This window comes from Urtica dioica, chromosome 5 (assembly GCF_054948205.1).
Source record: "Urtica dioica subsp. dioica isolate 48M chromosome 5, U.dioica_male_clone48M_v1_H2, whole genome shotgun sequence".
NCBI classification, from domain to species: Eukaryota; Viridiplantae; Streptophyta; class Magnoliopsida; order Rosales; family Urticaceae; genus Urtica; species Urtica dioica.
The window spans coordinates 4,269,578-4,341,666 of record NC_142760.1 but is presented as its reverse complement, the minus strand read 5'-3'; the positions used below and the strand labels follow the sequence as shown (position 1 = coordinate 4,341,666).

The 72,089-nt window shown below is 37.9% G+C and overlaps 2 protein-coding genes, 2 non-coding genes and 2 pseudogenes across 4 annotated transcripts; 2 read left to right on the top strand and 4 right to left on the bottom strand.

The window, feature by feature from the left end:
• Nucleotides 1–27,725: 27,725 nt before the first annotated feature.
• Nucleotides 27,726–34,831, bottom strand: LOC149394921 (uncharacterized; annotated as a pseudogene).
• A 161-nt stretch (nt 34,832–34,992) lies between these two features.
• LOC149394919 (uncharacterized) lies at nt 34,993–41,614 on the bottom strand (annotated as a pseudogene).
• Nucleotides 35,841–35,947, top strand: LOC149394920 (small nucleolar RNA R71). The gene has a single exon (XR_016299303.1). It is a non-coding gene; the product is annotated as a small nucleolar RNA R71 (small nucleolar RNA).
• A 5,864-nt stretch (nt 41,615–47,478) lies between the features above and the next one.
• Nucleotides 47,479–49,888, bottom strand: LOC149394918 (uncharacterized). Its single transcript, XM_089614149.1, has 3 exons — nt 49,000–49,888; nt 47,790–47,877; nt 47,479–47,680 (listed from the first exon to the last, which is right to left on the bottom strand). Exons 1-3 carry the CDS (start codon nt 49,886–49,888, stop codon nt 47,479–47,481), a joined length of 1,179 nt encoding a protein of 392 aa, XP_089470275.1.
• A 2,265-nt stretch (nt 49,889–52,153) lies between these two features.
• Nucleotides 52,154–53,761, bottom strand: LOC149394916 (uncharacterized). Its single transcript, XM_089614148.1, has 3 exons — nt 53,633–53,761; nt 53,420–53,551; nt 52,154–53,329 (listed from the first exon to the last, which is right to left on the bottom strand). The coding sequence occupies exons 1-3, from the start codon at nt 53,759–53,761 to the stop codon at nt 52,154–52,156; spliced, it is 1,437 nt and encodes a 478-aa protein (XP_089470274.1).
• Nucleotides 53,649–53,752, top strand: LOC149394917 (small nucleolar RNA R71). Its single transcript, XR_016299310.1, has one exon. It is a non-coding gene; the product is annotated as a small nucleolar RNA R71 (small nucleolar RNA).
• Nucleotides 53,762–72,089: the final 18,328 nt, after the last annotated feature.

The window sequence follows — 72,089 nt, the reverse complement described above, 5'->3', positions numbered from 1 at the left end:
AAATTTGAATGACGAGAGAATAGTTTGAATATTTTTTTCCCATTTTTTTATTTTATTTTTAAATTTTTTCACCTTCAAAATTTATAAATTAATTCCACGGAATTTGTTTTATAAAATTAACCCATGTAATCTAGATTCCTAGCTTCGTAATATGTATAGAACTTATTAAGTATAATATATGTATATATATATATATATATATATATATATATATATATATATATATATATATAAACATTCAATACAAATATATATATAGTTCGAAATATGAGTCTAATTTTATAAATCTAAGCTCATAACTTAGAAAGTTATTTTCGTCTGTTTGAACAAATTGAGGAGTTTTAAAAAATCAGTCCATGTGTCTGGGTGTGAAATAAAGACTAGATTGGATGAATTGTGCAAAAATAATAATAAAATTTGGAAATTTCGACTTAAGTCCTGAAAGTACGTACTATTATTGAAAGTACCACGAATTTATTAAAAGAAAAATATTTCGAATATTAAATACACACTTAGAGTGTTCAATTTTTTATTCAGGAAAGACATTAAGTGGGGCTTAAGTTTATATAGTATTTGCTCAAACAGTGTATAAATGTCACACAATGGAGTTTTGTGTTCTTAAGTTTAACTGCAATATCAATTGAATATTCTCCTGTAAATCAAACCTGAAACTAAAATTTTCATCAACTGTATATTCTTACTGATCATGAACTGTGTCAAAGACTCATTGAATTTAGGCACCTAATTCCTATGATGGTGACCATGTCATTCATCACCAATTCATGTTTTTGTCAGAAGCTAGAATGGCAAGTCCCAGGAAAATGGTCTTTGGGAATTGCAGAATCAGCATATGATAATCAGTACATCTTCTATCGCCCATGATGTCGTTTTGTAGGACCCCCCCATAATTAATATATAATATATACTGGATTATATCTGTTTTAAATTTCCATTTACATTAAATACAGCTGAACAAGGCACATGGGATCCGGGATATGAAACCACGAAAACCAGACAAACTCCAGAAGGAAATTCAATTTAATATCAATGTTTATAATCTTCTAATTTACTGACATTGTATCTTGATTTGTTGGTTCTGACAACATGATTGTGGGATCATAATCTTACAAGTCAGCGATGATTTCGGCTAAGTATCTTTGGAATCGCAGACAAAGCACAAACCGAGAAACTACGTATTGAATTTCCTATATGGCTGGATGGTCAATTAGTGTTTGAAGGTTCAGGCTGAGAAACATTAATTCCTTCCTAGAACTTGCACGTAAGTCGATCAGTCAACGTGGTATGTTTCTTTTCTTAATTTGACACACCATATACCGGACAAAACCATGACAACGAAAATTATAATTCAATATCCATTGAGTTAGGGGTAATATGTCTAAAATTATTCAATAAATTATTTCAAATTTTACAATGGAGACACTAAATTTGATGTAATTAAATTTTTTAATTTAAATGTTTTTAGATTAAATGTCGTAATTTTATATTAGTTATTTATAATGTCTAATTAGATATATAAAAAATAAAATTGTATTTTATTTATTTATTGTGTGTAAAATATAGTACAAATCAATAATAAATTATTTAAAAATAAAAATATAATTAATAAAAGTGATAATAAATCAATTATGTTACGAATTTCATTACACGGATAATATAACATGCTTAATATGGTTTGATATCTATTAACTTTTTTTAATTATTAGGTTAATTTAAGTGGTATTGGAAAAATTAATTTGGATTATATATAAAATTTGAAACAATTAAAAATATATAGATTAAACTTGAAATAGATATTAAACATTTGTCTTCATTAAAATATCTATTTTTAATTAAAAATTGTGAATTAATTATATTACAATAATGATTAAAAATTTGGTGTAATCTTGACACCAAATGAACGTTACACCAAATTTAGCATATCACTGTTCATTTGGTGTCAAGATTGCACCAAATATAGAGTTTTAGTGATTTTGTGTTTTTACCATTGGAGAACTCTAACTTTATTTATAGAGTTTTAGAGTTCTCCGTTGAAGATGCTCTAAGTAACTAAACTACTAAAAGTTTGTGAATTCCTATATAGTCAATGTTTCATTAATTATAAGTAAACATATATTCAAATGGTGTGTCATCATGTGGATTATTCGAGAATTCTATATATACCACTTTGTGTATTACGTAAATTTAGATATTTACACGGTGATGTTAATAAAAAAAACATGGTTATTTACTTATGAAAGGTTGGCTATATGGTAATTTTATTATGTTTATAAGACTATATATATCTAGCAAAACCGAATTATGTGAGTGTTAAAAATTTGAATATCAAGAGCATTTTCAACTCAATCAATAATAGAGTGAGATATTATGAAATAGAGTTGGATATATTTCAATCCAACACCATTTCTCACTATGGAGTTAATAAATAGTGAAACTCATATGTGGAGTTGTTTCACTAATTTCATTCCATTTTTATGAAATCCCAAATTTTTAAGCTTAATTAAAAAAGCTAAAATATTGGTGTTCGAGTGATCTTAATTTTTTTTTTTAATAAAGTAGTAGTGAATGATTTATTTATGTGGTAGTTTTTGAAGTTTTATTTTTTATGCGTGTTTGAAAGTGTTTTTGAATTTTAATATACTCTTTAGATTACAAAATTTGGATATAATATATATAAGTTATATATATTATAAATAAATCACGTGTGTATAAACTTAACATATATTATTATAAATATATATATATATATATATATATATTATGATTATAAAGTAAAGTTAATGTATGTACGTGTATAAGTAATATATATATATAATATAATATAATGTTATGTAATACATATATTATTTATATAAATATAATAAGTAATCTAAATAACGTAGTACTATGTTATATAATATAATGTTATGTAATACATATATTACTTATATAAATATAATAAGTAATCAAAATAACGTAGTACTATATATAAATATAAGTATAATAATTAATATGTTTGAGCTTTTAAGGTTTGGACTTTTAGGTTTTAATCAAACCATACATATAGCATCTATTCCTTTTTTTTAATGCTTTCTCTTAGTCCACTCTCTTCTGTTTCTCTTTTTCTTTGAAAATTCGTAGCTCTAGTTAGGCAACTCAATCATTGAAAAAAAGAGTGTATTTCTTCTATCTGGTTCGGATTAAATAAAAATCGTTTCTTAAAACGCTTGCCGTGGTTACAAAAATCATTATTTTTCATCGATTCATTTTGGAAAAGCTAGAAATAAATGTCTTCTATTTAAATTCTTAATTGAAAAATATTTTTATGATATACTGAATATTTTCCGATTATTTTCATATCAATGCCCAGACCTGATTCTCTAGTCTAGCATATTTCCGATTTTTAGACTTTAAAACGTTTACTGTGGATTCAAAAATTATTATTTTGCATTGATTCTTTTTGGAAACGCTAGTTTTACATATCTTATTTTTTAAAAAGTAATCGAAAAATATTTTAAAGTAACATGTTATACTTGTTTTATTTTTAAGAAATAGTTAAAGGATGTTTTAGGCCGTGATGCATTTACAAAAAGTGCTCAAATCTATGTTTTATAGTTACCTTTTTTTTTTACAGAAGTTTTACAGAGTTTTATTTTCCCCCGAAACTCTTGTAGCCAAGGGTATTTTAGTAATTTCACGTTGAATGTCGTTTTTGAAAATTTCCATAATCTAAAGTATGTCTTGAAATCCATTTCTAAGCTGATCCCCGTAAATATCTTCCGTTGATTAGGTTCCGAGCCGCTTAGCTTTTCCGAGCCGTCTAGTTTTTCTGAGCCGTCCACGACCAACGGTCGTACTTTCCGAAACGAAGGTGCGAATAATCTCACTGCAACACGGATTCATTCGAAAATAAATACTTTGACTATATGATCTGAATTAGATAGAGTGTGTGTTGCCGCGGATGTTCCAGTGCAAGATGGTCATCATGCCGCTCCGTTTCCCGCACAACAGGGAGCAGCAGAGAATCCCAACGGTCCAACCACCGGACCTCAGCCAGCGGCCCAACCAGATCTTGTGGAGCTCGTTACTGCATTGATGGAACGTATCGAAGCTCAAGAAGTGGAGATACAAGAGTTGATGAACCACCTCCCCCAAGTGAATGGAAATATGGGAGAGGATCAACAAGCAGTACCAGCACCTCCTCAGGGCGTACCTCAGATGGGTCAAGTTGTTGTGGCTGATGATCTTTTTGAAAGGTTCAGGAAGATGAGAGCCCCAGATTGTGAAGGATCAACTGATCCTTTAGTAGCTGATGAGTGGATGTCAGAGATGAAGAAGATCTTCAATTTCATGAATATCTCGGAAATTGAGAAGGTTATATGTGCTCTTTTGTTTTGAAGAAAGATGCGCGCTATTGGTGGGAGACAGTAGCCACTAGAAGAGACACACGCGCTATGTTGTGGGATGACTTTGTCGAGGAGTTCAATAAGAAGTATTTCAACATCCGCGCGATGAACACTCAACAAAAAGAGTTTACAGAGTTAAAGCAAGGCACGATGACTGTGGCTGAAGTTGTGAGAAAGTTCAACCAGCTGACAAGATTATGCCCTCACCTGGTTCCGACCGAGTTAGAAAGAGTTCAAAGGATGATGGGAATATTCTGACCGGAACTGGCTCTAGCTATTGATAGTGGAAGTCATCCACCATCCACTGTTGCAGAGTGTCTCGAACGTGTAATGCATGCTGAATACCGTTTTGTTCAAGTGAAGGAGGAGCGAGACCAGTACATCAAGGCACAGAAGGAGTAGAAGACTCAAAGTAGAGGAATATGCAACAATAAGACGTCCGACCAGCCTCCATTCAACAACCAAGTAGGCAAGGCGCAATATCTCGAGAATGAAAATGTGAAGAAGAGGAGCCATCCTAAAAATAGTGGTAATGCCAATTACAAAGTCAAGACAGAAAATTGGTCATTTCCGAAGTGCAACTTATGTGGGAAGATGCACCCAAGAGAATGTAAGATGTGCAGTATACTGTGTTACAAGTGCGGTCAGCCAGGACACATCTTCAAAGATTGCCTGAAGCAGAACTTTGAGCAGAACAATCAGAATGGTCGACTCAACTTCATTCAACCTGAAATTGAAGGGACACATATTTTCCATGGCCTACTAGAAGCACCACCATCAACTCAGACACCACAGCCACCTTAAGGTCGCATCTAGGCCTACACCAATGCTGATGCTCTAGCCAGCATCTCAGATGTAGTAGCAGGTCTGTTACGACGCCTTTGTATTGTTTGACTCCGGTGCAACACACTCCTTTATTTTCGTTAGAAAAGTTACGAATTTAAACAATAATGTAGAGAAAACTAGAAAAGTAATTAAACTGGACGTACGTTCCGGTGATATTTTATTATCAGAGAACTATATAATAGGAGTGTCGATAATAATTAGTGGTCAGAAGCTTAGGATCGATTTCATCGTCTTATAGACGAAAGATTTCGATGCTATCTTGAGAATGAGAATTAGACTTGAGAACTCAATATCCTGAGCTCTTTCTAGAGGGACTTGCTATGTCCGAGTAATAGTTCTTACAGTTCTTCTCGCCGTTCTTGTTAATTTTCGGAACGAAAATTATAATAAGCAGGGGAGATTGTGAAATCCCAAATTTTTAAGCTTAATTAAAAGGCTAAAATATTTGTGTTCGAGTGATGTTAGTATTTTTATTAGTAGTAAAGTAGTTGTGAATGATTTATTTACGTGGTAGTTTTTGAAGTTTTAGTTTTTATGTGTGCTTTGGTGTGTTGTTGAATTTTAATATACTCTTTAAAATATAAATTATGGATACATATAAATATATATATATATATATATATATATATATATTGTATATAACTTATATATTATAACTAAGTTATATATATATTATATGATTATATATTATATATATACTTAAGATTAATTTGTTAAGTTATTATATGTATTATGTACGTAATTATGTTATATATTATATTATATAATATTATATTATATAATATAATATAATTGTTGGTGAATCAGGCGCGTATCAGACACGAACAATCGCTCTGATACGCCTCGTTTGAAATGATTCCACCATATAACCATATTAATGCGGAAAAATAATTAATTACGCTGATCATAAGCTAATTAAATTATGGTTATAATTAACAAGATCTAGTTATGTTTAATTAATTTAATTCACGAGAGCATATTTATCAAGCAACCGATTTGAGCAAAACAAAACGAATACTTACATTGATTTTCGGTTCAGCTACAGAACGCTCCTAAACCAATCGCGTACTCATTGCGTCGTCTTGATGAAGGACTCGAGGATGACACCTTAGTCTTCTGAAACGTAATCTCCGAGACGAATAAGAAAGATGAGTGGGCACAGTCTTTATCTCACTAGATCACGAAACTAGGTGTTTCGAGATCTCTCTCTTATTTTACTAAGAATGGAAACGAATTTCCGAGGGGGAGGAGATGCAGAAGTGCACGGCCAAGGGAGGCTGCAATGCACGAATTTTTCTCAAAGAAATTGCTTAAATTTTTGCCTTCTCATGAACCCCTATTTATAGTAGTAAAAAGAGATATTCATGGAATCTTCCAGAATATTTTATTTCCTTTTATTGTATTCACACTGGTGGATTAAATCTAGGCCATTGGATCTCAACAAGTGAATCATACTTTTTCTCTCATCCATCAGATCAATATCTATGGGATATTATTCTCTATTTAAATAGAGAATATTTTATTTAGTGAGAGAATAAAGGAGAATATATTATTTCCCTTTAAATATATTCTCATATATTCTCCTAAATACTTTCATTTAAATAAGGAGAAAATATAGGACAATATCTTATATTATTTTCTCTCCTTTATTTAAACAACTATAGAGAAAATATTGGTAAATACCAATATTATAAAAATCGGTTTTTAGGCACACGGCCAAGGGGAATTTGCGCAACTCCCATGCCAAAATTCCCAAATCCGATTTTCATATTTTGTGCAAGGCTCAATTGCTTAAAACCCAATTAATCATTTATTTACTTGGTTCAACAATAAACAAATAATTAATAATTGTTTATTTACTTGATCAAACAATAAATAAACAATTCTACCATAAATATTTATTTAATTCTGCGAATACCCGTTTTCCAGAATTAATGATGTCAATCACAATTACAGCAAGTGAGATTAATAATGTTAAACATTATTATACGAAAGTTCTTATCCGCCTTTATCAGAGCCGAATCGGGGACTATGGACCTAGTAGTAGAAGCTTAACAAATCCGATGAAAAAGACGAAATAGTCCTTTCTCTTTTTCAATCGATTCGTTTAATCTCGGTCAAATACTCCACTTTGTAAGCCAAGACTGAACTCTCCTTTATACTAGAATTATATTTCCTCATCGTGACGAGTGTCCACTGATATAGTCAGTTCGTGATCAAGATCCTCCAGGTTCAACCCGTGTCAAGAGAAGTCAATTTTTCCGTTATGCTTCCCTTGATACATATCAGCCCTAAGCATTGTTGCTTCCCCAACGAAAGATTCGTTCGAACGTTACTTACTTCGAAAGTTCTAGCAATCTATCGGTTCTAGAATCAACCCTTAGGTGAGAGAACATTAACTTTCTTTCAGGAAGGCTGGATTCTGTATCCATAAATCATTTCCCACTCGAATTATGCTCTGAGAAAACTCCCAAGACATAAGCTGTGATTAGCATGAATAGCCTTTTAGCGAATGAGTCAAAGAGCTCAGTAACATAACCCAGTGTCCATGATCACTTCAGGATTTAGATCAAGTCTCACTGTGACAATCATAGTGGCCTCGGTTAGTGTGTCATAACGGTCCTTAAACGACACATCTACAACCAAGGCTTGTCCAAGTCGTACACTTACCACGAGTGTAGAATGCTCCCACATAGTGATCAGCCTTCACCTATGTGTTCCACATATATGACTTTAGATATAGCTTTCCAGGCGTACATCAGTCATCGACCTCGTTTTAGCTCACCGCCCGAACTCAGGTGCCCAGCACGTGACTCAGTTTAATACGGAGGCTATGGAAGATAGTTGTTATTGATTCTAATTGTTTAAAACTCAACCCACTAATCATATAATGCTAATAAAGTAATCTTATTATCGAATTTAGTAATCATTTATTCATTATCTTCAAGTGGGCAATATTATTCCTAACAATCTCCCACTTTGACCAGAGAAGATAAGTTTCCTTCAGCCAATTTGATTCTTTGCCATCATTATAAACGGTTTAGACATTGACCCAGGATTGAGATTCCCATCATATGGATTCCCAGTTTTATCTATACTCTATCATTTATGTCGATCTGACATATGTCCCATTTTCATATTATTCTGGTTCATGCATTTTTGCAAGTGATCTTTGACTTACCATTTAAGGTCAAGTCAAATTGTTCATAGTAAATAAATTTACTTTAGAACAAATTAACACTTCGCATACCTTTAGATTATACACCAGACTTTATATCTAAAGATAACAAGTCTCCCTATCAAGGTGTACATCCCTTTGATGCCAAAACAGGTTGCACCATTGCATGGTTTGATCTCATCACCACTTACTATAGTGTGATTTATTGAATGTGTTTAAATAAGAATTTTATTGACCTATTTCTATTACTTGGTTATTTATAGTTCATCCTTGTTTGTCGTGTTCATATTCAATATATACACAGGACTTTAAGGATCTACTATATTTAAATAACTAAGTATCTCACTATTTCCAGAAATTACAGTGTTTACAGCACATGTAGTTATTCTCGGAAATACGACATTGTCTACGGTCTAATTATTAGTCCTTTTAAAGACAATGTCAATAGCCTCAACTTTGAGCTCATACCTTTTATCAATAAGTATGTTTGAGACATAATGGAACGAGCATGTCGTTTCTGAATTTAATTTTAGAAACAGTTAGCTCAGTAAATTTACTTGTGTCATAATGAGGTCTAGAACTATAATAGTAATGACTTTATTCATGACACTTGTTTAGGAGCTACACTTATCGATCATTCTCAAAATATTGATTATAACAAACATCCATGTACAATCATGATTAGTTTGTTAAATACTTAGGATCTACCTTTCATATTTCAAGAGGTTTAGTAGTATAACTACTTCGATCCATGTCTTTATGTTATTGGAACTTCATCCTCAAAGGATAGTTCATCTTCAATTTTGAAGATCCCTAATGAAGTGGTTCGTGGTATCAGAAAGAAGAGTATCATTGATGATAGTGTCTCTCCTTAAGGGCTCAATCCCTTACCTTATAGCTTATTAAAGCTTAAACCATTTCATTAATCCTTTTATAGATCTCTCTATTCCTTTAAGCTAATAGTTTAATAGGTAGATCTATTAAATATGGGCTAATAACTTTCAGACAAGTTAGTTTGATCGAGAGTGATATCTCAAGATCATGTCTTTCCATTTAAGGAAAGTTTATTGTTGATGAGAGTGACAAGGATCCATTCTAGGATGCTCCCACTAGGTTATTGATTTTAACGACAAGATAATTCAAAATTATCATTCCTTTCAATTCATTGATTTTTGTGGCAAGGTAATCATTGATTACTCTTACACTTTAATTATTGAATAATAGTATATACATTCCGGTTAAGGATGCCATCTTCAATGATGGGTTTAATCCTATGAAGGATGTTGCTATTTATTGAACAACAAGTGGCTAGATTTCATTAAAGAAAGCTCTCACTCTTTTATTGAATAATAGTGACTAGAATCCAATTAAGGATACTCTCACTCAATAATATTGGTTATTTAGTGGCTAGGTTCCATTTATGGATAATCCCACTAAGTCATTGAATAAGAGTAGCTAGGTTCCAGCTAAGGATGCTCCTACTCGATTATTGAATTTTAGACTGGCTAGGTTCCAATTAAGGATGCTCCCACTCAATCAATAAATCTAGAGTGGCTAGGTTCCATTCAAAGCTACTCCCACTCAATCAATACGAATATTAGTGACTAGGTTCCAATTAAGGAAGCTCCCACTAATTTAATTCATCATCAACACTAACTCTTAGTTGTGTCTCCTTTATTACTTATTATTCGCACAAGTCATTGTCGAATAATGGTAATAATTATTTAGATGCTTTCAAAGCTCTAAATAGTTCTTAAACAATAAAACATATTCGACATAAGAATTTAATGAAGCAATAAAAGCTAATTAAATTCTAACAGAGATAATAACTTAGAAAATATTTATATTTATTCATTGTCCTTCTATATAGCATACGAACGGAAAAAATGTGACCTTCATATTCTATATATTTTTCATAAGGACATAAGCATTCATGCATATTCAAATATCATAAAAGCAATCAAGGCATTCAATTATAGAAGGAAATATTTAAAGACACAACCATGTGTTCATAAATAATGTAATAAAACATAAAGAAAGAAAGATTCATCATTTCTGGAATAACCATAAAGGCTACAGTCCAGAAAACCTCAGATTATTAAATGACACATCCTATGTTCAAAAATAAATCCAAAAATGAAAGTAATAAAACTAGCGGGAAATTAGATCTTCAAACGGAGCATGAGCTTCTCTACAATTCGGGCTTGAATCCGACATTGTTCAGCAAGCTCGTCTACACACGTGTGCTCCATCAGATCTGCTCTGCAACAAGAAAAGAAGTATGCTCATGAATAATTATCCTCAAAACATTTTTAGGATATCTTTAATCATGAATTTTAAGGTACCATACCAGCAGTCTTCTTGTTTTTCTCAAGCTCAGCCAAGTACAACGGACAATGCCTCTTCCAATGGCCTTCAATGTTGTAGTGGTTGCATTTACCAATGCTTTCTCGCTTCTTTTCTTTCCCTTTTCCACTTCTCTTGAAGTTCTTCCTTTCCTTGTTAGCGGGACCTTTCCCCTTTGAAGTATTCGGACGTGCCTTAGATGACTCAGCACTAGAAGTCAACTTCTTCTTGGTTTTAGGCGAAGAACTCTTGTCAGCATAGAGAGCTGACCCTTTGTTCTTCCCATGTCGAGTGATAGACTCGAAAGTCTGTAGTTCATTCAACAGCTGAGAAAGTCCATACGTCAACTTGTTCATGATGTAGTTGGACGTAAACTGTATGAAATCACTCGAAAGGGAATTCAGGATTATTCCCATCTGAGTAACCTCATCCATCTGTGCCCCATGGAGTTCAGCTTCGGTGAAGTAGTTAGTCATCTTCATGACATGATCCCTCACCGAAGTTCCCGCAGTCATCCTAGTGCTAGTGCACTTACGGGTGAGCTCAATGCGGGCTTGCTCGCTTTGCATCCCAAATATTTGTTGCAACGTGTCAAGGATCTCCACAGTGGTCTCCTTCCCTTCCATCTTAGTTCGCAACGCATCAGATATGCTTGCGAGCATGTAGGCCACCGCCTTGTTATTGGTAGTAGTCCACTTGTCATAGTCCTCCATTTGTCTTCAGTGAGGATAAAGCGAATGATTTCACTCACAAGCACAATGTTGAGATTCGACTTCCACTTAGGGAAGTTATCTCATGTCAGGACGTCTTTCGACAACAGGACCATAATAGGGTTCGACATGATTACTAAAAACATAAAAGTACATTTACTAGCAATATGAAAAGAAACAACTATCAATATAATTTAGGAAATAAAAACTATAATGCAAACATGCACGAGATAAAATACTAATCAAAAGAACCCAGTTTTTATATTCCAAGGTAATTCAACTAATAGCCACAGTCCGTTTCACTCTGGTGACGTAACAGAGTGCACCTAGTGAAAACGAGAACCATCTCAGATTAGTGAGCAATCATAGTACATGCACCGGTTGGTTCTTTTATAGGAATATTTGGCCACATGAGCAACCACCGGTTGGTTCATGCATGAGTCAACCCAACATTTCAGTGAAAGAAATCTAGCTCATACGCACTAGCGTAACTAGTACACGCAGAGATCAACCCTCCCACCTATCGTCAGAGACACAACCTTGGTATTGGAATCAGAAAAGCCCTTCCGAATGGAACTGACCACCATGTTTAGAAAACCGCCGGTAACGAGAGGATTTTTCATCCTCACGGTGTTGTGTCAATGTTGGAGACCTACGACTCAATATACTTTAAGTATTTTAATTTTTCTAGCATTAACTTTAATCTAGGTTATCCACTCGAGTTAACTAAGTCATATTAAAAACTCGAGTGTTTCTAAGCTACCCTTTAAAAACAGATGTTTCGATATAGCTTAGTGATTAGGAATTCATGACATCTAGTCTTGATTATCCTAAAAGTATTCCATCACGGAAAAGCTCCCAGTAGAGAAGGTGAGACACTAGGTCTTCTTAAGTACCTCTCAGCTTAGCCTCTTATCGGCTTGGTGACAGAGCTCTCCGATCCGTTCAACTCATTCATTAATTAACTATCCTAATCCAATTAGACAATTTTAATGAATGAAAGCCCATGACAACCATAAACATACGATACATGATCTAAGTTATAGCATACAAGCATGACATAGTAATTAAATAAACAAGCAAGGGCATGCAAGAATGGTTTGATTCGGATTGATCGTTTCCTATTTGATTCTATAAAGTAAATCAAGATGAGCCCAATCATATTGGCCCATGGATTCAATTGGGCCCATTCTTATGTCCCTTAGAAAAAATAAATCAATATCAAACATTTAAAAACTTAATTTTTTTTTTCAGTAATTTTTTTTTAATGAGTGGGCCCGAGGGCCCACTAGGGTTTTCGGGCTGAGGCCCAGACGAATCCTCTAATCTTAACCTAGGTCAAGATTAGACTTGAGGCTCACCGGACCACCGCCGCCACGAGGGCGCGGCCCGGCACCAAGAGGACGGCCGAGACTTGTCACAAAATTTTGTGACACGTTTTCTTGTGGCGTAGTCGTGGAGGCTTTCTTCGTTCGTCATGCTTCTACATTGTGTGTCCGTCTCTCGCCGATCGTCGTGATCAAGAACGTCGCACCATCGGATTACAACAATAATAAGTATAATTACATAAACCCTATACCCTTTGAATTTCGGGTTTACAAAAAATCTAGAAAAGCGAGAATCAAATATTCTACGATCAAACCACGAATCACAATCCACATATCATATATTGAATTGCATGAAATTCACATCCATATATAATTTCATTCAAACCATATTTAAATTAATTACAAGAATGAATCGATTAATTAATCATAACATCTAGCTCTGATACCACTTGTTGGTGAATCACGCGCGTATCAGACACGAACAATCGCTCTGATATGCCTCGTTTGAGATGATTCCACCATATAACCATATTAATGCGGAAAAATAATTAACTATGCTGATCATAAGCTAATTAAATTATGGTTATAATTAACAAGATCTAGTTATGTTTAATTAATTTAATTCACGAGAGCATATTTATCAAGCAACCGATTTGAGCAAAACAAAACGAATACTTACATTGATTTTCGGTTCAGCTACAGAACGCTCCTAAACCAATCGCGTACTCCTTGCGTCGTCTTGATGAAGGACTCGAGGATGACACCTTAGTCTTCCGAAACGTAATCTCCGAGACGAATAAGAAAGATGAGTGTGCACAGTCTTTATCTCACTAGATCACGAAACTAGGTGTTTCGAGATCTCTCTCTTATTTTACTAAGAATGGAAACGAATTTCCGAGGGGGAGGAGATGCAGAAGTGCACGGCCAAGGGAGGCTGCAATGCACGAATTTTTCTCAAAGAAATTGCTTAAATTTTTGCCTTCTCATGAACCCCTATTTATAGTAGTAAAAGGAGATATTCATGGAATCTTCCAGAATATTTTATTTCCTTTTATTGTGTTCACACTGGTGGATTAAATCTAGGCCATTGGATCTCAACAAGTGAATCCTACTTTTTCTCTCATCCATCAGATCAATATCTATGGGATATTATTCTCTATTTAAATAGAGAATATTTTATTTAGTGAGAGAATAAAGGAGAATATATTATTTTCCTTTAAATATATTCTCATATATTCTCCTAAATACTTTCATTTAAATAAGGAGAAAATATAGGACAATATCTTATATTATTTTCTCTCCTTTATGCCAAGGGGAATTTGCGCAACTCCCATGCCAAAATTCCCAAATCCAATTTTCATATTTTGTGCAAGGTCCAATTGCTTAAAACCCAATTAATCATTTATTTACTTGGTCCACCAATAAACAAATAATTAATAATTATTTATTTACTTGATCAAACAATAAATAAACAATTCTACCATAAATATTTATTTAATTCTGCGAATACCCGTTTTCCAGAATTAATGTTGTCAATCACAATTACAACAAGTGAGATTAATAATGTTAAACATTATTATACGAATGTTCTTATCCGCCTTTATCAGAGCCGAATCGGGGACTAAGGACCTAGTAATAGAAGCTTAACAAATCCGATCAAAAAGACGAACTAGTCATTTCTCTTTTTCCATCGATTCGTTTAATCTTGGTCAAATACTCCACTTTGTAAGCTAAGAGTGAACTCTCCTTTACACTAGATTTATATTTACTCATCGTGACGAGTGTCCATTGATATAGTCAGTTCGTGATCAAGATCCTCCAGGTTCAACCCGTGTCAAGAGAAGTCAATTTTTCCGTTAGACTTCTCTTGATACATATCAGCCCTAAGCATTGTTGCTTCCCCAGCGAAATATTCTTAGGTTGTACATACACGTATAATAATAATAATAATAATAATAATAATAATAATAATAATAATAATAATAATAATAATAATAATTAATATATTAAGAATAGAAGTAGGTTTAGGTTTGGGCTAGGGTTTAATCAAGCCCTATATATAACATCTGTTTTTTTTAAAGCTTTCTCTTAGTCCTCTCTCTTCCGTTCATCTTTCTTTGAAAATTCCTAGCTCTAGGCAACTCAATCCTTGAAAACAAAAATAGGTATGTATTCATTCTATCTGGTTCAGATTCTATAAAAATTATTTCTTAAAACGCTTACTGTGGTTTCAAAAATCGTTATTTTGCATCGATTATTTTTGGAAAAGTTGGGTTTAAATGTCTTCTATCTACATCCTTAATCGAAAAATATTTTTATGAAATACATAATATTTTCCGATTATTTTCAAATCAGTGCGCATATCTGATTCGCTGGTCTGGCCTATTTCCGATTTTCAGAATTTAAAACATTTACTTTGAATGCAAAAATATTATTTTCCGTTGATTCTTTTTTAAAACGCTATTTTTACATGTATGATTATTAAAAATGTAATCGAAAAATATTTTCATGTTATCCATAATATTTTCTGATTATTTTAAGATCGATCCGCTGACCAGTTTTTCACAAGTTTGTAAAGTAAGATGTTATACTTGTTTTATTATTAATAAATAGTTCCGATTTTCTTTTGGCCGTGGTGCCTTCACAAAAAGTTCTCAGAATCACGTTTTATAGTTACTGAAATTTTTACAAAAATTTTACCAGAGTTTTAATTTTTCCCCGAAACCCTAATAGCCGAGGGTATTTTCGTAATTTCACGTCGAATCTCGTTCGGAAAATTTCCAGAACCTAAAGTATGTCTTGAATCCTTTCCTTAGCTGATCCCCGGTAGCATTTTATCCCTTTTAGGTTCTGAGTCGTTTTGAGTGTCAAATTCCTTCGACGATCTACGATCGTAACCTCCGATATATAAGTGAGAATAATCTCACTGCAACGCAGATTAGTTCAAAAACAAATTTGATGAACATATTATTTATGACATGTCTTATATATAGTTTAATATACTTAAGTATGTATTTTACTATCTGATGGCGTGTTTGTTCTTTTGTGTTTGATATTTAAGTGAGATATGATTTGCAAGTTATGTGTTCATGCTATTTATTAGATGTAATTTAAAGTAGTGATTTATGTTTGTTAAACTATGTGGTGTTAAGTTAAAGTAGATTTGAGAATGTACATGTTTTATTATTTAGTCATGTTTTTGTATGAGCATATGCATGAAAGTTTTTATTTGCATGTCATATCTGTATGTAACGTAATTCTCAAAGTGAAAAGATAAAGATAAGTAAGGGAGCCGTACCGCCTCGAGAGGTATCAAGAAGAAGTTTCCCGGGCCGAGGCTCAAATGAGGAGATTTCTCGGTGCGAGGCCCTAATATGTTTAGTAGATAGAGCGAAGTGTGGGATCTTGCAACCCCATATCTTTGCCATAAAGTGCGCACTGAAATAGGTACGACTACCCAAGAGGCACCCCGAACTATAAGTTAATAGAATCAAGAAAAGAAAGATCAAGTCACCAATTAGTTTTAAAATACTAATAACCGTTTCATGCATTGCATTACTTTTTTATTTTGTGAGCTTCATATTATTCTCGCTGAGCGTAATTTCATTTCTTCGAAAAAAAATATATGTTTGTGTTGTAGGTAAACAACTTGCAAGGAACTGAGCAGGGCGGACTAACGGCGTCGATAGCGAGAGGGTTGGGTTATGGTTTTCATTTACAGAATAAGTCTTCCGCTACAAGTCTTTAATAAATAAATTTTAATGTTTTTATTTTCAATAATTTCGAAGTTATGAAGTTTCAAAGAGTTTTTCTAATTTGGTTGAGCTTTGATTATTTTGCTACTATGTTTGGTTTAAAATTGGTATTTCATATTTTCAGTTTTGGTTAAGTACTTCTCAGGATGTTTTTGAAATGGAATCTATATGTTTCTTTAATGCTTTTGTTTCTTTTTAAACTCTTTAAATTTTAGTTCGCCTTGATTTTATGTGGTTTTTTTTTTTTTTTTAATTTCTCCAAGTTTTCTAAAGAATTTTCTAAAGTTTAAAAAGTAAGATAAGTAAGACGGTTCGAAAAGTCGGGTTCCCACAAGTTCGCTCCTTAGGGTTCGGAAGATCATCGAAAAAAGGGGTCATACTGGAAGATTTGCTATGGTCAGCGAGTGAGGTTTTTCAAAGACCACTAAATTCATAAACCATCCTCAATCAAATTCGTCACAGTTCTGAATCTAGGAAGCCGTGAGGTGAGAGTTGCTGAGCCGATTTGCCGACCTCGAAACATTGGGATTGGGGAAAATTTGGGGATTTCGCTATGGATTTTAAATGCAACGAAGATAAGATATTAAGGCACTTTTGAACGGTTTGAGAACTAACTTGTCAAATCTTGTTATCGCATCGATACCTCTTCTTTGAGACGGCTTATCATCAATGCCACAAAACTCCTTATGGAATCCCCTTTAGAACCCTGTTGTCCCTTAAAAAAAGTGTTTTTTTGGTGCCTTCTACATGATGGGATCCCTTTCTGTCAAACCCCAAAATAATTATTAGTTATTAGAAGTTCTTTTTATTTTTTTTAGCAGTGCTTCAATAAATATATATATATGATAATATTATATATACATATCTTTTGTTTTGATAGAATTATATATATATATATATATATATATGTTGTATGCCGATTCTTTTTAGCTTTTATTCCGCAGGATGTATACATTATATATATATATATATCATAAAAGTAATAATAATTATTATTAATATATTAAGAATAAAAGTAAGATTAGGGTATATGTGAAACCCCAATAAAAAAAAATCTAAACTATTAATGATTTAAAATGTTCATATTTCGCTTTGAAAATTTAATTTAAGATATGTAAAATGCATTATAACTTTCTTTAATTTTTTACTTGTTTTTAATCCAAAGAAAATATGCTGAGTTTTATATATACAGATATATAAATATATTATGCTAATATAAAGATATGTATATTATGAGTGAGAATAATAAAAAAAAAAAGCCAATGGAATATATGTTTTATATGTTATATGTGTATTATATATTTTATAAATGTTATATGTGTACTATACAGACATAATATGTGTTATATTTGGAATATATATGATACATAGGTTATAAGTTTTTTTTTAATAAATGGCATGCGTTGTAGGTTATATATGCGTAGGTTATATAATATTTTATATAGTAGTTAAGTAAGGTGTTTTTTTATTGTACATAGCAGTGTATAACCGATAATATATAAATACATATATAATATATTATATTATATATTATTATATATGCACAGTTGTAATCTGTTTCTTAAATGAACGAAGTTTTCCAGTTTTTTTTGGGCAAAAAGGAAAAAAAAAAAACGTAGGTTATAAGAGAAAATTGTTTCAATTAGGGTTTTAATTTGGTAGACGCTTTGTCATTTTTTCTCTAAGCCGTATCTCTCCCCCTCTTCACCTATTTCTCTATTCCTTTTCCCTCTACCACAAATATAAACCATAGCCACCAAATACTATTAGATCTATCTTGTCTAGAGTCTAAAGTTTTAAAGAGGTGTTTCTCTTCATCCTAATCAAGGTAAAATCGTGTACCATTTTTATCCTATATAGAATCTTATGGTTTTTACTTTTGTTTTCTTTTAACAAATATTTTACAAAGTGGTTTTTGGTTCGGATTAAATCAAAATCGTTTTTAATACGCTCACTACGGTTTATTATTTATTATTTTGCGTTGATTCTTCTTGGAAATGTTAGATCTAGATGTCCTCTGTTTAAATGTTCAATCGAATAATATGTTTATAAAATACAGAATATTTTCTGATTAAAGTCCGATCAGTGCGCGTACCAGTTTTACAGTTTTGACAAATTTTCAAAATCAATTTTTAGACGCTTACCAATTCAGTTACGTTGATTGTTTTAATGCAATTCTTCTTGTAACGTTTATTTACGTATGTCAGCTATAAAAAAAAATTAATTTCATAATTTTCGGATCACATTGATCTGTTTTACAAGTATTAAAAATTAATTGCGCAGATCAGGATTTTTCCAAAGTAAATCATAATATTTTAGTATTTCGTTATTTTTGTCTTTTCGCAAATTTAAAAACTAATTCTGACTTTTTCGATTCAGAGTTTTATTTTTAAAATATTATTCCAGATTTTCTAGAATTTTTCCAGAATTTTCCAGAATGTTAGTTTTTTTCCCCGAAACCCTAATAGCCAAGGGTATTTTAGTAATTTTGCGTCTAATCTCGTTTCTGAAATTTCCAGAACCTAAAATATGTCTTGAATAATTTTCTCTGCTGATCCCAATAGTCTTTTATTCCGATTAGGTTCCAATTCTCTTAGAGCGTACAATTCCTTCGACGATCTACGATCGTAACTCACGATATCCAGGTGAGAATAATCTCACTGCAACACAGATTAGTTCAAAATAAATTTGATGAGTGTTTATTCATGATATGAATTGTTTATAGATTTATATGTTTGATTATGCGATTTGTTATTTGATTGCGTGACTAGTTGAAGTAGTATGTGATTTATGTGTTGTATGCCATGTGGTGGTATGTTAAAGTAGATTTGAGATACATGTTTTATTCTAGTCACGTTTTTGTGCTCATGTCATATCAGTATGTAACGTAAGATTCAAAGTGAAAAGATAAAGTTAAGCAAGGGAGTCATACCGCCTCGAGCTACGGAGGTATTATGGAGAATTTCTCGGGCCGAGGCTCAAATGGGGAAATTTCTCGGGCCGAGGCCCTAATAAGTTGATTAGCTAGATTGAGCGAAGTGTGGGCTTTGCAACCCCATATCTTCGTCTCTAAAATGATCACTGAAATAGGTATGACTACCCTAGGGGCACCCCGAATTAAAAGTTGATAGAATCAAGAAAAGAAAGATCAAGTCACCGTTTAGTTTTAAAATACTAATAATCGGTTCATGCATTGCATTACTTTTTTTTGTGAGCTTTATATTATTCTCGCTGAGCGTAAGCTCATCTTTTCGAAAAAAATATGCGTCTGTGTTGTAGGTAAACAACTCGCAAAGAGCTGAGTAGGGTGGACTAGCGGCGTCGATAGCGAGAGGGTTGGGTCATGGTTTCCATTCACGAAATAAGTCTTCCGCTACAAGTTATTAAGAAATAAATTTCAAGGTTTTTGTTTTCTTTATTAAGAAATAAGTCTTCCGCTACAAGTTAAGATTTTTTTTAGTTCATTAAAGTTATTTTATGGATTACGTTTTATTTTTCTAGTATGTTGGTTTAAATTGAGTATCTCATAGTTTTCATATTTGGTTAAGTACTTCTCAAGATATTTTGAAACGCAATCTATTTTTTTAATGCTTTTGTTTCTTTTTAAAATGTTTAAAATTTTGGTTCACCTTTGTGTGATATGTTTTTAAAAAAAAAATTCCTCCAAGTTTTCTAAAGGATTTTCGAAAGTTTAAAAAGTAAGATAAGTAAGACGGTCCGAAAAGTCGGGTTGTCACAGTTGGTATCAGAGCAACGAACCTACGACCCCCTTCGCTATCGATCGCACGGCTTCCCCCTACTCAAGTAAGTTAGTACTTTTTTTTATATATCTTAGTCGTAATTTTTTTTCTTAGATGGAAAACGTTCAAGCTGCTCGTGGACGAGGTAGAGGAAGGCCACGAGGCCGAGGTAGGGGAAGAGGCAGAGTTGTCGATGTCCCAATGCAAGATGATCATCATGCCGCTCCGTTTCCCGAACAACAAGGAGCAGCAGTGAATCCCGATGGTCCAGCCCCCGCACCTCAGCCAGCGGCCCAACCAGATCTTGCGGTGCTCGTTACTACATTACTGCAACGTATCGAAGCTCAAGAAGCGGAGATACAAGAGTTGAGGAACCACCTCCCACAAGTGAATGGAAATGTGGGAGATGATCAACAAGCACCACCAGCACCTCCTCAAGGCGTACCTCAGATGAGCCAAGTTGTTGTGGCTGATGATCTTTTCGAAAGGTTCAGGAGGATGAGAGCTCCAGATTTTGAAGGATCGGCTGATCCGTTAGGGGCCGATGAGTGGATGTCAGAGATGAAGAAAATCTTCAACTTCATGAATATCTCGGAAATTGAGAAGGTCATATGCGCATCTTTTGTTCTGAAGAAGGATGCACGATACCGGTGGGAGACGGTAGCAGCTAGAAGAGACACACGCGCTATGTCTTGGGACGACTTCATCGAGGAGTTCAACAGTAAGTATTTCAACATGCGCGCGATGAACACTCAACAAAAGGAGTTTACAAAGTTAAAGCAAGGCACGATGACTGTGACTGAAGCTGTGAGAAAGTTCAACCAGCTGGCAAGACTATGCCCTCACTTGGTTCCGACCGAGTCAGAAAGAGTTCGAAGGATGATGGGAATGTTCCGACCGGAACTGGCTCTAGCTATTGATAGTGGAAGTCATCCACCATTCACTATTGCAGACTGTCTTGAACGTGCAATGCGTGCTGAATACCATTTAATTCAAGTGAAGGAGGAGCGAGACCAGTATATCAAGGCAAGGAAGGAAGAGATAACTCAAAATAGAGGACTAGATAACAATAGGAAGGCCGGTCAGCTTCTCCTCAACGACCAAGTTGGCAAAGCGCAATACCTCGAGAATGAAAACGGGAGGAAGATGAGCTATCCTGAAAATGGTAATAATGCAAATTACAAAGTCAAGACGGAGAACGTATCCTTTCCGAAGTGCAACACATGTGGGAGGATGCACCCAGGAGAATGTAAGATGGGCAATATGTCGTGTTTTAAGTGTGGTCAGCTAGGACACTTCATCAAAGATTGTCCTAAGCAAAACATTGTCCAGAACAAGCAAAATGATCGTGATGGGCGACTCAACTTCATGCAAGGTACACTCGAAGGGCCACCGATTTTCCAAGGTCGACTAGAAGCATCACCAAACACTCAGACACCACCACCACCTCAAGATCGCATTTATGCCTATACCAATGCTGATGCCCTTGCCAGCACCTCGAATGTAGTAGCAGGTTAGCTTCTCTTAGTCCGTTATGACGTCTTTGTTTTGTTTGACTCCGATGCTACACACTCCTTTATTTTCTTAGAGTTAGCTAGGAAATCATGTGATATAATAGAGAAAACTATAAAGTTTTCAAGACGGTCTTGCCGTCTGGTAAAGTTTTATTTATTATCTTTGTACTATTTAAAATAGTACCTATAATAATTAGTGATAAAGAGTTAAAGATTGATTTCATCGTCGTAGACATGAAATTTTTCGATGTTATCTTGAAAATGAGTAGTAGACTTTGAAACTCGATATCTCGAGTTTTTCTTAGAAGGACTTAGTATGTTCAAGTAAGAGTTTTAATGGTCTACCCGACTTCTAGTAATTTTCGGGACGAAAATTCTAATAAGTAGGGGAGATTGTGAAACCCCAATAAAACAAAAAATCTAAACTATTAATGATTTAAAATGTTCATATTTCGCTTTGAAAATTTAATTTAAGATATGTAAAATGCATTATAACTTTCTTTAATTTTTTACTTGTTTTTAATCCAAAGAAAATATGCTGAGTTTTATATATACAGATATATAAATATATTATGCTAATATAAAGATATGTATATTATGAGTGAGAATAAAAAAAAAGCCAATGGAATATATGTTTTATATGTTATATGTGTATTATATATTCTATAAATGTTATATGTGTACTATACAGACATAATATGTGTTATATTTGGAATATATATGATACATAGGTTATAATTTTTTTTTAATAAATGGCATGCGTTGTAGGTTATATATGCGTAGGTTATATAATATTTTATATAGTAGTTAAGTAAGGTGTGTTTTTATTGTACGTAGCAGTGTATAACCGATAATATATAAATACATATATAATATATTATATTATATATTATTATATATGCACAGTTGTAATCTGTTTCTTAAATGAACGAAGTTTTCCAGTTTTTTTTGGGCAAAAAGGAAAAAAAAAAAAAAAACGTAGGTTATAAGAGAAAATTGTTTCAATTAGGGTTTTAATTTGGTAGACGCTTTGTCATTTTTTCTCTGAGCCGTATCTCTCCCCCTCTTCACCTATTTCTCTATTCATTTTCCCTCTACCACAAATATAAACCTTAGCCATCAAATACTATTAGATCTATCTTGTCTAGAGTCTAAAGTTTTAAAGAGGTGTTTCTCTTCATCCTAATCAAGGTAAAATAGTGTACCATTTTTATCCTATATAGAATCTTATGGTTTTTACTTTTGTTTTCTTTTAACAAATATTTTACAAAGTGGTTTTTGGTTCGGATTAAATCAAAAACGTTTTTAATACGCTCACTACGGTTTATTATTTATTATTTTGCGTTGATTCTTCTTGGAAATGTTAGATCTAGATGTCCTCTGTTTAAATGTTCAATCGAATAATATGTTTATAAAATACAGAATATTTTCTGATTAAAGTCCGATCAGTGCGCGTACCAGTTTTACAGTTTTGACAAATTTTCAAAATCAATTTTTAGACGCTTACCAATTCAGTTACGTTGATTGTTTTAATGCAATTCTTCTTGTAACGTTTATTTACGTATGTCAGCTATAAAAAAAATTAATTTCATAATTTTCGGATAATTTTGATCTGTTTTACAAGCATTACAAATTAATTGCGCAGATCATGATTTTTCCAAAGTAAATCCTAAGATTTTAGTATTTCGTTATTTTTGTCTTTTCGCAAATTTAAAAACTAATTCTGACTTTGTCGATTCAGAGTTTTATTTTTAAAATATTATTTAAGATTTTCTAGAATTTTTCCAGAATTTTCCAGAATGTTAGTTTTTTTTTCCCCGAAACCCTAATAGCCAAGGGTATTTTAGTAATTTTGCGTCTAATCTCGTTTATGAAATTTCCAGAACCTAAAATATGTCTTGAATAATTTCTAAGCTGATCCCAATAGTCTTTTATTCCGATTAGGTTCCAATTCTCTTATAGCGTACAATTCCTTCGACGATCTACGATCGTAACTCACGATATCCAGGTGAGAATAATCTCACTGCAACACAGATTAGTTCAAAATAAATTTGATGAGTGTTTATTCATGATATGAATTATTTATAGATTTATATGTTTGAGTATGCGATTTGTTATTTGATTGCGTGACTAGTTGAAGTAGTATGTGATTTATGTGTTGTATGCCATGTGGTGGTATGTTAAAGTAGATTTGAGATACATGTTTTATTCTAGTCACGTTTTTGTGCTCATGTCATATCAGTATGTAACGTAAGATTCAAAGTGAAAAGATAAAGTTAAGCAAGGGAGTCATACCGCCTCGAGCTACGGAGGTATTATGGAGAATTTCTCGGGCCGAGGCTCAAATGGGGAAATTTCTCGGGCCGAGGCCCTAATAAGTTTATTATCTAGATTGAGCGAAGTGTGGGCTTTGCAGCCCCATATCTTCGTCTCCAAAATGATCACTGAAATAGGTATGACTACCCTAGGGGCACCTCGAATTAAAAGTTGATAGAATCAAGAAAAGAAAGATCAAGTCACCGTTTAGTTTTAAAATACTAATAATCGGTTCATGCATTGCATTACTTTTTTTTGTGAGCTTTATATTATTCTCGCTGAGCGTAAGCTCATCTTTTCGAAAAAAATATGCGTCTGTGTTGTAGGTAAACAACTCGCAAAGAGCTGAGTAGGGTGGACTAGCGGCGTCGATAGCGAGAGGGTTGGGTCATGGTTTCCATTCACGAAATAAGTCTTCCGCTACAAGTTATTAAGAAATAAATTTCAAGGTTTTTGTTTTCTTTATTAAGAAATAAGTCTTCCGCTACAAGTTAAGATTTTTTTTAGTTCATTAAAGTTATTTTACGGATTACGTTTTATTTTTCTAGTATGTTGGTTTAAATTGAGTATCTCATAGTTTTCATATTTGGTTAAGTACTTCTCAAGATATTTTGAAACGCAATCTATTTTTTTTTTAATGCTTTTGTTTCTTTTTAAAATGTTTAAAATTTTGGTTCACCTTTGTGCGATATGTTTTTAAAAAAAAAATTCCTCCAAGTTTTCTAAAGGATTTTCGAAAGTTTAAAAAGTAAGATATGTAAGACGGTCCGAAAAGTCGAGTTGTCACAGTATAGGCTTTTAGGGTTTGGGCTTTTAGGATTTAATTAAACCATATATAAACGTCTCATCCTTTTCTTTTCATGTTTCTTATCTGCTCTCCCTCCCTCATTCCTCTCTTTGTTTGGAAATTCGTAGCTCTAATTAGGTATGCTTTTTTTTCTATCTGGTTCGGATTCCTTGAAAACGGTTTCTTAAAACGCTTGTCCTGGTTTCAAAAAGTATGTTTTTGCGTTGATTCTTTTTTGAAAAGTTAGTTTTAAGTGTCTTCTATCTAAATGTGTAATCGAAAAATATTTTTATGAAATCCAGAATATTTTCCGATTATTTTCAAATCAGTGCACAGACCTGAGACCTATTTCCGATTTTCAGACTTTAAATACTTACTGTGGATTCAAAAATTTTGATTTTGCGTTGATTCTTTTTGAAAACGTTAGGTTTAAATGTCTTCTATCTAAAGCTTTAATCGAAAAATAGTTTTATGAAATACAGAATATTTTCTGATTATTTTAAAAACGGTGCGCAATCAATTTTTGGCAAAAATTTTAAATTAGATTTTAGCACTTCTTTTATTTTTAATAAATAGTTAAAAAATTATTTTGGCCGTGGTGCCTTTAAAAAAAGTGATCAAAATTATGTTTTATACGTACTTGAATTTTTATAGAAGTTTTGTTTTTTTTTTTCAGAGTTTTAGTTTTTCACCGAAACCCTAATAGCCAACGGTATTTTGGTAATTTCACTTTGAAAGTCATTTTTGAAAATTTCCAGAACCTTAGTTGTCTTTAGAACTTCATCAACAGTAGCTTAATAATATTTTCCCATCGATTAGGTCGATCTGCGTAGCTTTTCCGACCCGTTTAGTTTTCCCGAGCCGTCCTCGACCAACGGTCGTGATTTCTGAAGCGAATGTGAGAATAATCTCACTACAACATGGATTTGTTCAAAAATAAAATTAACGACTATGCAATCTGTTTTAGTTGTATTATGTGACTTTATATGTTTGATTGTTTTGATATGTGTGATATGATGATATGTTATGATTCATGTGTTTATGATATGTTATGAGTCACTTAGGCATGATGTCTACAGTATGTTCTTATTCTAAGCATGCTATCAAGTATGTCGATAAATTATGTTATTCTTGCATTTGACGTAATCAAGCTATAAGATTAACAAGTAAATAAGAGGGTCGTACCGCCTCGATCCAAGGAGGTAATTAGAGGATCTTCTCGAGCCGAATCAAGGGCTCACCTAGAGAATTTCCTCACAAGTTTATCAGATAGATGGATCGTTCTATGGGAGGTTGCAGCCCCATAGTTCGTTACCAAAGTGTACACTGAAATTGGTACGACTACTCTAGGGGACCCTGAATTAAAATACGTCAGATTTTACTTTTCGATATCATGTGTCACCATTTAGCAAGTGAAATACTAATAACTGGTTATGCATATTTATTGCTCTTGTTTTGTGAGTATAGTTGTTCTCGCTGAGCGTTAGCTCACCTTTGTATATCCGTCCGTGTTGTAGGTAAACAACCTATGAGCAAGTGAGGATGGTAGATCAGCGGCGACGATGGCGAGAGGGTTGGGTTATGGTTGCCGCTTTCGAAAATAAAAGACTTCCGCTTTGCTTTTAGCTTTTTTTCAATAATCCAAACTCAAGGTTTTATTTTTCATGGTTTAAGTTATTTTTTTCAATTCCGTTAAAGGTTACGATTTTATTGATGGTATTTATTTACAATGGTATCCTTGGGTTTTAATTTTCGATTATGCAACTTCGAATTTTCGGTTGTTTTCGTTCATCAAGTTTTAAATGAAAATTTATTTTTAGGTCATGAGTTTCAAACTTTATATTTTAAGTTATGTTTAAAAAAAAATTACCTAAAATTTTCATAAGTTTTTAAAAAGTAAACGGTCCGAAAAGTCGGGTCGTCACACTTCCTTTGTACACTCTTTTTATCCCCAAGAGCACATGGTTGTGGTGAGTCTTTAGCTTGGGTAAGAATCACCATCCGATAGAAGTTGTCAATCGTATTCAGGAAAATCTAACCAAAATGGAGAAGGAATTTTGTGTTGATCGCATCGTTTATGATTTGACAAGCTAGAAACATTCTCGTTTGCATATATGCGACATGAATATTTAACGCATCGCTGAGACAACATCAAAGTAGATCAGATAGTAATAACATGTTGGCGGTAAAAGCGGTTGCATATGAGATCCCCCCGATAGTCATCGAGGCTGTGATGGCTGATATTCATGCTCATCTCTTGGAGTTTGGAGGAAGTTGATTCAAATTCATTCCTTGCAAGGGGGAACAATGCAACACACGTCCTTTCCCATGATTATTTTAATTTTCAACCCAATGTGAGTTGGATTCAAGAATCATAATTAGGTAAATTTTTTTAGCGTTGAGATTCTACGCATATCATATGTCCAATCCTAACTAATTTAATTTTATAGTAAACAATGATAATTGTATCCTATTTGTTAATGAGATTTGTAACATAATAGCCAGTTAATGAGGGGTCCTTCAAAATAATAGCAAAATATCAATTTTTTTAGGTAAATTGCCAACTGTTAATTAGAGATACCAAAAAGCCCTCTTTTGACCTCATTCCTAGCGAAATGGTCCGATTGAAAGGTGGAAAAAAATGGAGACATCGGATACGAATTCCATGAGAATCGTGAGGCTTGATCACCTGAGGAGATATGGGCTAGGGTTCAAGCTCGAGCCATACGATCAGAGATAAGGCGGTGCAAGAAGCAAGGATTATCGCTCAATGAACGCTCTCGAGATCCTAAGAGAGATAATCTAAGTCCTCCGGTACAGCATGACGGCGTTCATGGTAGTCACGGTGCTCCCGATCTGTCCAGTCTCCGGAGCCATCCTCTCAAACATCCTGTCGATCAATCATTGGTCCGAAGACTAACAATTAGACTGTCTATGATCGTGAGATCGATCGGACTTCCTCTAATCCCCTTCTTCAGACAATTTTGCCAGCGATTCGTAAAGATGTCGATTTCGTTGGCGATGTGTTACCCTATCTAGGCAATGCTCTCTCTCTTCGCCAACTCTGCCATTGTTCACACTATCGATCGCAGCTACTCAAGAAATCACTCCTCAAAATTCTCCGCCATGACAACCAAGATCTGATTAACTATGATAGTTGATCGGATTAACTGTGAAGGTAAATCTGATTAACTATGACGACCTTCCACGATCTCGAGCAATGGCGAGTCCCAGCGGTTGCGCCGATCTGGCCGCTCGAACCTCGACACGAGTTCTTCGCGTATTAACTATGATAATTAATCAGATTAACTGTGAAGGTTAATTTGATTAATAACTCCGATGAGCCGAAGGAGAATCTCAAGCGTTTGGCAATTTCTCCATGTCTTTGTCGTCTTCGGATTCATCTTTGTTTTTGTGGACGACAAGAATGTCAGAATCGACGTTGATCAATTTCTCCATGTCGTTGTTCGGAGGGTAAAATTAGAATATTTTAATGTTAGGTTTGAGTTTAGGCTATTTACCCAAATAAATTAATAATTGGACTATTATTTTAAATGACATTGGCTGTTTGGACTAGTTCTTTTGCCCGCCTTTTTTTAATTTTTAATTCTATAAATAATACCCGCTATTCAATATTAGGAATATTATACCTTAACATTAATTTAAATTTTTATAAATATTAGACTCACTTTTAAATTATGTAAGTATTTTAAATTTTTACAAATTAATACATTAATTATCCCAAAATTTTACAATAGGAGACAATATAAGGGAGAGTTAAGCATATAGCTCATTCAAATCCCCCACGTTAAAATTCTAACCGAAATTTTTAAAAAATAACACAGATTCAAGCAAGACTCGACATACGCATGCATTAAAATATTTTTAATCTTGAATAATTGGATTATAAATTCAAGTATTTGTTGCAACTAGCTAATCCTCTAGCTCTTTTAAGGATATAGTCAAAGTTTCATTTTATTAAGAAAATTAACTGTTCAGTAAATTAAATTAATTGAATAGTTAATTTCATTAACTAAATAATAATTTAATTAACTTTGGTTTGATGGGCTATTTTATTAATAAAATGAAACTTTGACTATTTATTAAAAAAGGATGGATTATTGAGCTATTGACCTAATTGCTTTTTATAAATTTAAGTCATTGCTTATTTCATATTTTTTTTCACAATATTATCCATAGTTGAACTTCGAAGCTACATGACTTTAATATTCGATTGCTATCATTAGGTTATACATTCTTTAATGTTCTGACTTTGTTTGGGAAATTCTCCATATACAGCTATCTTAATGTTCATTCTTATTTCTTAGAATATCGAATTTCAAAAACTTCTATAAATATCAAAATTTACATTGAAGCTTGGAAACTCTTATCCAAAATGAAATTGAAACGTAATCAAAGTTATATTAAAAAGCTTTTACAGTAAGAAAATTAATGGGTACAATTTGAAAAAAACTGTCATGAGATTTACAAAAACTTGATTCATATTTGTGGAATAAACTTTGATATGCACATGCACCAAATAATTCCTAGAACTTACTCTGTTGGGATATGACGCCCAATAACTCTTTGTAGGCTATGTTTACATGTTTTGACCCAATAACTCTAAGGAAAGTCTAAGGCGAATAATGTAACAAATATACATCGTATCAAATTCACTTTGGTTTAGCCTTGGTGCCTAATGATATGCTGGTCATTCAAAGAGAAAAAAATATATATCAAATACAGTTTCCTCTCCTCTTTTCTTTCAAACATATTAAGTTTCCCATTCGTCCTTTAAAATTCTGGTAGTCTAAATAGTTTGTTGAAACAAATTTATAATATAGTTAGAATTTGTTTAAATTTGAGTGAAATAGCACAAAAATTTAAAAATTAAAATAATGTAAGTATTAGGTGTCAATAACCTTTTTAACATTTTTCATAAATTTTGAAATACTAGTTACTGCACTTGCGTTGCACCTCTAATTAACCCGCATATCACTTAAGTTATACTGCGGTATATTTGACTAACTTTAATGATATCCCATTCGGCATATTGTTACCAAGTGGATAAACCGCGAACAAAAAAGTATTCCGTAAAGTATTTAACCACAAACAAATTAGTTTCTATACATATACTGAGATTACTGATAATAGTATACATTTATAAAAGAGATTTGTAACTATAAAAAAAGTATTGCATCATTTTACAAGAATGTAAAACGTTAAGATAATCTTTTGTACATTTATAAAAGAGATTTGTAACTAAGAATCAAGTATCCATGTTTAATCAAGAATTGTCTCACAAAATATCCAAACAAACCACCAACCATGTAGAGAAGCTCTAAGCAGTGACTAAACCAATTCAAATAATCAATGAAAGTTCGCAAGCTGTTTTCTCATCTCACTTACTCTCATGAAAAATGTTGTGCCTAAACATGAAGGTTTATCTCGGCTAAAATGTATCAAATACCATGGTACCACGAGGGTTTAGTACGAACACACACACAAACTCTGAAAGTCATTTCCTAACAATGAAGATAGCAAAAGTTGATGCAGAATAACCTAATCAATCTCATATTCAGGCAAAAGCATAAACATTTTCACAAACGGAGACTATATCTAAGCATGAATGCAAAAGACTAGCTCTAAGCATGAATGAGTTAGCAACCACCCCAACCAAAATCAGACAGTGTCCTCAATGTCAAAAAAGATAGAAAATGAAAAGAGTAAGGATCATAGTACACCTGGGCAACGACCAACACTAGAAACAGCTCATCATGTGTGTGAATATCTGAGAATGCGCAAAATGATAACTAAAAAAAGAAAAATAATAATAATAAAAAGAAAAGAAAAGTATACTACAAAAGGATACAATGAGGTACAAGAAGACTACTTGGACGGGTATACCGGAGCCATTAGAGTGATCTCTTCAGGCTTGGGCAACCGCTCAACATAGTGCTTCAATCGCTGGCCATTGACTTTGAATGTTCTCCCATCGCTTGGATCTTGAATTTCAACAGCTCTGTGGGGAGATACTCTTTGAACTACATATGGGCCAGTCCACAGGGACCTCAACTTCCCAAGGTGGGGATGCAGACGGGAGTCATAAAGACGAACTCGCTGATTTGGCTCAAAATTCTTTCTCGATATTTGCTTGTCATGAGCCGCTTTCATTCTTGCCTTGTAGAACTTTGAGTTGTCGTACGCGTCGTTTCGTAGCTCCTCTAATTCGACCAATTGGAGCTTTCTGTTAATGCTTGCTGCACCGATATCAAAGTTTAGGGCTTTGGTGGCCCAATATGCTTTGTGTTCCAACTCGACAGGTAGATGACAAGCCTTTCCATAAACTAGCCTATAGGGAGACATCCCGAGGGGGATTTGTAAGCGGTCCGATATGCCCAGAGTGCGTCAGTCAGTAAAGACCAATCTTTGCGATCTGGGTTGATCGTCTTTTCCAAGATCAGTTTGATCTCCCTATTAGCAAGCTCAGCCTGTCCGTTTGTCTGTGGGTGGTAGGCCGTTGAAACCTTGTGGATTACCCCATACTTTTACATCAATGCCTTGAAAGATCGGTTGCAAAAATGAGTACCTTGATCACTGATGATTGCACGAGGGGTACCAAACCTTGATAACACATTCTCTTTTAAGAACTTTATGACTGGTGCATTATCATTGGTACGACACGGTACAGCTTCCACCCATTTTGAGACGTAGTCAACAGCAAGCAGAATGTAGAGGTAGCCAGAAGACGGTGAAAATGGCCCCATGAAGTATATCCCCCAACAATCAAATACTTCTATGACAAGAATCGGGGTCAAGGGTATCACGTGACGACGAGAAAGGGCTCTCAACTTCTGACATCTCTTACATGAACGGCAATAACGATCGGTGTCCTTGAACAAAGTATACCAATAAAGACCACACTGTAAGATTTTCGCGGCAGTCTTCTTCACAGAAAATGACCACCACAAGCTTCATTATGGCAAAAGTTCAAGACACTGGACACCTCATCATCTGGAATGCATCGTCTCATGATCTGGTCGGGACAATACTTGTAGAGATATGGATCATCATAGTAGAACTTCCCAACCTCGACCAGAAACTTGCGTTTATCTTAGGCACTCCAATTAGATGGGACTTCATTTGTCACCAAATAGTTAACAATATGAGCATACCATGGCATTTCGGTGACAATGAGAAGGTGTTCATCAGGGAAGTTGTCATTGATGGTAGGACCCTCGGTGGAGTGGTTAAACTCAAGCCGAGACAAATGGTCTGCCACAACATTCTCAACTCATTTATTGTCCTTGATCGTTATATCAAATTCCTGCAACAGAAGGATCCACCTAATAAGACGCGCCTTAGCATCCTTTTTGGAAAGAAGGTACTTAAGGGCTGCATGATCTGTGAAAATCGTGATAGGTGAACCAATCAGGTAAGCACGGAACTTTTCAAGTGCGAACACCACAGCAAGCAATTTCTTTTCAGTGGTAGTGTAGTTCATTTGGGCACTATTGAGTGCCTTGCTTGCATAGTACACTACAAAGGGCTTGCCCTCCCTCCTTTGACCTAGAACGGCCCCCAATGCAAATTACTTGCATCGCACATAATCTCAAATGGTAAGTTCCAATCAGGTGGCTGAATGATAGGGGCAGAAGTCAGCTTGGCGACGAGAGTACGAAATGCATCCACACAATTCTAAGAGGTTGCATAGTGGTCGAGATATAGTTGAAAAATTATGTATGAACCTCCTATAGAATCCGGCATGCCCAAGAAAAGAACGAATGTCCTTCACAGTCTTTGGGGGCAGCAACTTTGAAATGAACTCAATTTTGGATTGATCAACCTCAATTCCTTGTTCAGAAACAATGTGCCCCAGAACAATGCCAGATGAAACCATGAAATGACACTTTTCCCAGTTGAGCACAAAACCTTTCTCGATGCATCTTTGAAGAACAACTCGTAGGTAGGCAAGCATCAAATGAATCTCCAAAGATGGTTAGATCATCCATGAATACTTCCATACATTTTTCGACCATGTTACTGAACATACTCATCATGCACCTTTGAAATGTGGCGAGGGCATTGCAGAGGCCAAACGGCATACGCCGAAAAGCAAATGTTCTAAAGGACATGTGAATGTGGTCTTATCCTGGTCCTCTAAAGCAATCTCTATCTGATAGTAGCCTGAATAACCATCAAGAAAGCAATAGAAAGGATGACCCGCGACTCGCTCTAGAATCTGATCGATGAATGGAAGAGGAAAGTGGTTCTTACGGGTGGCGGCGTTAAGCTTTCGATAGTCAATGCACATACGCCAACCCGTCACGACCTTTGTTGGAACAAAGGCCCCCTTTTCATTCTCAACAACTGTGACTCCTGATTTCTTGGAGACTACTTGTGTCGGGCTAACCCATTTGCTATCCGAGATTAGGTATATGATACCAGCATCCAAAACTTCAAGACTTCTTTCTTGACAACCTCTTTCATTGTGGGATTCAGTCTTCGTTGTGGGTCTCGTCTTGGTATAGCCCCTTCTTCGAGATGAATGTGATGGGAGCAAATTAAAGGGTTGATACCTTTGATATCGGCGATCGTCTAACCCAACGCCTCTTTATGCTCACGTAACGTGTCAATCAAATGTTTCTCTTGTGAAGTATTGAGTTTAGACGATATGATAAAAGGGAAGGTATCATCGACTCCTAGAGAAATTTATGTTTGAGACCCCCGGGAAGTTGAGCGAGTTCGAGTTTTGGGGTCTCTTCATTTTACGGTTTAGGCTTTGTTCTGTCTTGCGGTAGCTCTTCAAAGCGTGGTTGCCAAAACTTAGTTTTTCGATCTTGCGAGTCTTCAACTATTGCCGAAAGATTAGATGTCTCATCTTGATCGAAAAACTCAAAATCATGAAGAAGATTGGATTCTTCGACGAGTGTGTCTATCATGTAGGTGTGGGCGGACTCGTCTTCATCATGTGGTTGCTTTGCAATGTTGAAGATGTTAACCTCCATAGTCATGTTTCCAAAAGTCATCTTCTTGAGGCCATTTCTACAATTGATTAGGGCATTTGCTGTTGCAAGAAAAGGTCTTCCCAAGATGATTGGAATTTTTGACTCGGCGTCAACCACAAAATGCGTATCCAAGATCAGAAAATCCACGGGGTAGTAAAATTTATCAATTTGAACCAAGAAATCCTCTATTATACCCCGAGGCTTCTTCACAGATCTCTCAGCCAGTTGGAGCACTATGGAAGTAGGTTTGATATCCCCAAGTCCGAGACGTAAATAAATCGAATATGGCATTAGATTTACGCTTGCACCAAGGTCTAGTAGTGCTTGGCCAAAAAGTTGTGTCCCAATGTAGCATGAGATTGTGGGACAACCAGGATCTTTGTACTTCGGCGGTGTTTTCTGCTCAATTACCGCACTAACTTGCTCTGTTAGGAACACAGTCTTCTTGACATGGTGTCGTCGCTTTACGGTGCATAGATCCTTAAGTACTTTGGCATAAGCCGGAACTTGCTTGATCACATCCAACAGAGGAAGATTGACCTTCACTTGTCGCAGATGTTCGATGATCTCACCTTGATTCTCTAGTGCTTTCCCTTGAGATTTTAGAGCTTGTGGAAATGGGGCTTGCACTTGAATCATTGCGGGTTCCTTTTCAGAGTCATTGTCCTTTTTGGAAGTAGTTGATTTTGTTGGTTGAGGCTCAACTACAGTACCAGCTCGAGTAGTGATGGCATTTACCTCCTTGAACTTGGAGTCTGAGGTTTGTGCCAAGTGAATTCCCTTCGAGTTTGACTGTGTTTGTGAAGGAAGCTTGCCACGCTCCGAAACAGACAAAGTATTTATCAGGTTAGTGACCTGGCTTTTGATCTCCTTGTTCTCTTCCATCACTTGCGTGATCATTGCCTCAAACCTTTGGTTTGTTTTCCCTTGAGCCTCTATAAAAGCGTGTAAGGTGTCTTCGATGGGCCTTCGTGGTGATTGCGCTTGTTGAGGTGATGAATACACTCTTGATAACGGATAACCCCAATTTAGGTTTATGGTATTGACCCGGATTTGGATGCTCAAGTGGAATTTGGAGCCGAGGAATGGAAAAAACTGCGAAAAACCGAACAATTATACAATATTTGCCTTATAGGGAGTGCTGCTTAATCATTTCTACTAACTTAAAGCCCCAAATAATATTCACACGATTCCTTGTGGAAAAAAAAATGATTTGCTAATGAATTGGAGAATCTTTGGCGTTATAATAATAAAGAAAAAATAAAAAATAAAAAATAAAACCAACAAATTTATATCCATTTAATTTAGGATTAGGCGTAAACAAGATTATTTTGTCGGGCAATAAAAATACATTAAGTATTCCTTTTTCCACTGGTTTCCGTGTGATGGCGCATTGTTATTGTTCCTCCAACTGAAATTTGGGTGGTTCCTCCAACCAGGATTGTAAGATTCAGAGTAGGGTGAATAATGTTTATTGTAATTCCCAAGGGCATTACATTTCTCCTCGTACACCCCTTTCATTTCAGCATATGATGCACAATCCTGAGGTTGGTGATCCACGCCTCCACAGACAAATCATGCATTTTGCACTTCAGCTTGTGCGACCGAATGGATTCCTCTACCATTTTGGGACTTAAGGACCTCCAATCGCCTAGTCAAATTCTGAACTTGGGCTTTAAGGTTGTCCTCCTCCTTTATTTGGTATACTACAACTGGTCGAGACCTATTAGTGCTTTAAGTGGGATTTGGCTCGGTCCAAGCGTCAGTCATTTTAGCTAGCTCATTGAGGTACTCAATCGCTTCCTCGGGATCTTTGTTCAAGAATTTTCCATTGCACATATATTGGATTGACTTGCATTCATCACCAGTAAGACCATCATAGAAGTAACTCACGAGGCGCCAACTCTCAAAGCCATGGTGTGGGCACATATTCAACAAATCTTTAAATCTATCCCAAGCCTGGCGAAGTGATTCACCGGCTTTCTGGTTAAACATTGAGATCTATCGTTTTAGACCATTAGTCTTATGGTTGGGGAAAAACTTGTTGAAAAACAACGTAGTCACACTACAAGAAATAACACATTTAGCGACGACACTATTAGCGACGATTTAGTCGTCGCTAATAACCCTTTTAGCGACGATATTATCGTCGCTAATTCTTTGGTGCGAGAAATATTAAAGTTTGGCGGCAAAGATAATTAGAGACGACTTTATCGTCGCTAATTCTTTTTTGTCGTCGCTAAGTTCGCGGGAAAATAATTAGCGACGATAAATTAGTCGCTAATTATTTCAAAATACATTTAGCGACGATATGTTCGTCGCTAAAAATGTTGAATTAATTTCGAATTTTAAAGAGGGAAAAATTCCTCCAATTTAATTAAGACGAAAACATTTAGCGACGATTTTATCGTCGCTAAAGATTGTTTTATCGTCGCTATACAATTAGCGACGAAATAATCGTCGCTAAATATTATCAAATTTTGACGAATTTTAAAGAGGGAAAAATCCCTCCCATTAAATTAAAACGAAATGATTTAGCGACGATTTAATCGTCGCTAAATGTGTGAAATTTACTAATAGCGACGATTTAATCGTCGCTAAATGTCTGGTTAACGTAAGTTCATTTAGCGACGAACTGAAATCATTTAGCGACGATAAAATCGTCGGTAAATGTCTTTAAATACCAGAACGCGACCCAGCTTCCCCATTCGCTCAGAAACCCTAACTTCCATTTCTCTCTCTACTTTCTCCCTCCTCCGCTGTGTGCCTCGTCCGCCGTGTGCCGCCGACGCTCCTCCGCCGTGTGCCTCGCCGGTAAGTCTCTCTCCTCACTACTTCTCTCTCTCTCCTCACATCTCTCTCCTAAAGTCTCTCTCTCCCATTACAGCTCCTCCGCCGCCGACGCCGCTCCACCACCGACGCCGACGCCGCTCCCCTTCTCTGGCCGCGCGCGCTCTTCCTCGTCCGATCGGTAAGTTATTTTTTTTAAAACTATATATATACATACATATATATATATATATATATATATATATTAGTTAGTTATAGGATTAATATATATTAGTTATAAATTTATGTATATATTAGTTATATATTAGTTATATATGATTAATATATATAGGATTATAAACTTTAGTTATAAATTTATTTTAATTAGTTATAGGATTATAAACTTTAGTTATATATTTGTTATAAATTAGTTATAAATGAATTATATATTTTTAGTTATAAATGCTTGTTATATATAACTAATATAATTTATTTAGTTATATAAGTATAAATTAGTTATAAATGAATTATATATTTTTAGTTTATAAATTTGTTATAATTTATATTTTTAGAATTATATATTTGTTATACCAAATATAAATTTTATAAATTATAAATGAATTATAAATATTTGTTATAAATTTTATAAATTATAAATGAATTATATATTTGTTATAAATTTTATATTTGGTAAAATTATGTAAAAACAATTAGTTAGTTTATGTAAATTAAATGGAATTGTATTTAATTGTTGTTAGAAATGATTAAAAATGTGATGGATTATGAATTTTAATAATCGAACCACTGAGGTTGGATTTATTGTTAGTTTTAGGATGTTTCTATGCAGGTTTTAAAGTTAAAGGCTTAATGCCGGGTTGTTAAGTTTATAGGGGAGGTTCTGCCGAAATTTCGGTAGGATCAATCGTGAAATTATAAAATAAAATCCGAAAACTACTAAATTTTGAAATGTTAAATCTATAGGTAAAATGAGTTATCCAAATAGGAATTGGATAATCGAGGACCAACGTTTAAGCGTTGAGTTTGCGGCTGGCATGACAGAGTTCATGGCAATGGCCCGACAACACGTAAATGTCGAAGGACGAGTTAAGTGTCCATGCAAGAGGTGTAACAACGTGTTGATGCAAAAAATTCCTGATATAGAGAATCATCTCTTTATCAGAGGATTTAAGAGGAATTACACGAGGTGGAACTTTCACGGGGAGGAAGAAGATGACGTAATGCAGTATCAGACGGAGTACAGAGGAGGAGGGATGTTTGATGCTGTACACGATATCTTAGATCACAACGACGTAGACGGTGACAATGACAGTATTGACCCGAATGCAGAATACCAGAGTGGACAGTTCGATGACATTTTCAGCTACCTGAACATAGAATTATGGCCGGGTTGTACGGAGTATTCGTCACTCTCATTTGTTGTCTCGTTGATGCATTTGAAAGTGATGAACAAGTGGACGAATAAGTCGTTTGATCAGCTTCTGGAAGTACTGAAAAAATCTCATCCGATCGGCAACACGATTCCAGAGTCACATTATGAAGCAAAGGCGAAATTGCGTCGATTTGGTATGGGTTACGAGTCGATTCACGTTTGCAAACACGATTGCGCGTTATTTTGGAAGGACAACGCCAATCTAGACGAGTGTCCAGTTTGTAATGAGAGCCGATGGCTGATGAAAGACGGTGGAAAAAAAGTAGCGCATAAAGTGTTGCGCTACTTTCCACTAAAAGATCGACTTAAGCGACTGTACGCGAGTCGGCACACAGCTGTAGAGATGCAGTGGCACGAGAATGAACGCATTAAAGAGGATGGTGTTGGTTCGGTGATCAAGATCCGAGGAAAAGGACACGCAACGACAATAACTTGACAAGCGTGTATGTGGCAAAAGAATGGTACAAAGACGAGCCATTTATTTTGGCAACTCAAGCGAAACAAGTTTTCTACTTGGAAGATAACTTGAATGGTCCTGATTGGCGAATCGTCGAAGAGTGTAATCATCGAAATGTGTGGGATCTTCCTGATATTGACCTCATTCTTGGTCAATCTTCGTCTTCAGTTCAGTTGTCAGTAGAACCGTTAGATTTAGATTCACTGTCAACGCGTCATCAGTCTGCGATACCAGAGCCCGTGAGCAACGACGCAGTGAACTTGTTGGAAAATATTGAAGAAGAAGAGTTTATCGATGATGAAGAAACTGAGGACGAAGATTTGATGGAAGAAGATGATTTGTCAGACGACGATGATTGATAATATATAACGTTTTTCATTTACTTACTAAATTAACTGATTTAAATCATTAAGAATGCATAACTAAATAATTTTTTTTTTGAATTTCAGATGGCTGCGGCTACAGGAGCTGGAGGCAGCGGAGGCGGGGATGACTTCTTAGCCCGTCTCCCGAATTATTGCCAGTCGGTGCCCGTACGTGATGGCGTCGAAGAAGAAGACGAGGATATCGAACCGGCCGTGCGTGGGCCGACGGTCGGGCTTTGATCTGAGCGTGCACGACGCCCCGGGGTGAAGGAAGTCGTTATTTATAACGAGGACTTTCAGTCGTTCTTGCAGCCAGAGCGCGAGATGGATCCGGATCTCGCGACGTTCGCGAACACGCTCGGGTTGGTCGTCCGAGACAAGATCTCGCCTACGGTCCCAAGGTGGACGAATGCGAACGTGGGGCCGGCAAAGGAGGCCGAGATCCGAGCAGCGATTCGAGACAAGTACGACATTCGAGTCGATGGTGATGCAACCGGGAAGAAGAAGGCGATTGTCGATGCGGCAATCATTCGAGACGCGAAGACTCGTCTTCGCGATTGGAGGCATACATTGCGGTCGTGGTTCGACATCGACTGCAAGAGCAGCGTACAGGTGGCGCGGTCGCTGAAACTGAAGACCGTTAAGCTTGACACCGAATGGGAGACGCTGATACAACGATATACGAGCGATGAATTTAAGGTAATATCGAATCATTTACGTTACTCGAATGTTTATTAAACGATTTTTTATTTACGTGTACGTTTACTTATATTACAACAGGCTATACAAGCGAAGAATAAGGCGAATCGCGCGAAGAAGAAGACGAAGACTTGACAGGGGACGATTGGGTTCTCGACCCACCGCATGAAAAACGTAAGTTTTATGTTTATATGATACATCAAATCGTTAAAATTATCTAACACTTGAAGTTTTGTTTACATGCAGAAGAGCGTCGAGACAGGCGCATTCGAGAGCTTGTTTGCGAACTACAAGCGCCAACATCAGTCCGACAAGTCTGAATGGCTGACTCCTGAAGCCTCCGCACGTTATGTAAGTTTACATTTATTTTTCTTCTTTTTCGATTAATATATACTAACTAGTTAATCATATCAGGATCGACTGGTCGCTAGGTTCAACACGTTGCGAGCGGAGGCTGAGCACCAAGGAGCGGACGTTGATATTTCCGTTCTAGAGCAGCAGGCGATCCGCGATATTATGGGTTCGCGGACTGATCACTTGACCGGCGTCGGACGTTTGGTGCCACAGGGAGCACGGATGGCGGCTGAAGTCGCCGAAGTCTACGGTTCGGAGGCTGGGACGTCGCAACCAGGATATGTCTCGCAGGAGGTGTTGGCATCGACCCTCGCCGCGTTCGCCGAGATAATACAGAGTCAGGTGCCCGGCCTCAACCTTAGCTCGTTCATGTCCCAATTTCCGCAGAGTTCGCAGCAGGCTCCGTCATCCCACAGCCAGCAGACTCTGACGGCCGGCGTCCACACTCCGACGCCCGACGTCCGCACTCCGACGGGCGGCCAGCAGAGGACTCCCGACGCCAGCTAGCAGACGACGCCCGGCGGACCAAGTCAGTCTACTCCGACGCCGCAGCCCGCAGAACTTCAGCGCCAGCAGAAGAGCGTTTCTCGTCGAGGAGGGGGAAAACGAGTGGCGGGACGACAAAGAAAACGTCGCGACTAGTGGTTTATTAGTTGTTTTGTGTATTTATTATTTACATATTTCTCGATAACCGAAAACGTACGTAACCGGATTTTATATAGTTGTTGATTTGGATAATATAATTTAGTTTTTATTTGATTTTTCATTTTAGAATTTCACAACCAAAAAACCGTAAAAAATAAATAATTAACGACGAAAAAAAAACATAGTAATAATAATTAGCGACGATAAAATCGTCGCTAAATATTATTCCACACAACGTTTTAGCGACGACTTTGTCGTCGCTAATTATCTGTTTCACAGCGAAAAAAACTTCTCGTCACAACATTTAGCGACGACTTTGTCGTCGCTAATTGACGCGGGAAAAATTCCCGCGGTAATTAGCGACGACAACTTCGTCGCTAATTGTCTGTTTCAAAATGAAAAAAAACTTCTCGTCACAACATTTAGGGACGATTTTATCGTCGCTAAATATTTACCGACGATTAAATCGTCGCTAAATATATTTAGACACGGCGAATTAGCGACGATTTTTATCGTCGCTAAGATCGTCGCTAAATACATTTAGCGACGATTTTAGGGTTATTACCGACGAAAAAAATCGTCGATAAATGTTGTAAATGTTGTAGTGTCATCTCCTCCCAGGTTCCAATAGACTTTGGTCTTAGAGAGTATAACAAGCTCTTCGCTTTGTCCTCGAGGGAAAATGGGAAGAATTTCAACCTCATGATGCTAGCGACATCTGGGCGGCTATAGAAAGTTTCCACTGCCTCCTCGAATTCTCGAACATGCACATATGGATTCTCGTTTTCTAGCCCGTGAAAGGTTGGCAAAAGTTGGATCATGCCAAGCTTGAACTTGTGATTTGGTGCGTTAGGATTGAAGATGATGCATGACGGGAATGCAGTTCGCGCCGTATACAAGTATTCGTTAAGGGTTTTGACATGATTGTCCTCTATGTGCGCCATTGGGTTAAAGAAATTGTTTGGCCATGAGATTGGAGAAGATGGATGGGAAGAAGAAGAAGTGGAAGTTGACGAGAGATACAGAGACTTAGGTGTTTCTTGAATATGGTCAAGGTTTCGTTGGGTTTCTTAGCAAAACGACCTAATTCGTCTCTAAATTGGGTCATTCACTTCTCTTTTTTTTAGGATAAATATGTAGTAATATGAATGGGTACTAAGAATGTTCTCAGGCCAACTGGAAAGGTCACTATGTTCCCACTTTAGACCCAAGCCTTTCTACACAGAACTCCCCGAGGTTCCCAAGCTAGCCTGGAGGAGATTTCAAAGCAAACCTTATTTAACAACCAGTCTTTCTAGACAGAACAAGACTCAATATTTTCCACCACACACTACGCATATACCCGTCAATTTTTTGTGTTTTTTTAAGAACCTAGTAAAATGAGTCTAACAGAAATTACCAAAAAAATATAAAAACATAATCTAACTAAATTAGGAAGAAAAATTCTAAGAAAAAAAAATAAGAAAGAAAAAAAAAACTACTCTAAATACTAAAAACAAAACTAACTAGAATAAAACATATAACTAGCAACAATGTGAGAACAAATCAATAGCCGCAAAGACCAAACTAATGCCTATTTTAATAATCTGGAAATAAATAAATAAAAACAAAACGTAGTAAATCCCATTTTTTTGTTTTGAGTAATAGGGAAAAAATATAAATAAAAAGAAAATACTAACCACTTTTCGTTTAATTTAAGAATTCAGTTGTTTCGCCTCCCCGGCAACGGCGCCAAAATTTGATCACGCCCAAATTGTGCAATCGCTAAGCGGTCGTTGGTAGCACAAAGAAAGCGGAGTCGTATCCACAAGGAGGCTAAAACTGAAAATGAAAACTAAAACCAAACGTCAAGTGGTAAATGAATTATAAAAATGAAAAAGATTGTTTTAGAGATTAAAAGATTTGTAAAATCAATGAGAGGAAAACACAAGGCGGCGGGTTACTCAATTGCTCCGTTTACCAATTACCAATACGGTTCCACACTTATAACTCAATTACAAGTTTCACATCTCAAACAAGTAATCGGAAAATCAACGTTAAGATCAACAAAAAAAATCATGTATTCATTTAAGAACAAACTCTTTCAATTAAAACCGTGAATAAAATCTCGTTGACTAAATCAAAACGACGATATATCAAAGTGATTATAACGCAGGAAAGAATTAGTCTAACACAATAATATTCTTTTCACAAATTTTATACGCAATCCTTAAACTTACAATATATCGAATTGACAGAATTGTAATAAAAGAAAAGCAACAAAATAAGTGTTATAATAAATTGATACTCTTTAAAAATCACATAAATCAAGCATGGCTAAATTCATATGAAAAATAAAAGAGTATAATTTTATGAGAGGATAAAAGAGTTTGATTCATAAATAAATTAAACATTAAAGCACAACAAGTGGAACATATAAGAACTAGTCATTTTAAAAAATTAAATCATCTTGATTACCATATAAAAAAAAATAATACTAATGCTTATAAAAAATATTTGATCAAAACATTTTTTACATTTATCTTAAAATTATTTTGGCTAATACATAGAAACTATATTTTCAATAGCTGAAATTAAGTTAAAAAAATAGATTAAAACCAATAAAACATAAACTTAATAATAACATAACTTTATCATACTAACTTAAATTCGATTGAAAGTTTCATTCGTAGAACATCTTAAAATTTGTTATTGTATGTGTAGCGGAAGTCTTTTCTTATGTAGTTTAAACCAAAACGCAACTCTCTTGCTATCGACACCGAACAAAACAAAATTAGTAATGCATTGCATGCACCAACTATTAGTATTTAATTATACTAGGTGTCATAATCTATCTAATCTTAATTCTTAACGTATTTTATTCGAGGCTCCGTGTTGCGATATTTTTATAACTAGCACGCAAGTGGACGTATCGAACAAGTAATAGTGTTACGTAAGTAACGGATATCGATCCCACAGAGACTAGTTACTCTAGCGACGTTAAACAACCTAAAGCAAATTGATTTCAATGTATTAAGGTGGGAGGTGCAAGAATTAACTAGAATAAAAATAACAAAACAGCAACGTAAGTTTAACACGAAACTTCAAATAAGAGAAAATGGGGGTCACGACTTCACCGGAAAATTAAGACTCGGGGGTTTCGGGTTCCTACAACTTGACCTACTCTACTCGTGCTAATCTCATTCTCCCTATGATATTACTAGCCTCTCTCGAGTGATCTAGCAACCTACGCAATTGACGGATTATATATCCTCTTGGCCTCTAATCCTATTAAAACAATCACGAGCAATAAACACAAGAATTCAAACGATTACATTAAGCTTAAGCCGTCTAGCAACCTAAGAACGAAACGAAGCATGGATTATGAGCATGAGTTTTCGCCCTCTCTCGAGTGACATAAAACTCCTAAAAACAATCCTAAAGATGGCCAATCTAAAGAACGCATTAAGAACACATCCACACAAGCATGAATAATTAAGTAAATCAAAGCATAATTTCACCCTAACGAAAACCCCTAACCCAATTTAATCCGGCTACATCGCAACCCCGCTAAAAATCTAGCCCCTAACGGAATCCATAGTTAACAACATAATGATCAAAACAATAATCAACATAATCATAAATAAGAAAAACACTATGAGATTCATGACAGGAAGAATGAAACTATCAATCAATTGAGAAATAAAAGTAATGGAGAGTAAAGGAAAGAAAGAAAAACTATTAAAAACGGGAGTTCACGGTTGCTTGTTCGTCGGATCGTCGACTCAACTTCGCTCCCAAACAAAAGCTCTCCAAAGAAAAGTGCAGCCCAAAAGTAGAAAAAAAAACTAAAAACTAACTAGAATGAGTTAATTAGGTTACAAGAGGCGTTTTTAGCCCTGATTGTATGTTTTTCGGAGTGATCTGAGCCTTCGAAATCGATCCAAGGGTCAAAAATCTTCAGAAATCGCTAATTTCCTATTCCAGTATTCCGAAGGCGCGCGGCGCGCGGTAGTCACTGCGCGGCGCGCGGACTCAGCTTCAGGTTATGCGCGCTCCGCGCATAAGACTCTGTGTGATTTCGTGGTTTGTGTCCCCGTATGCGCGGCGCGCGGTCTCGGATTCTGTCTTCCGCTGCGCGCGGTGGAAGGTACGCGGCGCGCGTATTCGCCAAGTGTTTTGCCCATCTCATTTTGACTTTATTTTTACCATTTTGACTCCGAATCCCATCATCTTTCCACAAAATTGCTTGTAGACGCTCTTATGCTCCTCTGAACCTGAAATTACTCAAAAACCTACTAGAAACCATTAAAACACTTGAGGACTCGTCGGTTTTTGGTTCGGGGAATAAGAGTTTTACGCGTGATAAACGCACCTATCAAATCCCCCCAAACTTAAACCGTTACTTGTCCTCAAGTAACAAATAAACACAGAACACATAAAATTACACAAAAGAAGTTAACCCGACTACGATTGGTAAATTTCAATGCCCTGACTACACTGATCGACTCAAGCTTGCCTCAACTTCAAACTTCTAGACTTACATTGACATAGATATCTGTGGTTTTAAATTCCAAGTCAACTACCAAGTTTAAAAGAATCCTTACAAATACGTGTTAGCCCTCACCGTTTGCAATGTTGTTTTATCTCAAGTAACTTTCGCTTCCCAAGTCTCGTGACCCTCCCAATCCTAAGACGCAACCACAAGAATCGTTTTATTTGTCTTGACAAAATCTTCGACTCGACACACCATACGCCTTTTCTTCCCCCTTGATCTCCACTAATGCGCACACGTCATTCCTGGCTTGTCAATAGGTCTTAGCGGCTTGTAATGTTCAGGCTTAGGTTTGGGTGGGGAAACGGATTTTTAGTGGTTTTAACATTAACCTTAGCGACTCCATCATCACCAAAACATCCCCCTATGTCTTCACTCACTCATTTTTTTTTTCAATGTTCTTGGCTTTGAAAATGCCTATCGAGAACATCTTACCTCTTTAGCCTTTCTTCCCCAAATCCCCCCAAACTTTGACTCAACCACGACCACGCTCTTCAAAAGATCATAGACCACCACGCCATAACTACAAATAACTCAAATAGGCACGTTGCTTTTTTTTTATTATTATTATTATTTTTTTATCATATAACCAAATAAATCACCGGCGTGGTGTCTAAGAAGGCAATCTAACAAACACAAAGAGTGGGGTCAAAGCATATATCACACAAGGGTAAAAAAAATCACTCAAAGATATCACTCAGGAGTCGCTACAGTTAATGTGGGTTCTTTGTGGGATTTCAAACTTTATTGGCTCGGCTTTTTCTGACTAAGTATCGAGAGAGGATAAAATGTTCGGCTTTTTGTGAGTGGGTTCTACTTGATACATATTTCCGGGTCGGCTTTTTGGCTTGAAGGGTTATTCCTAATGCCTATATCACTCTCACCAGATCAGTATGCGCTCAATTTCGCCTCGACTAGGGATCCGAAAAGGTTCTTAGCGTGTTCGGTGGTCACTTCTTAGGACTAGTTAGGCGACTACTCAAGTTCAGCTAAGCATCGAGACAAACATTATTCGGGCTTTAGGCCGTACACAGAACTCAATCAGATTCTTTTTCACTTGGTAGTTCACAGATCTTTTCTAATACCTAAAGCTCAAGACTATCCATATCATCGGCAAACATTTAACGAGTCAATCAAAGCAGACAAAACACCAATTTCTACCAATTATCCTAAAAAACACGAAAACCAAAAAAAAAACACTAGTGTACAACGAGAAACACCCCCGCAAGACAAACAAACCACCCCCCCCCCCCCCCAAACTCAAAACCTACATTGTCCTCAATGTAACTATGCAAAACACGGGTGGAGGAACGTACCTTTGCGGGGGTGGTCGAGCGCCCCTACTCGTCGCGGCCATGGTCATCGTTCTCGTCGGGGTCGCGGGGAGCGTAGAGGTGTGACTCCCACGGAGGATAAGTCGGGTATGGTGCCATGAGGTACTGTGGGTAAGCCGGGTAGATCGGGGCGTCATGATGTGTTCCGGCCTGAACATCGGGATGAGACGCGGGGAAGCTTTGCTGCGACGTCCACGTGTTGTAGACGTTTTGGTGGAACTCGTCTCTGTCGCGCTGCCGTTGGCAAAAGTCGGTGAGGAAGCTCCCAATGGCGTTATAGCGCTGGCCCAGTGTGTCGATGCGCTGGTCAATTCGACCCAAGTGGTGGTCGAACCGGTTCATCATGGCCAACACTTCGTTGTAACCGGTGGCTGGCGCTTCGTTGTAACCGGTAGCGGGCGCTTCGGTTGTCTCGACCGGGGGTGGAACGTCGTCGGGGGCGTCCAAGATAGAGGGCTCCGGGGATGCCTTGGTACTGCTCGGGAATGTCGATGAACCCGCGCCCGTCCGGATGTACGGCCCCATGCTTCCACTGCTTTAGGCTCATGATTTTCCGGTCGTCGATTGGGTCCCCCAATTTTTCTCGCGTCTCGGAGGCCGGGATTCCCAGTCCCTCGTTGAGGTAGAGCTGCGTGATGAGCCCCCCATTACCGAGTGTGACATCGGTGTCGCGATTTAAACATAACACTAATCGTTCTTTCAAGATTTTTCCGATGTTGACGCCCCTCCCGGTGACAATGCACACCAATAAAGCCAGGCGTTGGAGATCCACTGTGTGCTCCCGCAGATTAGGAAGGATCGTGGCACAGATGAAGTGCTGCCACGCCTTTGCGTAACGGTTCAGGCTCGATATCGGGAGGTGGCTCGGGACTACCTGACCATGCACCACTTTCGTCTTGTAGGTGGCTCCGGGGTGGGCGAGGAGGCGAATCCACTCCTCTCATTGTGGATACAGGCACAGGTCGGCGTAGACATCATTCTCGGGTTTTGGGATCCCGAGAAAGTCGTTGAGCACCGGTGCGAAGTTGTTGACCACCACATTACGCACTTTGACAAAGTTTCCCTCCGTGACGGAGAGATTGGCGTAGAACTCGCGCACTAACTTCGGTGATGCCGGCGTCTCTAGGTTGCACAGTTTCTCTCTAGGTTACGCATTTTGTGCCAGCATATTCCCGCACAGTTGATTTGGTGCAAGCACACGCTCGGCGATGAGTCCCTTCTTTGATATGGCGTCCCAAACCTCGCCGGCACCCTCCAGTAATGTCGATGGTCGAGGTAACGCCGCTCCCGACCGACGGACACGTTTGGGGTTGACTCTCGATGTCGAAGCTCGTTGCATCTGCAAAACACGACGGAAAATGAGTCGATGATATTATGATGAATGCCTACTACCCTTTTTACCCCCCCCCCCCCCCCCCCCCCCCAACATGTTCACAACTAGACCCCGTACGTATTGACCCGTAATCGTACGTAAATTTTTCACTTTTTCACTTGTACGTTTGTTCGGGTATTTCATCGAACACCTAGAGTGCATGCCAATTTGTGATGAACCCTTGAGTTATGAAAAGTATCTAAACCATTCCTATAGCCACATTCTCAAATTTATTCTCTAGTAACACGAAATCATCACCATATCACAACAAAAATTCGAGTTAGAGAGTCATACCTTGAAGTGTAGGGGAATGAGAGGATGGAGAGGTGAAGAACACCCAAAAATAAACTAAAACCACTCAAATGGAAGTAGATGAATCACATACAAGAATTGTGGTGAGTGAATTCCGTGTTTGTATGATTATTGGGGTCGGATTTTGATGAGAAAGGGGTTAGGGTTCGAGAGGAATTTAGGGTTGAGAGTAATTTTTGAAAAAAAACTGCCAAAAAAAAACCTTTTATAAAATAACTTACGCGGGTCCGTGCGCCGCGCGCCTTGTTCTGCGCGCCGCGCGGACCTGGGTCTTGACATACGCGCGGAGCGCGCATATTACTCTGTGACTTTGGCGAAAAAATCCTCTTTTCGCACGCCGCGCGTACTGGATCCCGCGGCGCGCGCTTGCATGCTTTCGTCGCGCCACGCGCTTGCATGCTTTCGTTGCACCACGCGCTTGCATGCTTTCGTCGCGCCGCGCATGTGATGCCTCGCGGCGGGCGGATGAGGACTCGGCTTACGCGCGGAGCGCGCATAAGACTCTGTGAGCGGACAAAGCCGAAAGTTCCGTCCGCGCGCCGTGCAGTGTGTGTCCCGCGGCGCGCAATCTCTTTTTTTTTTTTGGAAAACTAACACGCAAATAATAATAACCAAAAAAAACTGGGTTCAATCAAATAAGTAAAAAAAATATATATGAAAATGCGACGAAAGAAAGTCGGGTTGCCTCCCGATTAGCGCTTTAGTTAACGTCAATAGCTTGACGGGATATGTCTTTGATTCACGAAATGGTGGTGACGAAGGTCACCTCTTTCTCACTTTCGAACACGCCCCCAAAGTATGGTTTCACCCTTTGACCGGTGATTTTGAAGCGTTCTCCTTTCCTGTTTGCCAGTTCCACCCATCCGTGCGGATACACATTCACGACTTCGAACATGCCCGACCATCGCGACTTCAACTTTCCAGGGAACAGTTTCAGCCTGGAATTATAGAGGAGTACCTTTTGGCCCGGCTTGAGGTCCTTCCTGACAATGTGCTTGTCATGCCACGCCTTGGTCTTCTCCTTGTAGATTCTGGCATTCTCGTATACTTCTCGTCGGAGTTCATCGAGGGCGTTCAGCTGAAGGAGTCTCTGTTGGCCCGAAGCTTTGTATTCGAAATTTAGCTTTTTCATCGCCCAAAGTGCCCTGTGCTCTAGCTCGACTGGCAAATGGCAAGCTTTTCCGTAAATGAGGTGGTACGGGGACATACCAATTGGCGTCTTGTAGGCTGTGCGGTAGGCCCACAGTGCGTCGTCGAGCTTGGCGGCCCAGTCTTTCAGAGAACTTCCCACCATCTTTTCCAGGATTTGCTTAATTTCCCGGTTAGAGACCTCCGCTTGTCCGTTGGCTTGAGGGTGGTATGCCAATATTTTCCGTTGTGTGACGCTGTATTTGGCGAGGAGTGCATCGAACTGCCGGTTACAAAAATCTGCTCCCCCGTCGCTGATGATGGCTCGTGGTGTGCCGAACCGGGTGAAGATGGTCTTTAAGAACTTCAAGACCACATTCCCGTCGCTTGTCGGAGTAGCCTTTGCCTCGACCCACTTGGATACATAATCCACCGCCAGGAGAATGTACTTGTTTCTGTAGGAAGACGGAAATGGGCCCATGAAATCTATTCCCCAGACGTCGAACCGTTCTATTTCCAAAATGTTAGTGAGTGGCATCTCATTTCGGTTAGGAATATTACCCGTTCGTTGGCACCGATCACAGGCAATAATGAAGTCTCGGCTGTCTTTGAAGAGCGTTGGCCAATAGAAGCCGCTTTGAAGGACTTTTGCTGCCGTGCGGTTCGGACCGAAGTGACCTCCTCATTCGAGACCATGACAATGTCGCAGAATTGACTCCATCTCATCCTCGGGAACACACCTCCTCACAATCAGGTCTGCACACTGCCGATAGAGAATCGGCTCCTCCCAGTAATACCTCCGGACCTCCGAAAGAAATTTCCGCTTCTGATACGTCTTGAGGTCGGTAGGCACCACCTTGCCTACGAGGTAATTCACGATGTCGGCATACCATGGGAGGACGGCTTGATGGACGGCCAAAAGCTTTTCGTCGGGGAAGTCATCGTTGATGAGTGCCGTCTTGTCTGGAACGTGCTTGAGCGTCTCCAGTCTCGATAAGTGATCAGCTACGAGGTTTTATGTGCCCTTCTTGTCTTTGACCCAACGAATTAGGCGGGGTTTGGCATCCTTCTTCTCCATGAGGTATCTAATGGCCGCGTGGTCAGTGTAGACAATCACCTTGTTGCCGATGATGTAGGGTCTGAACTTGTCGAATGCGAACACCACTGCCAGAAGGTCCTTCTCCGTCATCGTGTAGTTTACTTGGGCTTCGTTAAGAGTCCGACTCACATAGTAATTTGCGTGGAAAGCCTTGTCTTTACGCTGCCCAAGGACTGCACCCACCGCATGGTCGCTAGCGTCACTCATGATCTCGAACGAGAGACTCCAGTCTGGGGCGGTGATGATCAGGGCGGTGCTGAGTCTCTGCTTGAGGGCGTTGAAGGCCTCTAAGCACACAGTGGAGAAGGAGAACTTGGTGTCTTTCTCGAGTAGTCCGCATAATGGCTTCGTTATTTTGGAGAAGTCTTTGATGAAGCGCCTATAGAAGCCGGCATGCCCCAGGAAACTTCTCACTCCCTTGACCGAAGTTGGCGGTGGTAGCTTCTCGATTGTTAAAATTTTCGCCCAGTCCACCTCTAACCCATCATTTGAGACTCTGTGGCCTAGCACGATGCCTTCCTGTACCATGAAATGGCACTTCTCCCAGTTAAGCACGAGGTTAGTTTCTTCACACCTGTTAAGCACCTGAGACAAATTCTCCAAACATTGATCAAATGTAGGGCCAAATACAGAAAAATCGTCCATAAAAACCTCAATTGTTTTCTCCACCATGTCGGAGAAAATGGCCATCATAAATCTTTGGAACGTGGCTGGTGCGTTACATAGCCCAAACGGCATTCGCTTGAAGGCGAAGGTGCCATAAGGGCATGTAAATGTGGTCTTCTCCTGATCCTCTGGTGAAATCGTGATCTGGATATAACCTGAATAACCATCAAGAAAACAATAATACTTGTGCCCTGCGAGACGGTCGAGCATCTGATCGATGAAGGGGAGTGGGAAGTGGTCTTTGCGCGTGGTGTTGTTGAGCTTGCGGTAGTCCATGCAGATTCTGTACCCGGTCACCGTCCGAGTGGAAATGAGCTCGTTGTTGTCGTTTCTCACCACTGTCATTCCGCCTTTCTTCGGAACGCATTGCACCGGACTTACCCATGCGCTGTCGGAGATCGGGTAAATGACCCCGACATCGAGCCATTTCAGGATCTCTTTCCTGACGACCTCCTTCATTGCCGGATTGAGGCGTCTTTGGTGCTCCACCGAGGGACGATGCCGATCCTCCAAGAGAATGCGGTGAATGCAATAGGAGGGGCTGATCCCTTTGATGTCCGAGAGTGTCCACCCGATCGCTCCCTTGTGCTTGCGTAGCGCCACGAGTAGCCTTTCTTCTTCTCCCTTGGTGAGGTGATTCGAGACTATCACTGGAAGGGTTGAGCCAGCACCTAAGTAGGCGTAGCGGAGATGTGCCGGTAATTCTTTTAGCTCGAGCTTTGGGGGCTGTTGAATGGACGGAGGCACTCGAGGTTGGCTCTCCCCCAAACTCTCGATCGAGTTACGTCGGTATAGCATGGCTGCGTTCATGTACTCCACGTGCTCTAGAGCTTCACATTCATCAAACTCGTTAGTGAAATCAATAGAGTTTAGCAAACTTACCTCGAGAGGGTCCTCGGATCGGTGAGAGAAGTCGGCGATGATGGAATTACATACGTCGATCTGGAAGACATCGTCGCTTGCCCTCGGGTATTTTATGGCGTTGAACACGTTAAACACCACCTCTTCGTCTTGCACCCTCAGTTTTAGCTCTCATTTCTAGACGTCGATGAGAGCTCCGCCTGTGGCGAGGAATGGCCGCCCTAGGATGATTGGGACGTCGCGGTCTTCCACCATGTCGAGCACCACGAAGTCGGCGGGGAAGATGAACTTTTCAACTTTGACTAGGAGATCTTCGATCACTCCTCGCGGGTATACGATGGACCTGTCCGCCATCTGGAGCGTGATTCGGGTCGGTCTCACATCTCCGATGCCGAGCTTCTTGAAGATAGAATACGACATCAGGTTGATGCTCGCTCCCAGGTCGCATAGTGCTCGCTCAAAGAAGGTGTTCCCGATGGCACACGGGACGGTGAAACTCCCTGGGTCCTTCATCTTTATCGGCAACTTCCTCTGAATGATGGCGGAGCACTCTTCGGTAAGGGTGATCGTGCTGCAGTCCTCTATTTTCCTCTTTTTCGAGAGGATGTCCTTCAGGAACTTGGCGTACGTCGGCATCTGCTCAAGAGCGTCAGCAAACGGGATATTTATCTGAAGCTGCTTGAATACCTCGAGCAACTTGCTGAATTGGTGGTCGAGTTTCCCTTCTTTCTGCCTCTGAGGAAACGGTAGCTTTGGCGTGCTTGTTGGAACTGGGGCACTCGCCGGGGGTGGCGTGGCTAGGGGCGTCGATACGGAGGGCTCGTCTTTCTCCACCTTCTCTTTCTTCTTGTCGGAGTTGTCAATCACTTGTCCGCTTCTGAGTGTAATGGCATTGACTTGTGACCTGGGGTTGATGTCGGTGTTGCTTGGAAGCGTTCCCTGAGGTCGTGAGTTAACCGCGGTTGACAGTTGCCCCATTTGAGTCTCAAGATTTCGGATCTGCGCCGATTGGTTCGAGAGAGACGTCTTCGTTTCGTGCATGAACTCGGTGGTGGAGTTGATGAAGGCGGTTGTTGACGTGGCCAAGTTGGCGATGAGCTCCTCTAGGTTGGTCTCGCCCTTGTACGCCCGAAATGGGGGAGGCTGGTATGGAGGTGGTCGGGGCTGATCCTGTGGTGGACGAGGCTGGGCTTGAGGCACGGGTTGCATAGGCATGTTGTTTTGGGGACCTCTCCATCCCCCATTCTGGTAGTTATTCCTTGGGCCTTGATTGTAGTTGTTTTGGGGCGGCTTGTTGTTGATGAAATTGGCCTGTTGGCCGTTGTCCCCATAAACGCACTCGTCACTATTGTGCTGCCCGTTGCACCAGAAACAGACTTCAGGGGTTTGCACGGCTTAAACGGAGGCTTTCTGTCCCTAGACTGACTTTGTGAGATCCGCCACCTGTGCTGCCAATGCCTTCATCAGCTCCATCTCGGGGGTGACTGGCATATTCTTCAAGATGCGCCGCTCGGACGGGCATTGATCGTTGTTGTAGGCCAGCTCCTCGAGAATGCTGTGAGCTTCCTCATCTGTCTTCTAAAAGAACGACCCTCCAGCGGCCGTATTGACTAGGGTGCGAGACGATGGTGAGAGACCGCCATAGAAAATCTGCACCATCATCCACCCTTGGATGCCATGATTGGGACACCTCTTCTCTAACTCCTTGAAGCGCCCCCATGCTTCAAACAATGACTCCCCGTCGTATTGGGCGAACGAATGGATCTCGTTGCGTCTCTTGTGCATCTTCTCGAAGGGAAGAACTTTGAGATGAATTTGACGCGCAAGTCGGCCCATGATGTGATGGAACCCGGCGGGAGGGAGTTGAGCCACGTCTTGGCTCGGTCCCGTAGTGAAAACGGGAAGAGGCGGAGGCGGATGGCTTCGTCGGACACGTTGTGGAGCTTGAACGTGTTTGCGATCTCGACGAAGTTAGTCAGATGGTCTTGCGGGTCTTCGGCAGGTGATCCAGAAAATTGATTCGCTTGGACCATGTGTATTATGCTATTCTTGATCTCGAAATTCTAGTTACGCGCAAGAGCCGGGAGAGCGATTGCCGATTGCACGACGTCGGCTGGTGGTAACCCATATTGGACTAGGGTCTTTGGCTCTTCGTTCGCTGCGTTGTTCGCTCTATCTCCCATTGCTCGTTCCTTTGACTGCTTTATGTTTGTCCTGCAGAATTTTTCGATCTCAAGATTTAGTGGAACGAGGTTTGATGTTCCCTCACTCCGCATACACCTTCAAAACAGAGAAAATGACACGCCAAGTTAGGAAACGCGTAACAAAATCAAATGGCAAGGCAGATTATTTTTCGACGCTATTGTAAAAAGTCCCCGGCAACGGCGCCAAAAACTTGTTGCGATATTTTTATAACTAGCACGCAAGTGGACGTATCGAACAAGTAATAGTGTTACGTAAGTAACGGATATCGATCCCACATAGACTAGTTACTCTAGCGACGTTAAACAACCCAAAGCAAATTGATTTCACTGTATTAAGGTGGGATGTGCAAGAATTAACTAGAATAAAAATAACAAAACAGCAACGGAAATTTAACACGAAACTTCAAATAAGAGAAAATGGGGGTCACGACTTCACCGGAAAATTAAGACTCGGGGGTTTCGGGTTCCTACAACTTGACCTACTCTACTCGTGCTAATCTCATTCTCCCTATGATATTACTAGCCTCTCTCGAGTGATCTAGCAACCTACGCAATTGACGGATTATATATCCTCTCGGCCTCTAATCCTATTAAGACAATCACGAGCAATAAACACGAGAATTCAAACGATTACATTAGGCTTAAGCCGTCTAGCAACCTAAGAACGAAATGAAGCATGGATGATGAGCATGAGTTTTCGTCCTCTCTCGAGTGACATAAAACTCCTAAAAACAATCCTAAAGATGGCCAATCTAAAGAACGCATTAAGAACACATCCACACAAACATGAATAATTAAGTAAATCAAAGCATAATTTCACCCTAACGAAAACCCCTAACCCAATTTAATCCGGCAACATCGCAACCCCGCTAAAAATCTAGCCTCTAACGGAATCCATAGTTAACAACATAATGATCAAAACAATAATCAACATAATCATAAATAAGAAAAACACTATGAGATTCATGACAGGAAGAATGAAACTATCAATCAATTGAGAAATAAAAGTAATGGAGAGTAAAGGAAAGAAAGAAAAACTATTAAAAACGGGAGTTCACGGTTGCTTGTTCGTCGGATCGTCGACTCAACTTCGCTCCCAAACAAAAGCTCTCCAAAGAAAAGTGCAGCCCAAAAGTAGAAAAAAAAAAACTAAAAACTAACTAGAATGAGTTAATTAGGTTACAAGAGGCGTTTTTAGCCCTGATTGTGTGTTTTTCGGAGTGATCTGAGCCTTCCAAATCGATCCAAGGGTCAAAAATCTTCAGAAATCGCTAATTTCCTATTCCAGTAATCCGAAGGCGCGCGGCGCGCGGTAGTCACTGTGCGGCGCGCGGACTCAACTTCAGGTTATGCGCGCTCCGCGCATGAGACTCCGTGTGATTTCATGGTTTGTGTCCCCGTATGCGCGGCGCACAACTAGAGGCACGCGGCGCGCGGTCTCGGATTCTGTCTTCCGCGGCGCGCGGTGGAAGGTGCGCGGCGCGCGTATTTGCCAAGTGTTTTGCCCATCTCATTTTGACTCTATTTTTACCATTTTGACTCCGAATCCCATCATCTTTCCACAAAATTGCTTGTAGACGCTCTAATGCTCCTCTGAACCTGAAATGACTCAAAAACCTACTAGAACTCATTAAAACACTCGAGGACTCGTCGGTTTTTGGTTCGGGGAATAGGAGTTTTACGCGTGATAATAGCACCTATCACTCCGCTAGAGTAGTCGTACCAATTTTCAATGTGCACTTTGGAAATGAAGATATGGGTTGGCAAGGTCTCATAATCCATCCCATTGTATTAAACTTTTAACATATGAGAAATTTCCCTATTTGTGCATGTAAGTCGGCTCGATAAATTCTCCTTAAGACCTCGGTAGCTCGAGGCGGTACGACTCTATTACTTACTTTTCAGTTTATTGTTTAAGCAATTGCATATATGACACTTGAAAAAATAACATACTACATAACATCATACGATAACACGATTATAAATCAAACACGTGTTACTCAAACATAGCATATCACTTCACATGAACATGGCATAGGTCATAAAACATATAAAACCCAAAAGCACTATATTATAACATTTCAAAGTAAACATTCTAGAAACATCACATATCAATCCACTATATACTGATAACGCAATACGATCAAGCAAACTAATTGTCACGACCTGTGACCTCTTGTCGCCGGTTCACGAGCCGTGACGGTGAGCAATGTCACAAATCATATAATCAGCATATCAATATATATCATATCAAACAGATACAAAATTAAATAAACATAGTAACCATAACACTTATATCAAACATAATACGATAATACATAAGTATTGAAAGTGGTTATATGAAAAAACCGGGTAAATTATTTCATTTTTCTAAATTCAGACTTTGAGTCTCACAACGACTCTCTATATGTATACATCAGCTCTTGGGTTTACGTATAATTACAGGAGATATGTTTTAGGAGCCTAGATTACAGAAGGGATTCAACAAAATATAGATACTATTATAGAAGAGGTTGATCCCGGGTGAGTTCTCATTAGCTCAAAGGTCAAGAGATACACGTCATGTCTTCATCCTCAGTTTCGTCATTCACATCGCCACATTGCCCTTCTCTACATTACCAAGGGTCATAAAAATATGAGTCGATTGACTCAGTAAGTAGGAATCTAACTTAGAAAGTAAAGCACTAATGACATGTGATAACATGTGACGTGCAAACAAGCACATAAGAATGCATTGATGCAAATCTAACTAGTTATAGAGCATTACTAATGTGTGCACGCTCTAACTAGTACTTGTCGTCCGTAAGGCTACACACATCCCCCTCTATAACCTTCAGAATGACAAGAGACCAGCCTTAGACTTCGAGCAGCAGTCGTCCGGCAGCCTAAGAGTTTTAACGTTTGTCTGGGATCCAGTAATGGTACCAACTTCGTTCGACATCGGCGCAACCCCAGGCCTACATAGCCCGTCAAGGTACATTTCTCAGGCCCTCATAGCCTGGCAACAAAGTCGGGTACGACTCTCTGTCGACTTCCCGATATATGAGTACTCAGCGCCATCCCCCAGGCCCACATAGCCCGCCAGGGTTCTCTTTATTTTGGTACCATCGACATCAGTTATGGTTCAGGTACTCTGCAGCACTCAGAGTACACACCTATGCTACTTACAGGATAGCGACTCAAGATGAACCCTGAAAGAGATTTCATTCCCCTTTTATGCTCGTTAGTGTTTTAAGTTGAAGACTCGGGACGTGACTCCCGCTATTTCTACCCTCGATTCGAATTCGAGAGTCAAACACGGCTCTCCTGTCTCCCCCGGTCTAACGGGTCAAACACAGAACTTAAGGGATGATTATATCACGTAGCAGAGGCTGGGTTTCACAAGTCTATGTTTGAACTTATCGGGCGAACCCGAGCTAAGTTTTCAAGAAAAGCGGCCGAAGCCTTAAATCTTTGAGATTATTCGTTTTTATGGCTTTTCCTACTCCTGTTTACTAACATGTAACAATGCACGTAAACAGATTTATTCCCCTGGTATGTAGTTGACTTATGTCTCCACACTTACCCGGAATAAGTCGTCGGAAAACTTGGTGACTTCCGAAGTTTCCTTGCTTTACACGCTTCTAGAGACTCTTAGCACGTCCTAAAGCGTCGAGAGAACTAGAATTCGAAGTTGAAACTTTGTTAGTTATTCGATTCAGAAGATATTGCATAGTTTAAGGTTCATTGTCGGGGTACGTTGTGAGTCGGTTCGGGGGTTCGAGAATTTAATTTACTTATTTCCCGGCTTTTCGGAAATTAAACTTATTTAAGACTCATACGTGTTCGTACCAAAGAAATCGTATGAAATAAAATCAAATCATTATTTAACGAGTCTTATATAAATTAGATAAATAATCCGAAACCATACAACCGAGAAATTTCAAAATAATACACTGAAACTAAACCTTTCAAATCATCATCGAACCATCAAATTTCCGATTCAATCTATCAACAACTTTAGAATCAACAACAACAAACAACATTCACAAACACAGACACACGCACCGCCAAAAAAAAAAAACAAAAAAAAAACAACAACAACAACAACAACCACGGCCAAACTAGCTCACGGCCAAGACAATTCCACAAATCAAACCCATGCAAAATCAAAATTCCAGATTTGACACTAGGAAAAGAACGTATCATAACGTCGGCTACACAACTCGAAATCCAATGATTCTAGTTTCATAACAAAACTAAACATCCATACCTTTCTAACAAGATATTATAAGCCAATTTTGGACTCAGGCAACTATCTCAAAAACACCCTGCAAAATCAGTTCACAAATTCGGTATTCCAGTTTTTTCCAGCTTTGAAACACCGATTTAAAAAATTCATATCTCATTCAATTCTTAACGGATTTACACATTCTTGGATGTTTTAGAAACCTCATGAATATTATTCAGGAAAAATATCAACAAATCCAAACTTAACCGGTACTCCACGTCAATTTACAGAGGCTGTTCAAACAGTAGAAACCCAACAAAATTCCAAATCACTCCAAATTCAAAAAACACGATTTCATGCATAGAATCAGACAAACCAACCTCAAAAACATCACAAATCCGAAATCCCCAAATTTTGAACATAAACCCTAGTTTCACATTTTCGGCCAAAATAAAAAATTCGAAAGAAATCAACTTCAAATCCAAGCAAAAATCATCACAAACCGAGCTCAATAAGCATCGCAACCCAATCAATTTAACGAAAATCATCAATCTAATCAAAAACCCCCCAATTTTGAATCTTGAACTCTAAATCCAAAATCAATTCGGGTAAGTAGTTTCCCACCTTGCCTTCGTGATTTTCACGCTCCCCCGTGCTCCCTCTCTCTTTTCCAGGTGGTGATTCTCTGTCGGCGAGATAAATCTCAGAAATGAAGATGAGAGAGATTTGGGGATCGAGAGAGAATATCCTCTTCTCGAGATTGTATTTGATTGAATTATTAATTCTGTTTACAATGTGGTATTTATATACATGATAGTGTTTCTAACAATTGTAACTGAATAACTGAATAACAACTTAGAGCTAGCGTGCGTATCACGTCACTCCTATTACACGATTTCCTGATGACTCTATTGACGTTTCAGATGAGTCAGCTAATACTCTATTACCCCCCCCCCCCCCCCCTCAAACTATGCGGAGATGACTCGACGTGTAGTTTGGCCTTTAGTTTCTGAAACCGAGTAACTGAGAGAGACTTGGTAAGTACATCAGCTATTTGATCAGCTGTAGGTACATAACGAATCTCAACCTCGCGTCAAAGTACCATATCACGCACAAAGTGTAAGTCAATCTCGACATGCTTCGTCCGAGCATGGAAGACTGGATTAGCCGTCATAGCTGCAGCACCCAGATTATCACACCAGACAACCGGGGTCGAGGGCAAGGAGACGTGGAGTTCGCGTAGGAGTGAGCGGAGCCACGCAAGCTCAGCAGAGACATGGGCTAATGCTCGGTATTCGGCCTCGGTGCTTGAGCGAGCAACGATAGTCTGCTTGCGTGAGCTCCAAGAAATCAGGCAATTTGCCAGGAACACACAGTATGCACTCGTGGATCGACGAGCATCTGGGTTGCTAGCCCAATCAGCGTCAGCAAAACTTGTGAGGCACAACGATTTGGATGGCTTGAACGTTAGACCATGCGTCAACTGTTCCTTTGAGATAGCGAAGAACTCTCTTGCAAGCTAACCAGTGCGTTGTTGTGGGAGCCTGTAAAAACTGGCTTAGCTTGTTCACGGTATGAGAGATGTCCGGGCGAGTCATTGTCACATATTGGAGTGCACCAACAGTGCTTCTGTAGATAAATGGATCGTCCATGGGCTCACCAACCCACTTAGAAAGAGTTTCACCCGGTGCTGATGGACTTGAACATGGCTTGACACCAGTCATGTTCAAGCGTTGTAGAAGATCAGCTATGTACTTCGACTGGCAGAGATGTAGACCAGTGGCGTCACGTGTTGCTTCAATGCCAAGGAAGTAATGCAGGGAGCCAAGTTGCTTGAGGGCAAACTGAGTGTGCAGATCAGATATCAACTGTGCTATCACACGATCATCATTCCCAGTGACTAGTATATCATCCACGTATACCAGTAAAAGAATGTATACACCATTGCTGATGAAGATGAACAGCGAGATATCAGCACGAGACTCGACAAAACCCCACTGAAGCAAAGCTTGGCGAAGGCGTTCAAACCATGCCCTCGGTGCTTGTTTCAACCCGTACAATGCCTTGTGAAGCTTGCACACATGATTCGGCTTTGTTTCATCTCGAAACCCATCTGGTTGTGCCATATAAACATCATCTGTGAGCACTCCATTGAGGAAAGCATTGTTGACGTCTAGCTGTTTTACATCCCACCCTTTAAACACCGCCAATGTAAGTACAAGTCTAACAGTGCAAGGTTTAACCACTGGACTGTATGTCTCTGAAAAATCAACCACTGGGGTTTGTGCAAACCCTTTTGCCACAAGCCTTGCTTTAAATCTTTGAACTGCTCCAGTAGGAAGATACTTGACCTTGAAAACCCACTTATTTCCGATAACTTTCTGCGCTGTTGGAGCAGGTACAAGGGACCAGGTATGGTTCGTGGCTAATGCTTGAAGCTCAGCTTTCATGGCAGAGGTCCAGTCAGGGCTTGTCAAGGCCTGTTTTACAGAATCTGGTTCACGTGGACCCAGAGTGACACTTAGTGGATGGCGTGAAACAGTGAAGATTTTTGGCTTGTAAATCCCAGACTTGGACCTGGTGTGCATGTACGTGGGTTGTGTGGAAGGTACTTGATTTTGCTGAGCATCATTGACTGGGAATTGGCTGGTTTGAGCTGGACTTTGAGTGGAGCTAGTAGGGCTTTCAGATTGACTGGTGTGAGCTGGACTTTGAGTGGAGCTAGCAGGGCTTTCAGGGTCAGGATGAGCATTGTGAGCAGGATTGACTGAGACAGTTGGGAATATAGGTGATTGGTCATGAGGGATTAGAATTTGTGGTATAATGGCTCTTTCTGAGTTGCTTTGTATTGGAGCTGATGGCATTGGGTTGGTGTTATGCTGAGAGAATGGGAGTATAACAGGTGTTGGCTCATCAGTAGAGTGAATGTCTTCTGAGAACAGAGTTTTATAGGGAAATTCATACTCATCAAACATTGCATTGCTAGTGATATAAACTCTTCCAGAATGGTGAAGGCATTTGTAGCCTTTGTGTTGAGCACTGTATCCTAGAAATAGGCATTTTGCAGATCTAAACTCTATTTTGTGATGATTGTAAGGACGGAGATGAGGATAGACACTGCAGCCAAACACTCTAAGGAATTTGTAGTTTGGTACTCTATGGTACATTTTTTGGAAAGGGCTCAGGTTATCTAAGACAGGTGTAGGAAGTGTATTGATAATGAAAACAGCAGTGGAGAAAGAGTCCCACCAGAAACTGAGTGGCATATGTGCTTGAGCTAGCATGGCCAGTCCAAGCTCTACAATGTGGCGATGTTTTCTTTCTGCTCTTCCATTTTGTGAGTGCACATGAGGACATGGATGTCTCATTGCTATCCCATGCTCTGCCAAAAAAGGAGCTAGTGGTCGATACTCTCCTCCCCAATCACACTGAACACAACAGATTTTGGCATTGAGAGATTTTTCAACAAATTTCTTAAAACTCTTGAAAACGCCAAATGCCTCTGACTTTGCCTTGAGAGGATAGATCCATGTGAACCTGGTGTGATCGTCAATGAAATGAATGTAGTACTTATGGCCCTGACTTGATACAACTGGTGACGGTCCCCACAGATCTGTATGCACAAGCTGCAAGGGTCTTGTAGATTTAGTCTGAGACAAACTAGATGGTAACACATGGCTCTTAGCATATTGACAAGCTGAGCAAAAGTCTGTTGGAAACCTTTTTGAAGCTGAAATATTGCACTTATTCAACACACTATGTACAATATTTTCAGAGGCATGTCCTAGCCTTTTGTGCCACAATTTCATTTGACTACTACTTTCAACTGTAAAACAAGATTGAAAACTCTCGTCTCTATCAGTTGAGTTGTTAGATAGACACTCTCGACCAAACCCTACTTGTGCATGAGGTAGATTAGGAGAGACGTCTTCAACATGAGCCTTGCAACTCGTGACCGTGAGACTGAGAGGAGTGAGCTGAGCACCATTGCCATGTTTGGAGCTTCCGAGCAGGAAGAGTCCATTCTCAGTTGTTCCTCGAAGAAGAGGCATTCCTGTCTTCTTGTCCTTAACAACACAATAATCAGCGTGAAATTCCACAAACACATTATTATCTGTGGTTAGCTGAGATATGCTCACTAGACTCTTTTTAATCTCTGGTACTCTCAGAATATTCTTCAATTTAATTTCACAATCACCAGTTTTTCTAGCTATACTTGATTGTCCTAAATGAGTAATGGTTACGCAATTACCGTTCCCAACCATGAGCTTCTCTTTTCCCTTGTAACTTGAACTCATTCGCAGGTTGTCCATCTCCGAAGTAACGTGATTCGTTGCTCCAGAGTCTGCATACCACGAAGGATCATACACCGTCTCCGGACCTGCATAGAACGCTGATGGTGCCGAAGCCTCTCGCTGCTGAGTTGGTGCTGGTTGATGTGGATGTGGTGACGAAGCCTGATAGGACTCATCAAGGCGATACCAGCACGCAATTGCGGTATGACCTTGCTTGTTGCAGATCTGACATGTTGGTCTTGAGTTGTTGCTGGAGCCTCTCGCACCATTGGTCCTACCTCTTCCACGTCCTTGAGTTCTTCCTCGTCCTCGAGATTCAACGTGATTAACCATAGCCGCATGGACATGATTATCCACACTGCTCGCCAACTGTTCGATCCTGGTCTCCTGAGAGAGAGCCATGGCTAAGACCTCCTGAATTGAGATCTCTGTGCCGTTCAACTCATGGCTTTGCAGTTTGTCGTTAACCATGGCGACGAGAATGCCATATTCCGATGGCAAGCCCATCAGAACAGCCAAGATCAGTTCGTCATCTGTGATTTCGCTTCCGGCAAGGAACAAAGAGTCTGTAATGCTCTCCATTTTGGCAAAATAGTCAGAGATTGAGAGAGAACCTTTCTTGGTGGTCTGAAGTTGAAGCTTGAGCGGCATGATCCTCGCCTTGGATCTGACTGCAAACAGAGATTCTAGCGCCTTCCACAATTCGTGCGACGTTCGAATTCGAGTGACTGATCGAAGAATCGTGGTTGAGAGAGACGATAGGAGCCAGCTGAGTAAGAGTTGATCCTCACGCATCCAGATCGTGAATTATGGATTGGAGATCGAAGACTTGATTCCTTGATCGTCTGTAATCTCGATGAACTGTGACGGAGGAGATCTGTTTCCATAGATGAAGTCTTGTAGGTTATGACCTATGATCGCTGGAAGTACCTGCGATCTCCAGACCGAGTAATTTTCTCGATCGAGCTTCACCGAAACCGTCGTGTTCAGAGTTGTGGCGAAGCGTGAGTTGACCGCTAACGCAGGTCTCAGGTCGTTGTTGATCTGAGAGGATGACGGAGAAGATAAACCTTCAGTCGCCATTGTTGAGATGCTCTGATACCAAGATAAATCTCAGAAATGAAGATGAGAGAGATTTGGGGATCGAGAGAGAATATCCTCTTCTCGAGATTGTATTTGATTGAATTATTAATTCTGTTTACAATGTGGTATTTATATACATGATAGTGTTTCTAACAATTGTAACTGAATAACTTAATAACAACTTAGAGCTAGCGTGCGTATCACGTCACTCCTATTACACGATTTCCTGATGACTCTATTGACGTGTCAGCTGAGTCAGCTAATACTCTATTACGGCGTCCCCGGTGAGCTCGCGGCGGTCGTTCCTCCTCGCCGGAGTGCGCGCGCACGGTGTAGCTCGGGGTGGATGGCGTTGCGCGAGGAAGAGGATGAAGAAGGGTGGGGATGATGGTGGTACCCGAGTTGTTGCTGGTTTGAAATTTTTTTTCTCTGTTCTTATTTGCAGAACCGCGCGGGAGAGAGGAGAAGAGGAAGCAACAAGAAGAAGAAAGAGGAAGCTAAGGATCAGTGAGAGAAAGGTTTTCTATTTATATGAATATGTTGTCCCAAATTATTCATTAAATCCTTCTTCTCTTTCTCAATCTCAAACCGACCCCAACTTCAAAATTTCTTCTAAAAGGGTCCTGAATATTGTTACATTTATATCCTTCATCACATAATTATATAATTAAATCCGTCACCGAACGGATTTTAATTATATGGTTAACCCGAGAATTTTCTCGTTCTTTCTCGATTAATTCAAATATATTTAAGATATCTCGGAAAGAATTCTCGTCCTCGAGAATTTATTTCTTAAATTAAATTTTGGAATATTTCTTCGGAAAATAATTTATTATTCGAGACGAACTCGATAAATCTTTTATGTATCCGAGATTTTCCATTACCTTAAAATATTTTAAATTAATTCGATAAACTTATATGACCATAATTCACCCAAGTATTTAATTGTAACAACAGAAGCTCGTTTATTGAACATATATTTGCAAGTTGAGTAATTCAAAAGTTTATCCTTTACACCAATCATAAATAATAAACTCATTATTTATTTATTTAAAACTAATATGTGTCATAGTCAGATTGTTCTAACCTATGGAAGGAGATTACGATCGTAGATCGTTGAAGACGTCGGAAGTTCTAAACAGATCGGAGCATAATTGAACAAAACGATAATTAAGTTTCTGCTATTGATTAAATTCTATACAGTACTTGGGTTCTGGAATTCGTCAGAATTTTGGCTAAAGGCATAAATTACTAAAATACCCTTCGGGCTCGGAAAAATGTAAATTTCATAAACAAATAAGTATAAAATTCCAAAATAAAACAAATAACATTTAAAACATTGTTTCTTGAAGTGACTTTGTCGAAAAAGGCTTTTAACTATCTCATAAAACTTATATACATAAACAATAAAGTAAAACTTCTAATAACAAAATAAAACCAAGCTAAACTAATTTTCATTTTTAAAGCTTAATATTTTATGTTTTTACAGATTTTGCAATTCATGAAAGAAAAATAGATTTCATTCACAGGCATCAATATAAATTACTCTTTAAATAATAATTATTTGAGAATTTAGTGTTTATAGTTTGGAAAAACTTACAACACGAAAATTTTCCACCTCATCGATCTCTTTCAAAAACAAAAATGCTCAGAATTTAGTTCACTATTAAAAATCCTAAAAAAAGAAAAAAAAAACGTTCTGTTTGTAAAATTCCGTTTTCTCAATCACGATCAGATCTGCAAGGCCTTCTAAAAATAATGATTTTGCTCAAAATAATTTATAAAATATAACATAACTCTGACCTAAATTCTCTAACATTATCAAGAAATGCATATTAAAATTTGAGATCAAACGAAGATATAGAAGTACTAGGAAAAAAATATAAAATGTCGGAATAGTGAAATCCGATATTCAAAACCGCAACTGAGTTTGTAAAACTCATTAAGGACTCGATATTGATCTGAAAGCTATGAAAATTACCCTGATACAATGATATATTGTCAAAAAAACATACTAAAATTAAACTTGAAACGGATTTTATATGGTATTTTTAAAAATTCGAGTAACATATCTATGAATTGAAGAGAGGAAAAATGGATTTCCTTTTAATCTAGATTTTTGAAAAAAGAAGAGTAAACTAATATGTGGTATTTATAGGGAGAGGAGGCACGAATTCACAAAATAAAAATAATATAAAATTTATTTTATATGTTATATCTAATTATAAATTAAAAAGAGACAATATATATCACCTTATTTCTATTTGAAAAATGATTTAAAAATATAATTCACTTCTGGAAAAAAAAAACACTAGATATAAATATAAAATCTAAATTAATTTATAAATTAATTTTTTACATAAATCTAAATAAATCAGAGCTTATTATTGTCATAAATTTAATTCTACTCGTAAATTATCCAAAGATAATTCGCTTTACTAACATTTTGTACATAAAATCTTAAGGAGCAAAACAAAACATATTCCATGCATAAACACAAAAATTAAAATAAGAAATTTCACCGTAATTATGAAATGTTTAAATATCTTAATGATTACTTTCGGGGTTTCAAAAATTTGGAGTGAGGAAACTTACCAGAGAACGTGGTGGTCGGAGAGTGCTCGGCAGCTTGGAAGATGATCGTAAAAAATTAGGGATTTTGGTCGTTGGTAAAAAATTTAGGGCTTTGAGAATTTTGAGGTTGGTGGTCGCGGTCCCAGTGGTTTGGAGGTGGTCTGTGTAAGATATATTGGTGGTTCATTTTAGTAATGGTGGTCGTGTTGGTGGTGGTGGTTTGGGGATGGATAATTTGTTGGTGGCGGTCTAGTGGTTTGGGGGTGGAGGTCGTGGAGATAGTGGCAGAATGGTAGTGGAGATGGCAGGCCCGGCCCAACCCCTAGGCAGGTTATGTGAAATCCCGAATATAGCTTATAAAGAAATTTAGAAATTTTGTGATTAGATATGAGTTTTTAGATGAAATTATTCTTATGTGATACGTGAGAAATTTATTTGATTTGAGTGGCTCAAAAATATTTTTTTTTATTGTAAGATCTAATTAGTAAAATTGTCTTCCAATTAGTTATTAGTTGAATACATATATATAAGGTTTTTGGTATAAACATTTTCTACGGCAAGCGTGACTATTAGTTTTTTTAGGTAACTATATGTGTATATATACATATAATATATGCTATATATGTATAATGTGTTTTAACTTTTTGCCTAAACATTTGTATACTGTTACGTGAAAAAATATATATATATATATATATATATATATATATATATATATATATATATATATATAGATACGTGAGTGGTTTTTCCACTTAAAAGTCCATATATATATATAGATATGTATATTTAATATAGATATTATGTTCGTTGGCTATTATTATAATAAAGGATATATATAAATATATATGAGTGTGTTATATATATGGTTATATTTGTTACGTGTTTATAGCCTACTACTGCTGTGCCGATTCTCTTTGAGAAAATTTTTAGGCCTTTGACTTTTTGTTAGCGTTGAAAAAAAAAAGAAGAAAATAAGTCGCTAATTTCTTTTTGTAAGTGATATTACCTTTAGGGTTACAAATATCTTCTATAAATAGTCTCTCAAGCGTACTTACGTTTTTTTCCTTCTCTGAAGTTCACATCCCCTCTCCCTAATCCCTAATTTATTTCTCTTCTCCACCATAAAACCCTAGCCACCAAACAAAAAGATCATTCATAATTTTGTTTTAGTTTTAAGAGCGTCAAGGTTTTATGTTCCATCACTAATGAGAAAATTAGGTATGTAATTTGTGGTCTTCTCAAATAAATTTCTATATTGTTTGTTTTTTTTTTTTGTGAGCTTTTAGAAAGAAAAAAAATCTGGTTCGGATTTTATCAAAACCTAATTTTCATACGCTTACCGTGGTTTCAAAAATCGTAATTTTGCATCAATTCTTTTTGGAAAAGTTAGGTTTAGATGTCTTCTATCTAAGTCCTTAATCGAAAAATATTTTTATAAAATATAGAATATTTTCTTATTAAATTCCGATCAGTGCGCGTACCAATTTTACAGTTTTGACAAATTTTCAAAATCAATTTTTAGATGCTTACCAATTCAGTTACGTTGATTTTTTTTAATGCAATTCTTCTTCTAACGTTTATTTATGTATGTCATCTATTCAAAAAAATTAATTTCATAATTTTCGGATCACTTTGATCTGTTTTACAAGCGTTACAAATTCATTGCGCAGATCAGGATTTTTCCAAAGTAAATCCTAAAATTTTAGTATTTCGTTATTTTTGTCTTTTCTCAAATTTAAAAACTAATTCTGACTTTGTTGATTCAGAGTTTTATTTTTAAAATATTATTTCAGATTTTCTAGAATTTTTCAAGAATTTTCCAGAATGTTAGTTTTTTTCCCCGAAACCCTAATAGCCAAGGGTATTTTAGTAATTTCGCGTCTAATCTCGTTTCTGAAAATTTCCAGAACCTAAAATATGTCTTGAATACTTTTCCCAGCTGATCCCGATAGTCTTTTATTCCGATTAGGTTCCAATTCTCTTAGAGCGTACAATTTCTTCGACGATCTACGATCGTAACTCCCGATATCCAGGTGAGAATAATCTCACTACAACACATATTAGTTCAAAATTAAATATGATGTTTTGTGATTCATGTTATGGTTTGTTTAAAGCTTTATATGTTGGAGTAGGTTTTTCTTTATTTGATTGTGTGATTTATTGTAGTAGTTGGATTTATGTTTGGTCAACTATGCAGCGTTAAGTTAAAGTAGATTTTTGAGAATGTACATGGTTTATATTTTTTTTAGTCATGTATTGTATGAGCATATGTTTGAAAGTTTTTATGTACATGTCATATCAGTATGTAATGTTATCTTAAAAGTGAAAAGATAGAGATAAGCAAGGGAGTCGTATCGCCTCGAGAGGTATTAAGGAGAAGTTTCCCGGGCCGAGGCTCTAATGGAGAAATTTCTCGGGCCGAGGCCCTAATAAGTTTAAAAGATAGAGCGAAGTGTGGGACTTTATAACCCCCACGTCTTCGTATCTAAAGTGTACACTGAAATTGGTACGACTACCCTAGGGGCACCCCGAACTAAAAGTTGATAGAATCAAGAAAAGAAAGATCAAGTTACCGAGTAGTTTCAAAATACTAATAAACGGTTCATGCATTGCATTACTTTATTTTGTGAGCTTTATATTATTCTCGCTGAGCGTAAGCTCATCTTTTCGAAAAAAAATTATGCGTCTGTGTTGTAGGTAAACAACTCACGAAGAACTGAGTAGGGTGGACTAGCGGCGTCGATAGCGAGAGGGCGAGTCATGGTTTCCATTCACGAAATAAGTCTTCCGCTACGAGTTTTTAAGAAATAATTTTTAAAGGTTTTTATTTTCATTAACTTCGAAGTTTCAAAGAGTTTTATATTTTGGTTGAGATTTAGATTATGGATTACGTTTTAGTATATTTGATGTTATGTTTTGTTTTAAATTTGTATTTTCAATTTTGCTTAAGTACTTCTCATGAAGTGTTCAATATGCAATCTTCATATTTTTCTTAAATGCTTTTGTTTCTTTTTAAGATCTTCAAAATTTTAGTTCACCTTGATTCGATGTGTTTAAAAAAAAAAAAAATTCCTCCAAGTTTTCTAAAGAGTTTTCTAAGGTTTAAAAAGTAAGTTAAGTAAGACGGTCCGAAAAGTCGGGTCGTCACAGTTGGTATCAGAGCAACGAACCTATGACCCCATTCGCTATTCGATCGCACGGCTACCCCTTTCTCAAGTAAGTTAGTATTTTTTTTTTTATCTTAGTCGTATTTTTTTTACTCAGATGGAAAACATTCAAGCTGCTCGTGGACAAGGTAGAGGTAGGCCACGAGGCCGAGGTAGAGGAAGAGGCAGAGTTACCGCTGATGTCCCAGTACAAGATGCTCATCATGCCGCTCCGTTTCCCGCACAACAGGGAGCAGCAGAGAATCCCAATGGTCCAGTCCCGGGACCTCAGCCAGCGGCCCAACCAGATCTTGCGGTGCTCGTTACAGCATTGCTGCAACGTCTCGAAGCTCAAGAAGCGGAGATACAAGAGTTGAGGAACCACCTCCCCCAAGTGAATGGAAATGTGGGAGAGGATCAACAAGCACCACCAGCACCTCCTCAAGGCGTACCTCAGATGGGCCAAGTTGTTGTGACTGATGATCTTTTCGAAAGGTTCAGGAGGATGAGAGCTCCAGATTTTGAAGGATCGGCGGATCCTTTAGTGGCTGATGAGTGGATGTCAGAGATGAAGAAGATCTTCAACTTCATGAATATCTCGGAAATTGAGAAGGTCATATGCGCGTCTTTTGTTCTGAAGAAGGATGCACGATACTGGTGGGAGACAATAGCAGCTAGAAGAAACACACACGCTATGTCTTGGGACGACTTCATCGAGGAGTTCAACAGTAAGTATTTCAACATGCGCGCGATGAACACTCAACAAAAGGAGTTTACAGAGTTAAAGCAAGGCACGATGACTGTGACTGAAGCTGTGAGAAAGTTCAACCAGCTGGCAAGACTATGCCCTCACTTGGTTCCGACCGAGTCAGAAAGAGTTCGAAGGATGATGGGAATGTTCCGACCGGAATTGGCTCTCGCTATCGACAGTGGAAGTCATCCACCATCCACTGTTGCAGACTGTCTCGAACGTGCAATGCGTGCTGAATACCATTTGGTTCAAGTGAAGGAGGAGCGAGACCGGTACATCAAGGCACAGAAGGAAGAGAAGACTCAAAGTAGGGGAATATGAAACAATAAGAAGTTCGACGAGCGTCTCTACAACAACCAAGTCGACAAGGCACAATATCTTGAGAATGAAAACGGGAAGAAGAGGAACCATCCTGAAAATGATGGTAATGCAAATTACAAAGTCAAGATGGAAAATAGGTCATTTCCGAAGTGCAACACATGTGGGAGGATACACCCAGGAGAATGTAAGATGGGTAGTATACTGTGTTACAAGTGCGGTCAGCCAGGACACTTCCTTAAAAATTGTCCGAAGCAGAATTTTGAGCAGAACAATCAGAATGGGCGACTTAACTTCATTCAATCTGAAATTGAAGGGCCACAGATTTTCCAGGGTCGACTAGAAGCACCACCAGCAACTCAGACACCACCGCCATCTCACAGTCGCATCTACGCCTACACTAATGTCGATACCCTAGCCAGCACCTCGAATGTAGTAGCAGGTCAGACTACTTAGTCCGTTATGATGCTTTTGTATTGGTTAACTCTGGAGAAACACACATTGTTTTTTTTTTTTTGAAAAGTTACGATGTTAGGCAATAGTGTAGCGAAAACTAGACAAGTTTTAAGGACGCGGCATTACCGTTCGGTGATGTTTTATCATTATCATAGTACTGCTTAAAAAAAGTACTGATAATAATTAGTGGTCAGAAGCTAAGGATCGATTTCATCGTTTGATAGATGAAAGTTTTCGATGCTATCTTGAGAATGAGAATAAGACAAGAGAACTCAATATCCCAAGCTCTTTTTAGAGAGTTTTACTATGCCCAAGTAAGAGATTTTACGTTTTTTTTCTCGTCTTTCTTGTTAATTTTCGGGACGAAAATTCTAATAAGTAAGGGAGATTGTGAAATCCCGAATATAGCTTATAAAGAAATTTAGAAATTTTGTGATTAGATATGAGTTTTTAGATGAAATTATTCTTATGTGATACGTGAGAAATTTATTTGATTTGAGTGGCTCAAAAATATTTGTTTTTATTGTAAGATCTAATTAGTAAAATTGTCTTCCTATTAGTTATTAGTTGAATACATATATATAAGGTTTTTGGTATAAACATTTTCTACGGCAAGCGTGACTATTAGTTTTTTTTAGGTAACTATATGTGTATATATACATATAATATATGCTATATATGTATAATGTGTTTTAACTTTTTGGCTAAACATTTGTATACTGTTACGTGAATATATATATATATATATATATATATATATATATATATATAGATACGTGAGTGGTTTTTCCACTTAAAAGTCCATATATATATATATATGTATATTATATATAGATATTATGTTCGTTGGCTATTATTATAATAAAGGATATATATAAATATATATGAGTGTGTTATATATATGGTTATATTTGTTACGTGTTTATAGCCTACTATTGCTGTGCCGATTCTCTTTGAGAAAATTTTTAGGCCTTTGACTTTTTGTTAGCGTTGAAAAAAAAAAGAAGAAAATAAGTCGCTAATTTCTTTTTGTAAGTGATATTACCTTTAGGGTTACAAATATCTTCTATAAA

Excerpts from the sequence above, each read along its gene's own strand:
- LOC149394918 (XM_089614149.1), bottom strand. The coding sequence starts at position 49,888 with ATGCCACTCACTAACATTTTGGAAATAGAACGGTTCGACGTCTGGGGA. Across the intron at positions 47,878-48,999 it reads CTTTGGGGGCGTGTTCGAAA|ATGCAACGAGCTTCGACATC; the intron begins GTGAGAAAGAGG and ends CGTGTTTTGCAG. Across the intron at positions 47,681-47,789 it reads ACCATCGACATTACTGGAGG|AGAGAAACTGTGCAACCTAG; the intron begins GTGCCGGCGAGG and ends TGCGTAACCTAG.
- LOC149394916 (XM_089614148.1), bottom strand. The coding sequence starts at position 53,761 with ATGCACAAGAGACGCAACGAGATCCATTCGTTCGCCCAATACGACGGG. Across the intron at positions 53,552-53,632 it reads GCATCCAAGGGTGGATGATG|ACAGATGAGGAAGCTCACAG; the intron begins GTGCAGATTTTC and ends TTCTTTTAGAAG. Across the intron at positions 53,330-53,419 it reads TGAAGGCATTGGCAGCACAG|CACAATAGTGACGAGTGCGT; the intron begins GTGGCGGATCTC and ends TGCAACGGGCAG.